Genomic DNA, 63,904 nt, shown 5'->3' on the forward strand with positions numbered 1-63,904 from the left:
ATCCTGCTGTTCTCAGTAGGAGCTGCATATTATGACACTGCTGTTGGAAGCCTTACTTAGAATGACTGAAATGTTTTTGCAGGGTGTCAACTTCCAAGTCATCATTAATGTTTACAGTCTCAACAGCAGCTTGCATTGCTATAGTAACCCTTAAAGGAACATTCCTAACAGAAAACTAAAATGAAAGGAAGCCACATTTTAACCAAACACTCATAACACAGGTATTGTTCCTGGGCTATTTCAGTAATTTGTATTTTAAATAAAGGTGACCTAAAGAAAAAGAGGGCCTCTTATACTAGCAAGTCAGTTTTATATACCGCTGAATGACGGGATGTGACACAACTTGGATATATGCCCCCTCTTGAAAAATATAACTTCTGTCAGCTCTGATTGAAGCAAGTATGGAGAGGGGGTTAAGGAAAGTAAGGCTTCTTGCCAGAAAACTTTTTTGCAGGGAATTCTGTCACTATTAGTACAGAAAATAAGTCTACCGTGATCTTTGTATTTACTTCTAGGCCAAGTAATAGAAAACAAAGCTGACTTATGTGTATTTAGTGCTATGCGCTGTAGAGAGATCACTGATATAGTAATTTATGGTCTGTAGCATCACTTCTTCATCATGAGCTACAGTATATGCAGTAATCTTTTTCCCAAGCAGAAGCAAATTGTATTAAACCTTAAACATTTTTATAGTCAGATTTATGTAGATGAATTTCTTCCATGTTTCTCTAATATTCTACACTGTTTATGGAAAATCCAAATTTATTTCATAAAGCAGTAGTCTAGTAACTTGCATTTACTAGGGAAATCCTGAATCCATTTTACAAACCGTTCTTTTCCTAATAACAACAATCTGTTATCTTCCAGTCTGCTTGGAATGCTACAGCTGGGGAAAGGCGATCACATTTGAGTGTTCTCAGATTTGTCAAATCATAATCATTTTATGACATTGCAAATGTCTTTTAATAGTGTTTTACATCAGTTATGACAAAGGGAAGCATGAAGTCTAATTTGACTTGTAAAAATATCAAGCTCTGAAAAGCAGCAAGAGGAAGCTTTTTATGAAAAAAACGTTAGCGAACAGGAAGTCTAGAGGAATGAGCGAAGGCTGGATTACCACACGGCTGGGACAAACAGGTCCAGAAGGTTCCTAAACTATCTGGATGACAAATTATTGGTACAGATGCTAAGGAAACCAACCAGGAAAGGTGCCTTGCTTTCCTTGACTTGCTGCTTACTAACAGAGAGGGCCTCCTTGGTGAAGAGGAGATCAAGGGCCACCTTGGCCATAGAGGTCATGAAGCAGTCAAGTTTAAAACCTATGGTAACAGGAAGAAAACTGCCAGCAAGACCTCAACTCTGGGTATGAGGAGAGCAGACTTCAGGTTGCTCAAGGAACTACTTAGTAAGGTCCCCTGGCAAAAAGCTTTTGAAGGTGCTGGGGTCCATCCATGCTGGTCGCTTTTTAAGTACCACCTCCTAAAAGAAAGGAGCGGGCAATTCCAAAGTGTAGCAAGTCAAGCAAGCGAGGCAAAAGGCCAGCTTGGCTGACCAGGGATATTCTTCTTGAAATAAGGAGAAAAAAGAAAATATAAGGCCAGTGGAAGCAATGTCAGACAACATGGGAGGACTACAGGAATGCTGTTCACCGCTGCAGGAAGGAAAACGTGCAGCCAAAGCTCAATTAGAATGGAAGCTGGCCAGTACTGTGAAGGACAATAAGAAGGGCTTTCAAAAATACAGGAATGGCAAAAGGCAGGCCAGAAATAACATTGGCCTGTTGCCTGATGAGCATGGTCACCTCAGAAGCAGGGAGAGAGATAAGGCAGAGAAGTTTAATGATTTCTTCACCTCAGTCTTCAACACTGTTGGTGGGCTCAGGGACCCACAGTGCTCTGGGCTAGTGAACCTTGACTGTGGGAATGATAAATGACCAATCAACACTGAACTTGTGCAGGACTTGCTGCTGCAGATGGATCCCTATAAGTTGATGGGACCTGATGAGATTCATCTGAGGGTACTTAAAGAGCTGGCTGATGTCATAGCGAGACCTCTCTCAATGATTTTTCAATGCTTTTGGGAATCTGGAGAGATCCCTGTTGACTGGAAGCTGGCAAACATTGTCCCAGTCTTCAGGAAGGGCAACAGGGATGACCGTGGTAACTACAGGCCTGTCACTCTCACTTCTGTGCCTGGTGAAAGTATGGAGAAGATTATTCTGGGGGATATTGAAAAACACCTGGAAGACAATGCAGTCATTGGTCCCAGCCAACACAGGTTCACAAGAAGAAAGCCTGCCTAACAAATTCGACTTCCTTCTATGACAAGGTTACCCACCTAGTTGACCAAGGAAAGCCAGTCAATGTGATATTTTTGGATTTCAGTAAAGCTTTCAATACAGTTTCTCACAGTATCCTCCTGGACAAAATGTCCAGCATACAGCTGGGTAAACACATAATGAAGTGGGTGAGCAATTGGCTGACGGGTTGGCCTCAAAGGGTCAGAGTAAATGGGGTTACATCGGGCTGGTGGCCAGTCACTAGTGGGGTTCCACAGGGGCAGGTACTCTTTAATCTATTGGTTAATGAATTGGATGCAGGACTTGAAGGAATAGTAATTAAGTATGCCAATGACATAAAATTGAGAGGACCTGTTGACTCCAGGCCCTGCAGAGGGATCTGGACAGACTGGAGAGCTGGAGTGGGAGTCCACTTCTGGACTCCCCAGTTTAAGAAGGACAGGGAACTGCTTGAGCAAGTCCAGCGGAGAGCTGCCAAGATGATCAGGGGATTGGAGCACCTCCCTTATGAGGAAAGGCTGAAAGACCTGGTTTTGTTCAGCCTGGAGAAGAGAAGACTGAGGGAGGATCTCATCAGTGCTTATAACTATCTGAAGGGTGGGTGTCAAGAAGATTGGACTGGACTCTTTTCAGTGGTGCCCAACAACAGGACAAGGGGCAGCGGGCACAAATGGGAACAAAGGAAGTTCCACCTGAGTATGAGGAAAAACTTCTTCCCTTTGAGGGTGCCAGAGCAGTGGAACAGGCTGCCCAGGGAGGATGTGGAGTCTCCTTCCCTGGGGACATTCAAAACCCACCTGGATGCAGTCCTGTGCCCCCTGCTCTAAGCGTCCATGCTCAAGCAAGGGAGTTGTATCAGACGATCTCCAGAGTTCCCTTCCAACCTCTGCCATCCTGTGATTCTGTGATTCTATGATTGCTGTCAAATATGCAGGCTCCACAGCCTCATTTCACTAGGTCACCTCATTCTCCCCATTTTATAGGCTGAAAGTCTGATCTTTCATGACTTGTCTTTGGGGTACTGAGCTTTAACAGGCCAAGATGATTTCTGTTTCATCTGAAATGTTTTCATTTTAGAAACCTGAGGTCTTGGGGCTTTGGCTCTCATTTTGAGGCTTTGACCATGTCAGTTTGCCTTTGTTTTACTCAGACTGAAAGGGAAGTTGAGGCAAAGCCATTTCCCCACCTCAAAATAAATAAAGTTTGGTAGGGTGCTTGTACGATCAGCATCAGGATATGACTCTTACTTCATAGAATCATAGAATGTCCTGAGTTGGAAGGGACCCACAAGGATCAACAAATCCAACTCCTGTCCCTGCATAGGACAACCCCAAATTCACACCATGTTTCTGAGGGCATTGTCCAAGTGCTCCTTGAATATTGTCAGGCTTGGTGCCATGACTACCTCCCTGGGGAGCATGTTCCAGCGCTCCACCAGCCTCTGGGTGAACAACCTTTTCCCAATATCCAACCTAACCCTCCCCTGACACAATTTCCTGCCATTCCCTTGAGTCCTGTCATTGCTCACCAGAGAGGAGATACCAGCGCCTGCCCCTCCTCCTCCACTTGTGAGGAAGCTGCAGACCATGATGAGGTCTGACCTCAGTCTCCTCTTCTCCAGGCTAAAAAAACAAGTGACTTTACCCTCTCTAAACCCTTCACCAACACCATGGCCCTTCTCTGGACACCCTTTAGCAGCTTTATATCTTCTATGTACTGTGACACCCAAAACTGCACCCCATACCCAAGGTGAGGCCACACCAGCCCATAGCAGAGCGGGACAATCCCTTCCCTTGACCTGCTGGCTGCAATCCTTCTAATGCACCCCAGGACACCATTGGCCTTCTTGGCCACAAGGGCACGGTGCTGGCTCATTGTCAACTTGCTGTCCACCAGCACTCCCAGGTCCTTCTCAGCAGACCCACTTTCCAGCAGGTCAACTCCCAACCTGCACCAGTGTATGGGGTTGTTCCTCCCCAGGTGCAGGACCTTGCACTTGCTCTTGTTGAATTTCAAGAGGTTCCCCTCAGCCCAGCTCTCCAGCCTGTCCAGGTCTCATTGGGTGGCAGCACAGCCTTCTGGTGTACCAGCCACTCCTCCCAGCTTGGTATCATCAGCGAACTTGTTGAGGTTACACTCTAACCCATCATCCAGGTCATTGATGAATATGTTGAACAGGACTGGACCCAGCACAGACCCCTGGGGAACACCACTAGTTACGGGCCTCCAACCAAACTCTGCCCAGTTGATCACAACCCTCTGAGCTCTGTTGTTCAGCCAGTTCTCTATCGACCTCAACTGTCCACTCATCTAACCCACACTTCCTAAGCTTACCTATGAGGATGTTATAGGAGACAGTGTCAAATGCCTTACTGAAGTCCAGGTAAAGGACATCCCCTGCCCTCCCTTCCTCTAGCCAGCCAGTCACACCATCACAGAAGGCTATCAGGTTGGTCAAGCATGATCTTCCCTTGGTGAATCCATGTTGACTACTTCTGATAACCTTCTTGTCCTCTACATGCCCGGAGATGATCTCTATATAGAACTGCTCCATCACCTTTCCGGGGATGGAGGTGAGGCTGAATGGCCTAGAGCTTCCCAGGTCTTCTTTCTTGCCCTCTTTGAAGATTGGAGTGACATTTGCTTTCCTCCACTCCTTGAGCACCTCTCCTGCCCTCCATGACCTTTCAAAGATGATGGAGAGTGGCTCAGCAGCAGCAGCTGCCAGCTCCCTCAGCTCTTGTGGGTGCATGCCATCACGGCCCATGGATTTGTGAGGATCCAGTTTGCCTAGGTGATCTCTGATCCAGTCCTCCTCAACCAAGGCGAAGTCCTCCTTTCGCCAGATTTTCTCTCTCCTCTCTGGGGACTGGGATGCCTGAGAGCCAGCCTTAGCAGTGAAGACTGAAGCAAAGAAGGCATTCGGTAACTCTGCCTTCTCTGCATCCTGTGTCAGCAGAGCCCCTTCCTTGCTCAGCAGTGAGCCCAGTGTATCCCCAGACTTCCTGTATCTGCTGATGTATCTGAAGAAGCCCTTCTCGTTATCCTTGAAATCCTTTCCCAGGTTTAGTTCCATGTGGGCCTTGGCCTTCCTCATTGCATCTCTGCATACCCTGACTACGTTCTATATTCCTCCCAAATGGCTAGTTCCTTTTCCCACATACTCTGAACCTTCCTCTTCCATTTGAGTTTAGAAGCACTTTGCTCATCCATGCAGGTCTCCTGCCTCCTCTGCTTGACTTCTTCCTTCTAGGGATGCACCGATCTTGAGCTCAGAAGAAGTGGTCCATGAATACTGACCAGCTTTCTTGGACCCCCCTGCCTTCTAGAGGCCTAGCCCATGGGATTCCTCCAAGCAGGTCTTTGAAGAGGCCAAAGTTAGCTCTTTTGAGGTCCAGGGTTGTAATCCTACTTGTTGCCCTGTTTCTACCACGCAGGATCCTGAACTCCACCAACAGATTGTTCAATCCTATTGAACCATTCTATTTCATATCTTCTGTACAAAGTATTGTTAAGCCTTGATCTTTGGGCTTAGATAGTGTTCCATAAAATTAATATCAATTAAAAGTAAAGCAAACATAAATTAAAACTGTTTCCCTCATAAGCAAAGCACTAGTAATCTAAGCCTACTTTTTCTGGTGTACACCAGGAACCTGGAATAGGAGTTTGCATAATGATCCTCTATGCTCCTTTCTGGAAACTAAAACCAAAGTTATTATTTCAGGGTGAAATATGAAAATTTTTAGACGGCAGTAGGGATTGTCACCTTGAATGAAATATTCTTAGCCAAATTTTTAAAATTTTAGAATAAATGAAATTACACATGGGAAGTTACAGGTCACTGCAAATGGTCTCTGAATATGTACCTGTTATTGATGTGGAGATGTGTCTTCTCCTGAAGCTCTCATTTGATGAGCTGATGCCAGAGACCCATAAACTAAAGAAGAGTAAAAATGGAAGAGGCAACAATTTCACTGAATTCCTCATCATGTGCTACTCACAAGGTAGAAAAGGAAGAAGCAAAAATAGGAGTTGCCAACAAGGCAGCAAGGGTACCAAGAAGGCAAGGAACTCCTACAAGGAGAAGTTATTCTAGAAAATTTGGATGAAGGACAATTACACAATCCTAGCTGGAGAGGTAGTTCCAGAGAATTAGGGAAAAGAGAACCAGACAACAAGAAAGGTAGTATATGCTGTCTTATGTGAAAAGAGCATGAATAGTTCTAAGAAATGCTGAGAAATAACCAAAGTGAGAATAAAAGCATAATGAAAGGTATGTGGCATAAGGAGAATGGATTCTTCTCCCTAGAGCATGTATGATATGACCAACATCTAAATACCATAAATGTATTATCAGTTTTCCACAAGTTATCACCTCTGTTACCTCGAGAGTGTTAATGAGGTTAAGAGTATGGAAGAATAAAATTTAGCCAGGGCACTGTTAGCAATCAGGTAAAAGCCTGTGCACAAGCAGATTAATTTCAGTATGTGCCGTGGAGACCTGAGCTCTAAGCCCACTTACAATGTGAAGTTACTCTGTAGCATAAACTACACCTCTGAACCTCGCTCTATCTAAAGTTCACACAATAAAAACAATTTAATTATGAAGGGCTCCGTGAATCAAAGTACAAATATTATGTTCAGATGAAATTGGAGCTCCACAGAAAATACCCAGAATACATTCCACTATGTTATGTGTGTTTCTAACTTAGAAGAACAAGGTACATTGGCTAAGAGCAAGAAGATGAGCATATAAGCTGTTTAAATCAAGACTCTCCACAGGACTGAATTGCATATTTTCATTCAAAACTGTTTTCTGAAAGTGTTTATACCCCCTTTTGAGTATTGTTACATAAATATCCTAGGGCTGGCCTTTCAGAGCAATATACTACTCTAGGATGCACTAACTGAACTGGGATGACTTAACCTACACAGTAAACAGCATTTGAGGAAGATTTCTGAAAGTACATGAACACAGAAAGGCTGTAACCAAAGCAGCTTCTTTACAGACAACAGAAGAAAGAACTCTGTGTGTTTCTTCTTCTGGATGTCTGATTCCAACAGTGTTGCTCCCTGGCTTTGACTATTTCTGAGATAAACATAGAGCTAGTATCACAGTCTCACACAGATGTAGCTGACAACTTTCAGGCACTAGTTTATGCTTGTTTGGGCTCCTTAGTTACTTACCCATTTACTTGGCCAAATACAAAGGTAAGGTTTAATTCTCAGAACTTCAGATGAAGTTATATTATCTAAGATTCCCTTCTGCTCAATCTATATACTTTATAACTACAGAGACAATCTTTTAAAATGCAATAGAACCCATATTGGTAAGGAGGTCTACACCAGATTATGTTACATCAAATCAGATTCTGTGGGTTTTACTACATTCTTCTGGATTTGCTCAGACCTAAATTGTGTACCACGTGTATTTATGCAACTTCACTTTACATATCACAAGGGTTAAGGACAAGCTTTTTTGTTGACACATATAGACAGGGAATTGTGCATCTTGCCAAAGACAGGTTTCAGTTAACTGGAAGAAGTAAGACTAGGTTTATAACACTATTTATACACCTAAAAATCAAGGCATTTGTAGCAGAATTTGCAAACACAGCTAAGCAGGTCAGTTGTCTAACTCCAGTTAACAACCTGTACAGGTTAGGAATGATGGGCCAGACCCCAGAAGAGGCTCACATGTTTGGATGCTAAATATTATGAAGCCCAAAAGTCAGGCGCCAGCTGTGGACTCAAAAAAACAGAGCCAGGTTATATAACACACACAAACAGAAGGAGCTACAGCCAGCCAACATGAAACACTGCCAAGAGGGATGGGTCTGAAACTCTCCCTCTCTTCTGGTCATAACACCTCTCCAGGGAAGAAGCACACAGTGGCCAGAATCCTTTCCTGTATGCAGCAATGTATGTACACATACACTATCATGCAGGCCACAGATACGGGCCACCCTTCCTTCAAGTCAGAAAGTGGTCACCTCCCACTATTTACAGACTAGCCTCACAGTCAGAGAACGTGGCTTGGTTATTGGCCTTTCTTCATCTTGATGGCCGCCAAACAAAATACTGTGTTTACTTATTTAACATGAGTGGGGGCAGCGTACTCTTTCAAACGAGATTATATTGCCTACCAGTGTATTTTTTTCTCAGAATAATTTGTGGTCGTGCTTGACCATACTAGTGACCAAGCACTGGGTTTCAGTGATGGAAGTGTCACTTCAGCGTCAACTGAAATCTGCTGGCCATTTAGCCAAGAACAGCCATGCTAGGAACAGAGGCAGTATGTAAGCTGCACACTGTGATCATATTGTGTGCCATAAAAGCGTGCCTACCCTCCATGCCAGCACAAATCCATAGACAGGCCTGAGGCAAACTATGGCTTCAGATGAGAGGAGATACGAAAAACTGCTGAACAACTCTACAATGTGTCTCTTGTTTGTGAAAGTGGTGACCACATTGGACAGGTAGAACCTCAGGGCTGGAAAGCCACAGCACAATGGCACTGCATGGGCTTCCAGCCTTAAAATTCACTATGTCCTCCTGAAGCATCCCTGCCTGAAGCATGGCAAAGTGTAAAGTACTATGGGAAGTCATCCTTTCTCAGCCATATATTAGCAGTCACTGGCTAAGAGGTTGGTTTTAATTGCTAGCAAATATCACTGAAGGCAACCTAAAATAATTGGGTTTACCCTGCATAGCAGCTGGTTAAGGTATAGACCAAGAGAGCTGTTGTACCTCAGCTGGGGGGCAATAACTCTTATACTTCTCCTACTCAATCACTTCTGAATGGCTGAACATATTAACTATTTAAATTCCCATGGCAGTCTAAGCCTGAGATGCCCAAACTTGGACTTCAACAAACAAGTCTTCAGTTAAATAATTATTCAAGTATATTCTTGATTCCAGAAGAAACTCTTTCCAAGACAAGTTTGAGGTCTGTTGATGATCCACCATTTGGTTATGGAGGCTGTTAACATGTGGACTGCATTTCCCAGAGATATGCCTAGAGCTATACTGAAATGAACTACAGATTGTTATTTAAGATTTTAAAATAGCAAGGATGATTTTTGCTTCAGATATTCTGTAGACTTTATCTTTAACTGAATTTATAGGAATAAGTGGTCAGCAAGTCCAAGTCACATGAAAAACTTGTCTGAGAAGTCCAAAGGCTGAAGTACAAATTCTTCCTTCATGTTTCCTTTGACATACTTTGCCTTCTCCAGTTGACAGCAGTGAAGCTTTACTGAAAATGTACTTTCTAGGCCAGTATTCCATTAATTTTTATTCCCATGTATTCCAAAGTGAGAACTGTCTGGGGACAACCTGAGCATCTGAACAACTATTTCATTCCTGTCAGCCTTTTTTTAACACTAAGACACAAGTCTGCAACTCCTTTTACATTCAGTCATTTATTGTGTGTCTGCAACATCTGTAGCAACACAGGGAAGGGTACAAGAGCAGACAGTTTACCTTATGGCAAATTCCAAGGCAGTATTTAAAGTTCAAATTAAATTCCAGCATTCAAATTAGGAGGTTTAAGGGAAAAAAAGGCCCAGGTCTGTCAGTGAAAAGTTTAATTATGGACAAGAAGACACACACACATAGTAAAGCCCACAAAAGCAGCGACACCACTGGGGGAACACATTCCAATAAAATCTTAAAAGATTACTTTAATAATAAACTATGCATTCCTGAGCAAGCCGTTGCAAGATTAGTTACCACATTGCTGTGCTGCAAGTGTATTTTTCACAAACTGTTATTGATACGGTTTTCAAGGCATTCATGAATGTTGATGTCTTCCGAAGGTCTCTGCACTTTGGTGTTTTTATTTCATGCTGTTATCCCAGTTTCCACCCAGACTAGAATCCCATTGATCCTAATGACAGAGTGCGGTTTGGGCAGAGTTAACGTCCAGAAAGCGATAGAAAAACTCACTGAGGTGAAGGTTTCCAGCCGCAGCTTCAAGATAATTTTAGACCTGCTGAAAAATAGCTTGTGTTTGGAAAGTGCTGAGGCTGATAGTGTTCTGTACAAGATGGGTTTAACTTAAAACAAAAAAACCTTGGATAGGGACTGAATCTATGCCATCAATAGTAAGATCAGACACAACAATCTGCGAAAAAGAAGTCATCATCCTGGAAAACAGCACTCTCTAATCTCTTAATAGTCAGGCTCAAAGTCATAGCAGCCATTGTCCATTTGATTCTGGTTTTACTGTAGAGAAATAAAAATCCTTTTATTTTTCATAAAGTGTAAAGCATGCCCTTTAGATACTGCAGCACAGTATAGATGAAATAACTTAATTCCACTGCGGCCTTCTGCCTGGATTCCTCCTACTTTCAGAAGGCAATCCTATTACATATGTTTAATGTAACCGTTCTGAATTTTAGTATTTAGCTCAACAATGTGGGACATCAGAGGAACTGTTCTAAGTTAATTACAAAATAGCACGGTCCTTCAAGGGTTGAGACCTTTTTTATTCTCTAGGAAACTGTAATTCTTTTCCAGTTAGCTATTAACCGTTTATCAGTAAAAAAGATTTTCCGTGAGATTATTAGTGAAGTCGCAACTGCTGGTAGATAGTGAAGGACCTCTTGGCATTTCTCTAGTAGATGTAATTTCATTACACCTCAAAAGGGCTTTTAAACTGCTCTCTGTTGGCAAACAGAAAGCATTTTCAACTCCTCTAAATTCAGCAACAGAGAGTGTAAACCATATTTGTAACCATTCGTGCAACCAGTCGAGGTATATTAGTCAATTGTACCTGAGTTTTCCGTGGGCAAAGCACAAATGATAATCCGGCTTATGCCAGGACCAGGCTGGGCTGCTTTATAGAGGTTGCTTTGTTACTGCCCCATGTTTAAACTAGGCACAATGTCATCCTTCGTGTTAGGCAGTCTGTGTAATTCCCACAAATGATGGTGACCAAAGTAGTATTCTTTAAAATACATACTGCCCCAGGATCAAGAAGCTCCATTCCTGCTGGTAGGCGTCTAGCGCAAGGTGTTCAAAACAATGTACAGTGCAGCACAGTGCAAGCTGTACAAAACCAACATTGTTAAACATGAATACAACGCTATCCCAAGGAATTCAGATCTAATCCTGCAAATACTGACATGTGCATAGCCAGCAACCTGCTAATTGTAGCAAATGCCTCCTTCCTTACGTAGCTTGCGTTTCCTACCATGAACACTAGGTTAGTGTATAAAAATACATCTCTCGTCCTTTTTGGTTAAAATTGGCACTTCTGAAATGAAAGATACACTCAAGAGAGACGCAACTATCAGCTTTCAGTCATCTCAGGCACAGAACTCCTACCACTTTTGCTGTTCATAAAAAGAGTACCACACCGTATGGAAGAAAGTATCACATCATTCAGTAGCTTTGGATGTGGATGGTGACCAAACGTATCCACCAGTTTTGAACCCTGAATTCCCTGATGGTAAAACAATTTTGTATTAAATATTTCCCTCTTCCAAAACATTTAGAAATATCTGCCAAACGTATTAAAACGGCAGGAAAAGTGTAGTTCTTCTGTTTTTTTTCCTAAACTGGATATTGCTATAGAGGGCAATATCACTGTTCTGAACACAAATATTCTGCATTGTTATGAGAAAATAAATGTTAGGCTAAGTTTGCAGCCTTGAGAAACAAAACATAAGTTCTGCTACAAGGACAAAAATGTGATTTTTTATCAGAAGGTCTTTCACACAAGCTGGAAAACAGCTCTCCTGCCCTGGGAAACAAAACATGATAGCTGTTTGAATAAAGATGAGCGGGAAGTGTTAAGGTCAGGTCTGGATGCACCCCCGAAACAGAATTGCACTTACCTAATGTTTTGGTTCAGCTAGCCACAGATTTGCGGGTTCGGGGTTGGTGGGTGGTATTTTGGTTTTTGTGGTTTTGGGGGAAAGAAAAATGAGGGGACCCATTTTCTAGAAAAGCGTTACAGGCCCGTTTCCCCCGCCCCCCGCCCCCCGCAGCAGGGGCCAGAGCGGCGGATCGCAACGGGTTAAGCTTGTGAGCACGGACACGTTGAGGGGGAGTAGCCAAGACCAAGGAGCAAAAACATCATAGCACATTCCTGAGTAGTCCTCAGCTGCCAGCATCTGATTAAAACCATATCTCTCGCTGTGAGTGGCTAACTAATCTGAAGGCGAGAGCGCGACAGAATATTTAACCGCGCCGCCGGTCCCAGCCAGGTTACTGGCTGTGGTCATCGGATCATGAACGGAGAGGTTCGTACCCAACCCGTAAGTAGCTTTGCGAACGGGACTCCGCGCGGCTCTCGCAGAGCCAAAGGCGGGGAACGGGCTCGGCCGGGAGGTAGGTTTCTTTCTTTCTTTCTTTTCTCTTTCTTTAGTTTTTCTTTTTTCTTTTTCTTTCTTTCTTTTTCCTTCTCTTTCTTTTCTTCTTCATTTTGTTTTTCTTTTATCGTTTTTCCCCCCGAGGACTGTCGGTGCTTAACAAAGTGGGGCAGCGCGGAGCGGGCGCCGCGGCGGCGGCGGCCAGGCCGGGCTGAGCCGGGCTCTGCCGCTCGCACCATCTCCCCGCAGCCCCGGGCAGGCGGCGCCGGCCGGGCTGCGCTTCGCCGCTGAAAGCCGGCGAGGTGGCGGCGCTGGCCGGGCACCGGTCCCGCTGCGGGGCCGCCGCGGTCCCGCTGCGGGGCCGCCGCGGCCCCGCTCGGGGGTGCCCCGGCCCCGCTCGGGGGTGCCGGCCGCGCCGCGGGGCCGGCGCCGGGCGCTCGGGGCTGCCCGATCCCGGCTGCGGGGAAGCGCGTCCCGGCAGAGGCGGCTGGGAGCCTCCTGCCCCGGGCGCTGAGGCGGCCGGCGGCCTGAGCAGGCTTCGGCGCGACGCAAAATAAATGTGCGTTCTCATTTTTGTGTGTGGAGAGGAGGGAGTTAAGGGGGGAAAAAGTATAGAAACACTAAATTTCACATAAATAGCTGATACAAAAGAATGTCTCTAGTAGCAGAGAGGACCAAAGGGTTAAGATGCTGTGAAGCAGGGTTGGATTTTCGGTTTTGTTTTGGATGGAGCACCCTTGCTGGGCACCGCTGTTTGCTGGTGAATCTCATGATAATACTTGTGTCTGTGGTAAATGGGTGTAGTTAAAGATGTTCAGGATTAATCAGAATGGGTCTTCTACCTTTCAGAGAAACAGACTTCTCGGCTGGTAAGACTTAAAGTCTAATGATCATCACATGATGACACTTATGTCGGGATAGTGCCTGTGCTCTGAGCAGTAAGATAAATACTGCGGGACTTCTCTGTAGCACAGCTTCTATCCCTCATATAAGCTGAGACTGGTTACCTGAGTATATGCTAGGGAAGCATGCAAATCCACTGGTAAATTAGGGTTAACTTGATTTTATTGGCGGGGGGTGGGGGGGGATTTTTTAATCTTAATAAAGGTAGTTCACCCTAAAATACTACATTTTTGCCTCAAGTCTTCTGTAACTCCCATAAAAAAGGCTGCCCCAAACTGACCAAATCTGAGAGCATGTAAGCCTAGATTTTCCCATTGTATGCTTAGGGATGAGAACACCTGCATAGACAAGCAAAACAGAGATGCAGATTCAATTAGAGAAAAGTGATTACGAAGATAAGTCTTCACAGCCAGCTAGAATACATACCAGGCACTGGTAAATTGAAAATATGTCTTTGTGTCTGATAGTGACCTGTTAAGCAGTTATAATGCTAGCGGAGCTGCTTTATTAGGACTTCCAGGAGGTGGGTGAGGCAGTGGATGGCTAATTAGAGGGGTGAATCCAAATCCAAAGAAAACCTTTTCAGCTGAGAAGGGGATTGTCTGAGGACTCATCCATCATGTCTGTTCAAAGAATCACTGCAGTTGCCCGCAACACAGTGGTTCTTAAGGCAAAATCAGGTTTCCAAAATTGTCGGAATGGCCTGAGGATGTGGTCAAGCCTAAAGCAGAAATTTCTCTTAATAGTACTTCACTACAGTTTGCACTGGGAGGGGGAGAACTGAGTGGTAGAAATAGTAAAGAGGATGTGAGTGCTAAATGAATGTCAGGTGAACCATCAGAACAGAAGCTTAACTAGTAAACCTCATGATTTGGAATATAGGAAGGCTCAGGGTGAATGCCAGGTGCTCCAAGTCTTAAATGAAGAGATGGCTCTGCTGAGAGGAATCTAACAGGGTCTTGTGTGCTCGTCACTGTAGACAGGAGACTGGGAGAAAAATGAGCACTACTCTGATAGTCCTGTGAGTTATGGTACTTCTGTCTTGCGCTCTTACTTCAAACAGAGCTATTGGCTGAGCACCAGAGGTTGGAAAGATGGGCCAAATGCCAAAAATCTGGCATCAGTTTCCTTTTGTGAAGGTAGAGATGATTATCCATTCTAACATATGCATTCTGCTACACTTCTAAGTATCTCTGTATGTCTGTAGTACACAATCCACTTTCTCACTGAGAAGGGTGTTACGTGTCAAAGTGCCTTTGTAACCCTATTATCAGATGCTGCAGACCAGTAGCTGCTATGAATATACTTCTCGCTTAAGGCCTTTGTCACAAGCAGATACAGAAAGAAGTACTCTTAACAGGTGAATATATGCAAAGGGTGGCAAAAAGACCTCTTAGATTTTTTTCTCTATGGGAAAGCAAATAAAGGCACTTAGTGTCAAGGAAAGGGGAATCAAGGGCTGGTGTCTGGACAGGATATTTAGGCTAAAACCATAGCCTGATATATGAAATAAATGAAAAAGCATAATATGCTGTAGTTACTGAGCATTGTTCTCAAACCTACAAAATTTTCTCTGCTATTGATGCTCTTCTGTCCTGATGAACTTTACACTGCTAGGATGTTTGTGTGACCTGCTGTGTTAACCTAGTTCTTGAGAATGTTTGTGGACTTTATTCAGCAAGGCTAGCAATATGTGAGTACTACAGAAGCATGAATTTTCTTGGACAATGAAGCAATAAATTCCATATCCAGAGAAAGCTAGCTTGTTCTAGAAACAGTACTTGTGGTACAGATCCTGCTTGCTGGCTAAATTCTGTCAAAAGAAATGAAGAAGGGATAGCATGAAGATAACTTGTAATATGTAAGGATTTTGGAGACAATCCCAAATCTTGCATATAGACTAAGGGATTATTAGTAGAATCAAGAATCTACCTCAGGCTGGGGTGGGTGGGAGTGGTGGAAGCAGGGAGCGGGTGGTGTGTGTGGAATGCTAGGAGGTTTTAATGAGCTGCTGCTGTTAAACACAACCAAGCATAAGCTACTATTCCTCTCTCTCAGCACAGACTCCACAGAAATACAACTTGAGGTTGTGTTAGAAGGATCAAATAAAATAAGGTGTCCAAGTAGCATTAACTGACAAAAACAAGCTGACTTTAGAAACCTAGTTTTGAGGCTATATCTGGGTTCAAGGGTCCCAGGGTTATAAAGAAGCTGGATGAAGCATAGTGGAAGGCCTAGTCAATAAACAAGAGGTACCAGTTTCAACAAGATTAACTTGTTTATACAAGCTGGGCAGCTGAGTGCTGAACAAAGCATCTTCTTCCATCTAACTCTTGTCAGCCCTGGTTGATGGTTGCATAGACCATTCCGGTTTCCCTTTTCTAAAAGGATGTACTTTGCATGTGCTATGGAGTGCTTGAGGATGAAGTGTCTCAGCTGAAATGCCCTGAAGACCTTCACTCCCAACTATCTGTGGGATTTTATTTTTTTTTAAAAAGCTGCTTAGAAAGCTTCATAGCTGACGTATGTCATCTTAGATCCCAAAGCTCAGACATCACAGGGCCAGTTAAGGACAGACTATTGGCCTTAGCGCTAAATTTCGTGCTCGTCTGTCAGCTTATGCTGCATCCTTAACCAAAGAAGCTGAGAAGTGAAATACTTGATGAAGATTATCTCTTGAACAGAACAAGATGGCCTAAGAGACTGTATAACAGACCTTTACGTTGGCAGTCAGGAGGCTTCATGCTAATATTAACTAGGAACTAGCTTCTCCAGAAAAAGTGTATTCAACTCTTAATGCTGATGTGTCACACAACAGCAAGTCTCCTCCTATGACAACTCTCATCCACCTGCCCTATGGCTAAAATGTCTGTGGATGAGACTTCCTAGGAAGGGACAAGACAAGTGGGGAACACAAAGGAGGTAGTGTTAATATTGCAGCCTATGTTTCTACCTTACAGACATCATCTGTGCTCTCTCAGAACATGGTTATTTGTGCTTTAAGGGAGGGCACAAAGGTCACTATATGAGTAGAACTAGTTTTCTAACAGCTTGAATAGCAGATCTATCTGCAAACAGCTGCTAGCCTGACTGATGGAAGGTAAATTTGAGAGCAGGGTGGTAGGCTGACACTTGTCCTTCCATGCTTCTGATGGATGGGGTCATCCCCATAATATGATACCAAGACTATCATAAAGATGGAAAATTAGAGAGAACCTGGTCAGGGTTACTTTAGAGTCTGAATTTAGAAGCAATAATGTAAACTTCTTCTAATGTATATAAAAAGTGTGTAACTACAGTTAGCAAGAATGAAACTTGACTACCTGTTTAGTAGGACAGCTACTGAAAGAGCTGCAGTGGAGCTCTGAAAATCCTGGTTAACCTGGTTAACCCTTTTTTACCTCTGGGATAGGTCTTTCTGTACCAGCTTTTTAGATTTGTCTTGTTTAGTTATTCATTGCCTTTCTTGCTGCATATACAAGGGAGAGCTGGGGCCCTTGGTAATGACTAATCTTGAAGGCAAGAATAGCCCTTGTATTAAGCATACTGCTTAATAATACCTAACTGAGGACTGAAACTCTTGTTGAAGAACAAGCCCGCATAAGGTGCAAACAGAATTGTCCTTCTAATAGCGAATCACGAACATAACTTGCATCTGTTACATGAGACAGTATGGAGTGACTCTTGTGATGACTACTGCAACAGTTTATGTAACGAGAGGCACAGTAGCTGGGGGCTAGGTGGAGAATTCTTCAAATATGCTGAAAGGGGTGTTTAAGGACAGGTTTTTAGCTGCTCATGGGATCATCAGGCTGCATAAGCAAACTGCAGTACTTTACACTGTGGTCATGACTATATGGTTTCAGGTTGGGTGAAAGCAAGAATAATACAGCAAAATCTAGTTGCTCATTCAGATATATTTGTCAACAGGTAGAGAACACAAGTTCAGCATTGGCTGTGCAGAACATATGCAATCTCTCTCAGTACAATTTGCACATACCCAAACTGTAAAAAGGGATAACTGCCAGCACTGGACAGTTAACAGCATGCAGCTGAAATAACCTATGCTAACAGCTTCAGTATGTGTCAAGTTCCTGCTCTGAGGAAGGGGGTGAAATGCATGGTTATTGGCAAGAGTCCTTTGCTATACTAATCAGCAAAAAGATCAGAAACCGTCCTTCTAGGCAGGAGGGAGTTAGGAGTACAGTTGGAAATTGTTTAAGCTGTTGTGTAGTTCAAACTAGCTTGCATTTGAGTAAACACTAGCGGCCTTGACTAAAACCTGCTTTGCTTCCAGGTTGTTTAGTGTATTCATTTAGTAAACTCACGTCTCAACAAGCAGTATTGACAGAAGACTGAATGATATACACTGCAAGCATATGGCCTGAGATTACTCATCCTGTGAGTAGGCAGATAATGCTCTCCTGTGCAAATGCTAGAACAGACAACTGAACTCTGCCTCAGGAGCCACTGATCTGTGAGGCTTCAGCACTGGGACCTGGAGAGAGCGGTAGAGAGAAGTGGCCCCTTAACAAGCTGCAAAGCACACTTTTTTTTTTAAGACTGGTATGAAGAAGCTTCTTGTGGATAACATAAGTATATAATCTAACAATAAGCCTGTGTTACCAACTGAATAGCTCTCTATCAAGAAGGAGCATGCTGGGATACGTCAATCTTCTAAAAGAAGAATCAGAGTTCAGGTGCTGGTATTGCCAGTACTAAGAGTGAAGGGGGTGTTTAGACTAAGAAATGAACTAATAGACTGGAATGCTAAATGTTGAACAGAGGTTGGAAAGGCTGCTACCAGGGCTTGTTGCAATATGCTGCATTATTCCTGGAACAACTCAATTAGAGGTGGACTCGCTAGGTGTCTGAATACTACCTGCGGGCACTGGAATTCCTGGCTGAAGAATAAGTCTATCAAACAGGCTGGCAGTGCTGGTTCCCTTCAGCTTGAGATGAAGTCTTCAGGGAACCAGGTACCACTAGCTCATTGAAAGCATTTCACCTTCTTCCCGTAAAGAAAGCAGAGGGCAATAGTTTCTAATTTGTATCTTTCCAAGTTGTTAGTTAGATACATCTTGTTTAGCTGGTCATGACCTTTGAGCCCTCTGTTCTAATATTCCTGCAACAGCTTTATTCTCATGACAAGGGGATAAAAATCCAGAATAGAGCTACTGTGGTAGCTGGGTTGAGAAGTAACTGATTATCTCATCAGGAATTGTGCCCAAAAGCACAGTGTAATGGCAAAAGGTACTTGTCAAGTTGCACCACTTGAACTGAGCAACCTATTTAGCTCTAGCTGCAGACTTAGTGATGCTTACCTGGCTGTGATTCCAGTATGCAAAAAAACCACTTTTGGAAACTTAGTTTGAATTTCTGTTATTACTAAAAATGAAACAGCTCAGAAGAGACTGATGCACTGATATGATGAGAACAGATTGTTCTGTTCAACTGATTAAATAGTAGTTGGCAAATTGATTGAAATAGTAAGATGCCTGGGCATTTTCACAGGCATGATCCTGCACCAGCAATGGTACACGTCAACATCTGTAGCTGACATGACTAATTAGAGTACTAAGCCCTTTGCCTACTTAGCAATTGGTACTGGGGAAAGAGGAGGTACTCCCTGATGCGTCCATTACCATACTTCTATTCTACTAAGTAGATGAACATCACCATTCCCTGTTTCTCACTACTGGTTGTGTACAATCAGGGCAGCTGAACTACATGTTGTATATGGCGATATGTAAGTAAAGTTGTAGCTTATTCCAAAAGGATATTCCTGTTGGCAGAGGAAGTCCTTGGCATAAGGCTGCCTTAATACCTCAGCAAAGTATTGATCCATTCGCTAGGTGAAATAACAGAACATCAAACAGGGCTTAAATCAAGTTGTATGAAAAAATAAATCTCTAAAGTTATATCCCGTTAATCTGGAAATATTCTGGCCAACAGGCCCAAGTGCCTGTCTTAACTGAGGCCATGATACCAGGCAAATGATCTCTTAACCACAAATCATATTTCTAATTACCTCTGGCCTAAACAGGCTTTTCGAACTTAGGCTGAAAATGCTGGTCTTTCCTTGCTATCAAAGGATCACAAGAGAAACTGGGCCGGGGTGGGGAGGGGTGGAGGCATCACTAATCTAGGCCTTTCTGGTTGAGGGAATGACAGATAGCTTCACCTGTCAGGCAAGGTAGGTCATAATCCTTTTCAGTTGCCTCTCTTACAAGACTAACCACATGGGCTTAAGTTAGATTTATATAAAAGCCTGTATTCAGTCATATTTCTGGCAAGTGTTGTTGCCCTGGCATTCCAGACATGGCATGAACTGGAGAGGAATAGTTCCCAAGCCGTCTATGAACTCAATTCCAACAATTGTGTTCAAGCAGGTACTTGTTATGTATAAGTATGAACAATACATATCAGGTATAACCTACTTGTGGGTAAGGCTAGTATCTTTCATGTATATAAGTCACTGGCTATTCCAGTAGAGGAAACAAACTAATGATAGTGCTTCCATCAGAACGTGAAGCTGGAATTTTCCATCTAAATCATAGTAATTTTGTGATGTTGCAGAAGGCTTGTTTGATTTGAACTCTTAGACACTGTCAGATGTTAGAGTAATGGGTGTTCCAGTACTGAAACAAAACACTTATGACATTTTATTTGACTCCGGAGCACGAATGACCCTCTTTAGAAGGCAAAAGTCTGAATAGCACATTAATGTCTCTGACTTATTAATGCATGCCTAGTGCTTCTCACGTTTACTTGAGGTACTACTGTTGCAGCAGGAATGAGGCAGAAAATGTGATAGTCAGTTATGCACATCGGGATTTGTTAGATGCAAATATAAGTCAGTCGTGCAGAGGCTCACACAAATGCACTATTTTACTTCTAATGTGGGTAGAATGCTGCTAGTCAAGAAAGTCCATTATTAGTAAATGTACCAGGCTTTACAGCTTTGACTTTTGCTAGCCATTGTATGTATTGCTGTTTAGCCTTTAGCCTGCAAAACTGAAGTCTTGAATTCACTAAAGTGACGGCTTGTTTACCAGCCTTCTCAAAACAGCTCTTCTGTCAAGAGCTTGATGGCTAGAGATATTTCTAAGGATACGTTGTGCGGGTCCTGATACAACCTTCTAACCAGAACTTGACTAACTGTTAAAGGGGTTGGGGAGACAACCTGCTCTGGAAGCATGTTCAGCACTTGAACTATTGCTGTGCTTCCGGTTACTAGTTCATCTTAACAGCCTATATTGCACTTGGCAGTAAAAGCTTGCCTTGTCCTCTCCTGGCCTCTCATATTCTAATTTGAGGTTAATATTTACATGCAATAACTCTTTAAGCTGAAACATGTACTTGCAATATCAAGGGACAAAAAAGGAGCACAGGCTGTAAAAAGGACAAAGTATTAGACTGCTGAGCAGATTTTAGTTTATCTGCCTTGCCTTTGACTTTCAGTGTCCCTAACCTTCTCAGACAAGCCTTCATCAACACTGAGGCAATTACCTTTGTCTGCTGAGGAGGAAAAAGTCTGTCTGTTGGGTGAGGATTGTTGTCCAGTCTTAAAAAACCATGACAGACTACAGCCATAATGAAAATTCTCAATCCCCTCTGCACAGACAAAAATATAATCATTGGGGGTAGCTACCACATTGCCACCCCTTGCTCAAATAAGGGATAACTATGAAAGCATCTTTTCAGGGAAACTAAATATTGCTCAACAAAATTGTTTGGCATGTGTTTCAAGTCTTGGTAAGAAACAGGTATTTCAAGGATGAATTGTCACTACCAACAGCATTCCTTGTAGGGAGTTCAGAAGACACCAGAAGCATAGGATGTCCAAGGTCTCAGGAGTGACTTTCCCAGGGTAGGTGGGTAGAAATTAAGTATGATGCTTAAATGGAGAGTTGCCTAACTTGACACAGCTCATACTTCAAGGCCTGTGTGTTCAGGACTTGAAATCACCTTTCCCTAATGAGTGATTAGTGCTTGCTCTTCAGAGGATAGTCCCTATAGGAAAGGAGGAAGGTACTATTAGTGGTCTCTTAACATGCCTTTTCCAGAGTAAACCAAAAAGTGGGTAAGTCAAATGTGGTGCATATCTACTGATGCAGGCAAGAGTTTGGGGCACTTCTCCCAGGCTACCAACATCCATAAATCTGTAGTCCAAGACTTGAAATAGTGTGTTTAGCATAGTAGCTAAAATGGGCTATACAACTGCATAGCAAGTAATTAAGCTGTGGTAAAAGCAGTGGACTTATCTACATGGAGAAAATTCAAAAGGCATCACTTAACAGTATGACATAGTTGCTGTGGGAATGATCTTTGGTTTTTTTTATGCCAGTATAATTGACAGCATGACTGCCCTTGCATAAAAACACATGCATCTCTAACCCTGCCATACTGCTGGCTGGCTCTTTTCAGATTAAGTCAGAATTCAAGTGTAATAGAACAGTTCTATTCTCTTGTTGCCATACTCTTGCAGTCTGGGTAAAGGAATACTAAGGGACTAAGTACTATTAAAGGAAGCAAGAGCAAGAACTACAAACAGAAGATTAACTTCATTTTAGTCACTTCCATGTAAAGCACACCAGCACTTCCCATTAATATAAGCCAAACTTAAGTGTGTGCACAGCTTTAACTTGGGTCTAAAGCATAGAATACAAATTTAGTTGTGGCTGAGACCCTTGTACCCCAAGCAGACTAGTTAACTGCTAGCTCAAGCTACATAATGTTACTCCTTACCCCAGTGGAATTAAGGTAAAGCCTAAGGCATTTTTTGCTAGTCTTGTAGCTTAACTAAGATGTCAAGGAGTAGTTATTAAAATGTGAACATGTATTAAGGTGGTCTTTGTCTATTGTTTCATTCTTAGTTTTGCTAATTCTGTTGTTCCAGAGATACGATTCTCAAAGATATTGAGTTCTCCAAAGGTATGATAATAACTGTCATGTACTGTGAACTCTCAGCAGGTGATATGATATGGGTATAGAAGTTCTTCAGAATTCCATAATGAGGCCCTTTATTTTCTACGTGTTAATCAATGCCTCAGCTATATAGGAAGAAAACATGAGTGCAGAATTTTTTAAATGGATCTTCTACTTCAGAGGCAAAAGGGTCTCATGGCATACAGTTAATTTGCATTAGTCCATAGTTTCTGTTAACTTTCAGGTTTTTTGGTTTGTTTGGTTTTTAAAAAAAACAACCCTAAGGTTACTTGATTACTGTTAAGACAAGAGTGTGGATTTCTGGGTTTTGTTGCTGGATTGTTTTTTGTTCCTGGAACAGTCTTGTCTGAAGCCTAAGAAATTTATTTGCTTTTACCTATTGGGTGGTATAACCTCAGGCATCCACTACTTATAAAGATATGAATAAGATCCAATGGCTTCTTTTGCGTGTTCTGGTGTCACCTTCATGAGTGTTTGGAACAGATACTAGCAAATGTTTCTTGCATTCTCTCCTATCCTACTACAGAGATGCAGCTGGCAGGGCTGAAGGGAAATACAGCAAAATATCTGAGGTTCTATAAATAGCTTCAAAGAGTAAAAAGCTAAAGGTTTACAGATTAAAGCAGAGCGATGCAAGTAGGGCCTGTGGATGTAGGTCAGTGTGATCTACTGATTAGGTGTTACTGAGGTGAAGGTTCATCACCTACTGGCCATAACTTCATGCTTTCTGTAGGCTGAGATAAACAGACAGTGAGTCAGACTTTCTATATGATCACTACTAAAACTTTGAGGAACTAGTAGGCTTCAGTGTTCAGCAGAACAAAACTGGCCTAACAGGTCTGATAAGAATATTTCTTCTTCAAGGTAAAATATTATGTCTGTTTACTGATTGTTATTTGGATTTTTTTAAAACTACAGCAAGCATAGCTGACAACCATCTCATCATGTCTACTGAAACTGAAACTACAACTATCAACAGCCAGTCTGAGCAACAGACTCCATCAAAAGCTCAAACTTCAAAGAAAGAAAAAAAGAAAGGTAAGAAATGCTTACCTCTTGAACACCTCCTCTGGTCAGTGCCCATAACATTTTGTGCTTGCCTAAAACTATGATCCCTGCTCTCACAGCATAGTTAAAAACTCCAAGGTTTCAATCTGACTGGAAGAGTGAGTAAATAAGCTAGCAAAATAAATCTAACCCAAAGGCAGGCTTTTAGCTTGAAAGGTTTTTTCTAGCTTTAAGTTCTAAACCTCTCTGTTCCACTTGTTAAATTACTCATTTGCTGAGCCTGACAAGTCGCCAAAAGCCAGAAAAGTGAGGCAGAGGAGGTGACCAGACCCAGGACTATCCAGGTAGCTGTCAGTCTGAACGTGAACTCACTTCCTCCCCTACCACCAGAGAGGGAGTGATGTGCTGGACGCAGATATGTATTCTAGTCTAGAGAAGCTAGAAATCTCATTTCATGAGAATTATTATAGATCACATAGACTTTTTGATAGATTAAGTCATGTAAATATAATTACCCCATACAGAACTACATGGCTAGGTATACACTCAGAGTATATTAAGTACACAGAGAAGAAAACCAAGCAGTTCTGAGAAGTAGCAGGAACAGCAGAAATAGCAAATATAGCTAAAATCACAAGTGATTACAGGGGTGGGGGTACCAGGACTTGTAGAAATGGTGTTCCTGATAGGAAGTTCTAGCACAGGAACTAGAATATTCTTGCACACCAAGAAGAGATCTGACTACACCAGAACTAGGGGCTAATATCTGAAAGGCTTAGTGAACATTCTGTATGGCCATGGGAAGTACCATTTCTGCTTGGTGTTTTTGCTTAGCACTTATATCTACTTGGCTGTTGCCTATAAATGTTTCGGTCTTTTATGTGGCAAACAATTTTTCTGAAATCCCCAAATATTAAGCACAGGGCTCCAATCTTTGAACTGTGGCCAGATTCTGCAAGAGCGCTGTGACGTTAAAGGAGTAACTGCCTTGCAGTGCACACATTACTGGAAGGACTAGATGTTGTTAGTCAGCTATACTCAAGGAACAGTTTTAATATATGTTCGTATGGTGTTGTGGTTTAACCCTAGCTGGCAACTAAGCACCACACAGCTGCTTGCTCAATTTGCCCCAGTGGGATGGGGGAGAGAATTGGAAGAGTAAAAGTGAGGAAACTCATGGGTTGACATAAAGACAGTTCAATAGGTAAAGCAAAAGCTGTGCACACAAGCAAAGCAAAATAAGGAATACATTCACTGCTTCCCATGGGCAGGCAGGCGTTCAGCCATCTCCAGGAGAGCAGGGCTCCATCACGCGTAACGTTTACTTGGGAAGACAAAATGCCATCACTCTGACCATCCCTCCCTTCCCTCTTCCCCCAGTTTTATATGCTGAGCATGACATGACATGGAATGTCCCGTTGGTCAGTTGGGGTCAGCTGTCCCGGCTGTGTCCCCTCCCAGCTCCTTGTGCACCCCCAGCTGCTCACTGGTGGGGTGGGGTGAGAGGCAGAAAAGGCCTTGACTCTGTGTAAGCACTGCTCTGCAATGGCTAAAACATCCCTGTATCATCAACACTGTCTTCAGCACAAATCTAAAACATTGCCCCATGAAAATAATTACCTTTGTCCCAGCCTACGAAGAAAATAGCTCCACCCCAGCCAAAACCAGCACATATGTTATATTTTAAAAAATATCTCAAAGCCACAACACAGGCATTTCTCTTACAAAAAAGCCCTAATATTTTCTCTATCTCCAGGGCCAGAAAAAACAGATGAATCTCTCTTGGCTAGATTCAAAGGTGATGGTGTAAGATACAAAGCTAAACTGATTGGCATTGATGATGTTCCAGAGGCAAGAGGAGACAAAATGAGTCAGGATTCAATGATGAAGCTGAAGGTAAGGGCTTGAGCTGGCATGTAAGGAACAACTTCTGGGTAGCCTTCAGAAAGCAGATCAAATGGTCACTTTGGCACAACTTCAAATATGGCTCAATGGTAACATAGTAAAAACAGCACCATCCTAGATGGATATTACTTCTAAAGCTGGAGCCCCTTGCCCAAAGCAGTGTTTCGCTAATAGCTTGGGAACACTACTTTGGATCTCTTGTAGGCATCCAGTATGGATGCTAATAGTATGAACTTGATCACAAAGAGTAAGCTTGGGTTTTGGATGGGGAGGAGTGACTGTGCAATTTAACACTGAACTCAAAGCATAAGTTGGCATCCTGTGGCACACTCACACAGCTTCAGTCAGGCCAGGAAAGCTGGTAAAGACCCTGCTACTGCAGCGGTTTTGTGAACTAAGAAGTTCTAAAGCTCCAAAATATTTACAGAGGAAACACAATCTAGTTCTGAGGCATCACTTCACACTTATTCAGGCATATGTGGCAAGATGGATGCTGCTCTAAATGTACGGTTGCACAGGAATAAACAGATGAGCTCTAGTACAGTCACAGCCATGGGCTCATGAAGAATGTAAGGAAACAAGTTAAAGTTCAGTCTAACACAAGTATTATCAATACTTTCAACCTCTTCAGGGAATGGCAGTGGCAGCCCGTTCCCAGGGTCAACACAAACAGAAGATCTGGGTGAACATCTCCCTCTCTGGTATCAAGATAATAGATGAGAAAACCGGGGTAAGATACAACATACTCTCTTAATGTGATTCTTAAATCAAATGAGGCACTTGGAAGTTAGACCAATCTGAACTAGATTCCTTAATGTTATTGTGCTCCTCTTCCACATATAAAAATTGGCTTGTGAAATGGGTTGTAATGCTGAAGCCTCCTGCCAGAGAGATAGCCATATCCTATTGCAGTTAGTCAAAGGCTGATAAATCTGAGTCTCAAACTGAAGCTTTCTACCAGTCTCAGACATTCTAACTACAGAGAATAGCAGCTATTATAACTCCAGCACTTTAAACCAATAGTTATTTTTTCCCAATTCTAGGTCATAGAGCATGAGCATCCAGTAAACAAGATCTCTTTTATTGCCCGGGATGTAACAGACAATCGTGCCTTTGGCTATATTTGTGGAGGAGAAGGCCAGCACCAATTTTTTGCCATAAAAACAGCACAACAGGTATGGATCAGACACCCTTTGCCATTTGCTATGAGAAATGCTATTATGTAAAAACTTAACTTGCGGTAAAGGTCTAATGTTTTGCTGGTAGTCCTTATGAAGTATAGGGGAAATCACACAGATGGATACGCTGTTCTCCTGGAGCAGGGCAGTAGGAATTGACTGTACCACCAGTGGCTTTTATCTTGTTCAGCTTCTGTGTAGTTCAGAGTAAAAAGACTCAAGAAGCCTTGCTTACTGTGACTACCCCTGCTTAACCTCTCCACGCACCATGGAAGTCATTAGTGAGATGAATGAAGCCATTATCATGGACTTCCCTGTACTGTGGCCTGTTACTGTCAGTGAGAATACTAATTCTTGAGTCAAATAGCCAGAGCCTCACTTGTAATTAACAGGAATGTTGTTAGACCTCCACTAGTGTAATTCTGATGATGCGTGTCTTGTGAAGCAGTGAAAACAGACCTACTCAATTGCAATAGTGTTTCTGGGGCCAGTGAATGGCAGGTCCAGCCCTGCTAGAGTTACTTCTGGGAGGAATTCTGGTCATTCTGTGATATTCTTTCCCTTGCAGAAATCTTGTATGCAGGGTTTTTCTCTCTGAAAAGAATCTGTGTATAAGCAGTATTGTAAACAAGCTACTTGGAATTACTGCTGAGTATTATGCAGCTTACTAAAGGATCTGAACTTAAGTTAGATATTTATCATTTATTAGCTTGTCTTTATAACAGTCACTATAACAACTTGAGGAGCCCTGCCTGCCCTCCTGAAGAACCTGTTGGCAGCTTCAGACCTGCTACAGGTGGGACTGAGGGGCTCCTTGTTGGAGCATGTTGCTACTTTACTAATACCTGTAACACCCTCTACTAAGCCTGTTTTAATAGTTCATTGGAATCCTGTGTTGTATGGACTTCACTAGAATTGTAGATTAAGTACAAACTCCTTCTGTGTGCGCTCTGGAGTGGAGTCTGTTCTCCCAGGGCTTTTTGCCATGGGGTGCTGCTTGCCAACCTATAAGCTTAGCCAAGATGTAGGCAGATCTTGACTTGCTGCTAGTTGTTTCTAACACAAACTTGTCTAGCTGAGAAGTAAGGACTTCTAGTGCTCTAGACTGCTGCAGCTGTGCTGTTTGTCAAAGTTGATAACTCTTGAAATAGCTGTCCCTGCAGCTGCATGTCTAAAACCCTGGATTAAGACAGTATGATGCTTAGACATAAACAGCAGGACCCGTTCAACACATTCTCTGCTTGAGCCAAAGGTAGTGGTGAAACAAGGGGACTTGTTCTACTCTAGACACTGACACAGCTGCTATATGCCTCAAGCAAAAGTTCCAGATCAGTATAGCTGAACTTGCCATCATCTCAGCAACCACTCAAAACGTTCTCATTAATGGGTGTGCAGGGAATGCAGTGCCTTTCTAATTCACACTAAATCTTCATCCTTGTAAGATACCACTTGAAGCTGGTGTCTGCTCTACACATTTGAGGTCACGATAGTCTTACCTTATGCTTGCCTCACTTATTTAGTATTTGCATCCTGTTTAAAATAAATTTAGTATTAGCTATAGAAGCTTTCTCCAGGTTCAGTGTTGGAGTTGGTAAAAAACAGACAGATGCAAAATGGTTTCCTCTCAAGAGACTAGAGAGAGCTTGGATAAACTTTTGAGGAAATATGATTAGGACTTGCCATGCACTTACAAAATCTTGCACTACAAGCATTTACGAAAAACATAGCAGGCTTAGCACAAATACGACCACTTTCCTGTGGAGTTAACAATAGTTCTAAGCTGGTTGTACCCCATGACTCTTGGATTCTGTGTGAGCTTTCTTGTGTGGAGAATAGATAGTCCTTTAAAATCATGTTTTTCCTGTTATCTTAACCTTACTGTTGCACCATTTAGTAAATTTTGGCTTGCTGCTCCCTGGACTTCTACTGAAACAAGCTGTGAAGTAGTACACGGCCTAAAACCTACAATCTTTTTCAGGCTGAGCCTCTAGTTGTTGATCTTAAGGACCTCTTCCAACTAATATATAATATGAAGAAGAAGGAAGAAGATGACAAGAAAAAGGTGAGTAAAATTATAGAAACTGCATTAGTCTGCATAGAAATAAAGTTTGCTTCAGCATTGGCTTGCCTACTAAGTCCTGTAAGGTTTGACACTGAAGTCTGTCTAAATCCAGGATCACTTGAAGGTATTGGTTGGTAGTTGTACCAACAGTCTGATCACCTCCTAGATATGGTACGCTTACCAAAGTGAGAGGCTTTGGATATTCTACATGATGTCTAGGTACTAAAAGCTGCCTTTATTCTTTAGAGTGAAGAAGAAAGGACTGAGGTAAGTCACTCCAACTTAGCCTCATTTGATTAGGTGTGTTGCTGCAACACAACTAGCTTTGACATTTTTACACTGCCAGCATTATGGAGGCAATGTCAGATGCGCAATTACATTCAAATGGGAGTAAAAGGGGGCCTACAGAACTAATACTTGGTAGTCATCTCCCTCATACTTCCTCTTTCCATCACTTGCTCTTTGAAGCCTGCAAGTCCCTTGCTTAAGGCAAGTTTTAATATTCCAATTATTGCTGACACTGTTATCCATCCATTATGGAATGGTAGTGAAGCACCTGCTGCTGATCAGGCTGACAAAACGAAACTAGTATCTTACATTTTAGAACTTTATGCTGATGCCATTAAGGAGTTCATAACTGACCATCTCCACATTGTGTGGGAAACACAATATTTATAAATGTGTTTACAGTAGAATTGTGTAATTCTTGATTCTTGCTCTTGAAAGACCTCTAACAGAGACCAATTCTTTCAATATTTCTGGCTTCAAGGGAGATGACCAGATGGACTTGTTTGGGGATATGTCAACACCGCCTTATATGACCGTTCCCACAGTAAGTAGAATCTGGCTTAGCTGTCTTGGTTCTTGCTTTGAGAGCAAACTTAGTCCTGGTATTAAGGTCTGTTTTAACTTTGTTAGTTCTGTTTTCACTGAGACATCTGTCTAGCCATTATCAGTGTACTAGTGTCTTAGGGCTATAATAGTATCTACTTACTAGCTAGAGTATCTAATGTCATTCTTATCCAGCGGAGTTCACTTGACACTGCATGACAGAGAGAATCCTGTATTGTTAGTCATAGAATGGGTTTGGGTTGGGAGGGACCTTTAGAGATCACCTAGGCTAACCCCCCTGCCATGGGCAGGGACACCTTCCACTAGACCAGGTTGCTCAAAGCCCCATCAAACCTGGCCTTTGAACACTTCCAGGGATGGGGCATCCACAACTTCTCTGGGCAGCCTGTTCCAGTGTTTCACCACCATCATAGTAAAGAATTTCTTCCTATTATCTAATCTAAATCTACCCTCTTTCGATTTAAAAACAATACCCCTTGTCCTATCATTACAGTCCCATAGAGTCCTTCCCCATCTTCCCTGTAGGCCCCCTTCAAGTACTGAAGGCTGCTATAAGGTCTTCCCAGAGCCTTTTCTTCTCTTTATGCTAAACTCTCTTAGCTGTCCTCACAGGGGAGGTGCTCCAACCCCCTGATTATCTTTGTGCCTTCCTCTGGACCACCTCAAGCAGGTCCATGTCTGTCTTATGCTGGAGACCCCACAGCTGAATGCAGTACTCCAGGTACACTCTTATGAGAGCAGAGTAGAGGGGGAGAATTGCCTCCCTTGACTTCTGGCCACGTTTCTTTTGATGCAGCTCAAGATGTAATTGGCTTTCTGGGTTGTGAGCACATATTACTGGCTCATTCAGTTTTCTGTCCACCAATACTCCCAGGTGTTTGTCCACAGGGCTGCTCTCAATCCACTCATTACCCAGCTAGTATCCATGTTTGGGATTACCCTGATCCAGGTGCAGGACCTTGCACTTGGCCTTGTTGAACTTCATGAGGTTTGCATGGGCCCACCCCTATAGTCAGATGTCTTAGAAGTATGTACTGGCAGTACATGCCTCCGCTGCTATGAGAGCTATTACAGAAACTCTGCTAAAGACCTTTAAAGCTGAAGCTCATTTTATGGACAAATGAATCCTTAAGTAAGTCCCTCAGTGTGGACTCCTTACCATTCTAGATGAGTAGCCCTAGCTCAAGATGTGACCTAATTCCACAAAACTATGCATAAACCTTGTCATAGCTTGATATGACCCCCAAAATCCTACCAGTTTGTTCTGGCACTGTAAGCTACTGTGAGCCATGGTGCAATTGGTGCTGTCAGTCCGACTAGTGACCAAGTCTTACCCTTCTACAGCCTGTCTGGTGGAGAGATGGCACACTAACATCCTCCACTGGCAAATAGCTCTCTAATCTTACTCCAAAGATGAGACTGAAATTTTGAAGTCACACTAAGGCAGTCTGATTTCACAATTTTTCAGAACAAAATACTAGAACTCAAATGAGTTCTTGACTCAAGTGAAAGTCTGGGTGTAATTAGTGTTTGACTCTACAGTCTCTAGGCTGTAGAACAAGCATCTGGTGTTTAACTAAGGGATTTTAAAACAGGTGCTTTTAACATTGAGTTTCTGAAACTAAGTAGCTGTGCTTTGACCACACCAGTAGCTTGCCTTAATGACTTAAGATGAAGCTTTAGTATTCAATGTCACAATAAATTTGTGCTTATTAGTATAATATACTGGATACTAGGATCTCTCCTTTTGCAGCTGTTTTCCTTGAGCTTGTGTACTATGCAGCATGTCTTACATAAAACTAACTTTATTTTTCTTTCTGAACAAATAGGAAGCTAAAGACATTCTGTTAGTGGATCTAAATTCTGAAATTGAGACCAGAGAGACTTTTACAAGAGAGGATTTCTTCTTGAATGGCATCAGTTGTCTGCCACAGCCAACCTTCTTGCCTGAGAGTTCTTTCAGTACCAGTCTCAGCTTCTTTCCCACACCTAATCCAGACCCTTTCAGTGATGATCCTTTCGCACAGCCAGACCAATCTGCACTGCCTTCATTTGAATCTCTAAAATCTACTGATCAGAAGATGGAAAGTCTGGGTACCTTGACACTGGTGGGTAATGGTACTTCAAATAGTGATATTGACTACTTTGGTAAACAGTTTGACAAGATTTCTAATAGAACTGGCAAACAAAAAGCACTAGCAAGCCAGTGGCTACCTGAGAGTAAGTCACCTGAAGCAAGAACTCCAAATGGGGTACCAGAGGGAGAACAGAATGGCTTTCTTAAAGCCCCATCAAACCTGTTTGTGAAAGGTCCTTCCAAAGGAGTATCTCTGCAGAATGGAGTAAAGCTGGATTCTGAAAGCAATATCCAGCTCATGTCACATGAGTCTATAACAATTAGCCCACCACCACAAAGTACCAAGCCAGGAAGAGGAAGGAGGTCTGTCAAGGTGAACAACATTCAAATAATTAATGGCGATATGCATGCTCTTACTTAGAGAAGCTAGGTGAAGGAAGCTTTTCTTTCTTCATATTGTGTAGCTAGCTAAACAGCTTCACAACATCTTTTCTACCTGTCATGCTTACTCTAACCTTCTGCAGCTGTGGTATGTTAGAATCTAACATTCATGAATGCTTCATAGTAGCTATGGTCACTAAATTATATACTCTCTTCCTTAATGCTGCCACACTTCTGTAAAGGTCTGGTAAGTTTGCTGCTATAATACTGATACTTAATACAGTGCCAGAACCTGATATGACAGCTGTATGTCCATCAGCCTGTGGTTTTATAACAATGGGGTACTAGTACTAGCTTACAGAAACCTATGTAGTTTCTCAGTATCTGCCTACTGAGGGCAATCTCAATGACACTCCTGACTAGACACAGGGTGGTTCTGGGTCAGCTGCATTTGTCTTGCACTCAAATGATGCAAAACTCTCTTGCTGACCTTGCCACAACTGCAGGGGTCACTGCAGACTGAGCAGGAATGCTTAGAGGGGTGAGGGGCAGAGTGAAGCTTATTACCATAGCAAATAATTCTGTCACTTTAAGACTTATTCTTCTGCTGTTGACTTGCGACTACTATACATTATACCTACTTAATGCCGTGCATCTCAGAAAGCATGAACAAAATGGTGAAGTTTGAATCTCTTATACTTTTTCTCTAAAGGACATATCAAAGCTCCCTGCTCTGCTCTAGCTGAAATAAAAGCTTGTAGCTCCGGACTAGGAAGTCTTGATCATGCTTGCATGTGTTCTGCCATCCCATCTCACAATGCTTTTTTCTTTCTTTCTAGATGGCATCAAAAGACTTCTTGAGCTCAGACATCTTTGACCCAGTTACAGACATCCTTAACCTGACCTCAACGGCACAAACAGAACCTGTGTCAACTTGTCCACTGGACATCTTCCAAACAAGTGCTACCACACCATCTTCATTGGCTGGTCTAGGTTAGTTCACAAAATGAAGGTCTTGCTCCAGTCTAAGATATCTGTTAACACCAAAATTGTGTTCTAGTCTTCCTTTACCTCATGTGTAGTGCCATGCCTCTTAATCCATGTGCTGTCTGCCCTGAACTATTAAATTTTGTGAATAGAGGCCTAAATTCTGCATTTTTAACTGGAACAGGGTTTTTTTGCTTAAACTTTCACAGCAGATTGCTGTTTCAGGTACATAGGCTCAAGTGAGCCAAGTACAACTTGGGATGTTAGAGTTAACACTGCTGCAGATCCCTAATTATAATTTACACAGAAGTAACTATGTGGCAGCAGTTCTGTTATATCAACCTCAATTCTGTTCTTCCAGGACTGAAATGGAGCAAAGTAAAAAAAAAAAAAAATTTTAAACCCCTTATCCCCTCCCCCCAAATGACTTGATTTTTAAGTGTAAATGAACAGATTTTTTGCAAACAGCACATAAAAAAATGTTTTGCTGATACCTTCAGCAGAACTGATACACTCCTGCTTGAGATCTTCAGATCACTGACATGCTGTGTAACAACAATCTTCCCACAGGTGGCTTGCCAATAAGTTCATCACCATGGAGTGCACAGACACCTGCCTTCCCTCAGGGTACATCAGTCTTTCCTGGGTCTATGATGCCTGCTCAGCCTACAGGATTTACTCAACCACTTGGCTTTGGCACTCCAGCAGTACCAAGCTGGAACCAGCCTGCACCTTTTGGTACAGCAGCCCCTCAGTCCTCTGGTATCTGGGCACAGGCACCACAAATTCCATCTAGTCCATGGGCGCAGCCATCCAGTGCTGCAAACCCATTCCAGATTAGTGTGTTCTCATCTTCAACACTACCTGCTCAGATGCCATCTGTACTGTCCTCCATGTCAACAACAACTAACCCACCTCAGCCACCACCTAGAACTGCACCTCAGAAGGAGCTGTCTAGGAAAGAGAATGATGCTTTTCTTGATCTGGATCCACTTGGTGATAAAGAGATGAAGGATATTAAGGAAATGTTCAAAGACTTCCATCTGACAAAGCCACCTGCAGTACCAGCAAGGAGAGGGGAGCAGCAAACCCTTTCAGGTGCTTCTGGAGTTTTCAGCAATTACTTAATAGTAAAGTAGGTATTCCTCAAGATAGTACAGACCATGATGACATGGAAGCTAGCAAGCTGTCTGCCAAAATGACTGGTGAAATCCTGTTTCTTCTGCTTGGATAGATGCTAGGGGACTGGGGTGGCTGATCACTAGTCTTTTCTGATAGTAACCATTAAATTAAATTTTTAGTTCTGAAGGAAGGTTGAAGGACTGTCTCCCGTAATAACATTACAGAATTGATCAATGTCAGTGGCTGAACACTGACATCTAGTGCCTAAACTACTTGACTAGAATGAGAGAAACTAGGCCTGTACAATGTTAGAATTTCCACCTAGCTTAAGTGTAGCAAGGGACAAGCAGGAGATAAAACTGTGAGGTCCCTCAAAACAACTTCCATGTGGGGTTTTTTTGTGTATCTAATTAGATGAACTTTAGTGCTGCTATACAGGCAGAGCTGAGTACTTTGTTAAACCTGTTAAGTGATTATAGCAGTATGTCTATTTTCTTTAGAACCACCAAAGCCTGTTCCCCAACAAAGTGTACTGCCTGCTGATGACCTGTTTGAAAGTCAAGCTATAACAGATATTTTCAGTGCACCATATGTAAGTAATATTAAAAAACAATCTTGCTTTAGAGCCAGCAGAATGAAACTTCTTGAATGTCTGAGGGTAGTATTTAATCTAACAGAGGGCATTTGTTGCAAGAAGGCTAACAAAGTAAGAGTCCATTTGGCTTGGGTCCATAACCAGTTCCCCAGGCTGCAAGCCCCAGCAAGAAGTTCTTCAGTAGTGGGAGCTCCTACAAAAGTCTGAAATAATGTAGCTGCAGAAGTCTTCCACTTCAGTTATACTTCAGTTATACTCTCTATGGGGTAGACTGAGCAGTGTGGGCTGAGCAGCTCTCCTGCTGAACAAATGGAAGGCTCCCGTGTTCAGTATGCCCTGGGGGCAGAAGTGGCTTAACAAAATCACTCCATTTGGGACACAACACTTGAAGCCCTTGGTGGAAACTCTGGAGCAATTCCAGAATGCTGACTTAAGACATCTAGCATTTGGCTAAAGGAGATCTCATCATGACTACATTGGCTTAGCTCCAAATGAGTGCTCAGTAAGCACACATGAGTGTTCCAAAAGATACCTGCCTCAGACTAGGAAAACTGCTAACATGGCTTTAGAGTCCTTTCCTCTTGTTGAAGCAGTAGTTACTGTGTATTTTGCAGGATCTCTGCAGTATTCTTTCCAGAAGGTGTTTGGAAGAGGGGCTAGCTGAAACTGCCATGCAGAGTAAACCTTGTGAAACCTGGAAATCCACTAACAACCTATGATCTCTCTTTCCTTAGATGGAATCTCAGAAACCACCTTCTGGTCCTTTTGGTGATCCTTTTGGCAACCCATTTGCATAGATCAGGTGAGTCTTCCACTCATAAGACAACCTACTTATTTCTCTGAAATTGATTCAAAATACCTTTGTTAAAGAGCTGGCTAAAAACTAAACTAGCTTAACTAAAATGCTCCTCTGAAGTATGGCAAACAGTCCCTAGAACACTCCTGCTAGAGTACCCCTACTCAGACTTGTATTGCATTCCAGTGAAGCTCAGTCAGCTTCACTTTCTTAGAAATAAAGATTTTATTCTTCCATGGTCTCAAGGTGACAATAGATATAGATATAGATTTCCTTTCCTTGAGGAAAATTAGTGAGCAAATATGTGGTGGAAATCTTGGAAGGGCTGACTAAATTCCTTCAGATATCTCTTTAGGACAGTGTTAGCACACAGTGCCCCATATATCTTTCTGAAGTTTAATCCCCTAAATAATTGTGGGTTTGTACTCTGGGTGAACTGAAGTAAAAACAGAATAAGGGCTGTTATGAGAACTTTTGCCAATAGAAATTAATGTAACTGAAACTTTTGTTTCAGACTAGAGAACACGAACTGTCGAACTAGCAAATCTATTCCTCTGTCACATCTCTAAGTCTTCCCCTGATATACTGTCTGGCCTATAACGGAAGACAAATGTTGCTATTTATTACTTTAATTTTGTTCTCAACAGTATAAGCTAGTTTAAACAATAAAAGTATAACTTACAGCAATTCTAACCCTAAGTGCTTTTCATCATACTAGGCAAGACCAGGAACGGACAAATGGAATAACTGGACCTCTTCTCAACAGGAGTTTTCTACTTGTTTCACTCTGCTGTCTCCCACAATTGCTGCCATTCCATGTCCAGCTGGATTGAAACACAAACCCTCAAGGAACACGCTGTGAAGATGATAATTCAGGGCAAAGCAAATGAAAAGTTGGACTGATGCTGGAGACCCCAATTCACATTGGTGGATGTTAACTTTACATTAGTTTTTTTGCCATCTTCCATAGAACAGCTTAGATACACTAAGTCATGTGTCTTGTGAACATCGTCACCATAATTCCTCTTTGTAGAGCACTTACTGTCCTAAAATACAGGAACTGAATGTACCTGGGGAAGAAGTGTTGCCTTCACATAAGGAAATTGAATTGGTAGCTGAAACTCCACAGCTTAAACAACTAGGTCAGTTGCTTGTTATGAAAACAGCAGCCAGTTGTAAAGTTAAGTGGACACTACTCAGTTCTAATTGGTGACTAGACGTATGACTTGGTCTCTGAGCCACAGAGATATAGGGGGAAAAAGTCCAATAGTTCCCTGTTTAACTAATGGTAATAGTATCATTCTGCCATAAATGTGTAACAAAGACATTAATTGTAGTGTCTGTAACAGAACTGCTGGGGTCCTGAGCACCAGAGGTCTCCACTGTAGGGTCAGATAAGCTGAAACAAATCTTGCAGAATACTGAGATACGAACTGTTGTTTTGGTGCTAATATGACTTTTTTTCAGGGAGGGAAAGCTACTAGGATTACTTTTATTAAAGTGGCTTGGCAGACAAGTGGAACAAGCAGATAAGCTTCTTGTGTATATCTCAGTGAACGTCCCTGTTTTTGAGTTGTCACATGGTGTAGTGTGGCATATTTCCAATATAGAAAGCAAAAAGACAATCATGGCTTCACTCCATGCCTAGACTCCTTGTGAGCAGGTGCACCACCTCTGTGTCATTAATGTGGGGTAGTTCTCAATTTCTTGAAAACTGTGCCTTTTCTAAAGAACCTCTTTACTGACAGGTCTCTAAATCAGTTGGTTTTAACTGACTGTAACTGTTACATTCTTGGCCAGTGGTGATGGTTGATGCATCAGAGGTTTTCCTGTTAATGCTAAGTATAAACTTGAAATAGCATTGTTAATTCAAATGCCACAGTAGCTGCTGAACTGGAGAGCTAAGAAAGTCAACTTGAATACAGCATTAATACCCAATTCAACCAGTCATGCAATTAGTCTTGTATTTAAATGTCTTTTGCACTTTGTAATGCAAAAAAAAAAAAACAAACTACGAATTTAAGTATTTGTCCCAAACTGGAAATGTAGAAATTTGGATGTTTCACTGTGGTATAAAAATGTTATATCCCAAGTAATGTTACCTAATGGCAATAAAAAGAAGTAACTCTTCACAGCAAATGCACATCTGTGTGGCTGTTCATTCTGTTCTCCATAACTCAATCTTGTGGTCTAGCAGACACTAGGAGTTCAGAGCCTACTAAGAAATGTTTCTTACAGGTTCTTACAATAGCAGTCTGATAGCAAGGTCTTAAGTCTTTCTGTGGCTTATTGCATAAGGCCTGTTCAACAAATGCTGTCCCACAGTAAAAAATAAAATCACCTGCTGACTTGTTGCTAGAAGCTCATCCCATTAGTAGTAGCAAACTCAGGCTGAGCAGCTAAAGATGCTTTCTTGCTCCCTTCTGCAGGACCATGGAAGCTGGGTACTTAAATTGCATTACATTCAGAAGTTTCCTTAATGCAACTTGCCTATTCCAGCTTTTCAGGAGGTCTACACTGGTGCTGGGAAAACTAAATTAGAACATTATCTCATGTTCAGAACACACTTTATAATGCCTTTAATGCAGATGGCTGAAAAGAATAAATCCATTAGAAAGCTACTGTTTTAGACTAGCCTTTAGTACTGGAGACATAAGTGTAACTGTCAGCCTAATCTATCACTGAATAAATAGAGTGGGTGCTTGCTTGCTTACTTTTAATACCATTTGATTGGTATGGTTAGGGGATTGAAAACAACCCATTGAAAGGGAGTTGGTATCCAGCTTGAAATACAGATATTATGGCGCTCACAGAGAATCACTGGGAGGGGTTGACTTTTATTTTTTTTTGCTGCATGGCAACATGTAATTTAGTACTCAAAGATACCATCAGAACTAAAAAACCAATTGACTGTCTTGGTGCTTGAGTGAAGGAGTATGTTTATCAGCATCTGAGTTAAGCATCTAAATGACCGTTTGCTGGTCAAACTAAAATTAACAGTCTTACTATGCTGGAGTCTTAAATACTTAAATAGGATGATTACTAAGATCTGGTTAGCAGGATCTCTTACAGGCTGGCCAAAGATGCTTGCTAGTCTGCTAGCTTAGTTTAAATAGCTGTTTACTCTAACTTAGTGTCTGTCTTAAAGAACCATGACCTGTAGAGGTATATATAGCATCAACTGAAGCAGGTTGATGAAACAATACAATATTACAAGTGCCTGTGTCTTGCATTCTTGCTCAACAAATAAGTTCAGTACAGTTGGACTCATTGAGCTGGACTAAGCATGCATCAGAATTAAGTTCCTGTAAATGAAATTATCCCAAATTAAGGATTGAATAGGGAAAAAAAAACTGTCTGTCCTATTCCATACCCTCCCCTCTCCCTGCCACAAAAAGGGAGGAACAGACAAAACTAAAAGCTGAGTTTTTTACTTACCCATGGTAATTCAGAATATACTTATTACTAGATGATTACCTTATGTCTGCATCCAGATACTTAATTCTTCACTGCTAAACAGCAGGTTATTTATGTTACTTCTGTCTTGTGACTCTGTCCAACACATGATGCCTTAAATTTGGATTACAGCAAGCTACCAAGTAGGAATGCCCTTCTAAAGAGCTAGCTTTTGGTTTGGGTTTTGGTGACAGAGTGAAGGCTACAAGAGTTTTAGGCTCCTTCAGAACCAGAAAAAATGGTGTGTTGCTCTTTTATATTGGCTGGGGGAGGAAGAAAAAGGAATCTTGGGACTTTATTCCTTCAATACTCCAAATGAAGATTCCAAAGATGTTAGATGCTGAACTTGCTCTTTTAAACAGCTGTGCTTTAGGAACTATTTGTTCCTTACATAACTCACTGTTTTGACAGCTTTTTACTAGGCAGTTAACTGCTCTCTAATTAAATAGAAAATGTCTCTCCCGTCCTTTGTTTACTGGTACTTTTTAAAACGGTTTTATTTTAATCTTGAAACTACTTTACACTATTTCCCAGTCTCCATGCAGGAAAAAGTAGAATATTCTGAAACGTGGACTTTAGAGCACTTACCGTAAGTCAGTTTTGGCTAGTAACTGGCATTCTTCAGGAAGCACTGCTTTTTGTTTGTTCTCTCGGTAATAAATAACAAAAGGGACAAATAAAGAAATTACAAATTCAGTCATGGAAATTCTTATCTATTGAGCTACAAAATGAGAAGCATGCATGTTACGCTGCAGCTTATATCCATACTTTGCAGTTTCGATGTGGCTGCCTCACTTTTGGGGGGAAGCAGAAGGTAGGTGTCTTTGGTTTTCTGCAGATGTCAATACTGCTTTGTCTCTCCAACACAGAGCATAACCCTCCAGTTTCTAATAGTAGATTGTGCAGATACCCAATGAAAAAGGAAACTACTTCTTGCTGTATTTCAAGGAGTCAAATAGAAATGGTTTGACCATTTATTTTGCATGTATGTGGCACAATAAAGGTGACTGACAGCTATTAAAGCCAGGTTCTTGCAGGGAGTTAGATATCAGGCAACTGTTTTCTATTGCATGCTGAGTCTGAAAATATAATCTAATCTTAATCTGTTTCTTTCTGAAGGACAATTTTGTGCTTACAGTACTTCTATTTCTATTCAAAGTCTCCTAGATCACCTATTTCTAATTCTTTCGAAACATAGCTTTTGTGGTTTTTTCACTGTAAGTATCACTGGAAGGAGAACTAAAGGCTTAGGCCCTACAAAAATACCATGTGAAAACAACTGAAGAGATACACTACCAGAAATTTATGACAATGGTCAGTACTAACTGGTGAAAGAATGTGAGTCTCATAATAGACAGATATACATTAAGAATAAATTGGGATCCATCTGCTTTAAGACTTACATTGCACTATGTGAAGCATTCTGTGATGGCATGTGAATACTATCTGAAAAACCAAGTATTGCCTCTCGCACACATGTCTAGGTCTGAGGGTGGCTGCTCCTAGTATGGCTTGAACTACCTGAACAGACTTTGAAGAGCAGACTTCAAACCTATGAGGACTGCTGCTTCCCTCTATCCTTATGTTTTGATGGTGGTTATTATTTTGGTATTCAGATCCAATTACAGCTCAGGTTTGATAGATTCAGTTACAAACAGTCCAGCCAGAAACACGATTATTACAGAGGCTTCACAGAAGGCAGTGTGGGCCAGCAGCTTGATTTCACATTGTACTAAAGACTGCAGCTTCATGATGGTGCTAGCAACTACAGTTGGCAAAATTGTGTCCTCATGTGACACTATCATGTCTCCAAATTAGACCACCATGCCTTCTCTCTCCATCAGTGCTAACTGTCAAACCAAAACTTTTTCCTGAATCATCAGCTTTGTAACTGATGAACTGAACAGCTCTGTATTTTGAAGTATGGATCAACAACAAATCACCAAAGCTGTGCGGCCTGAGGGTTGTCACGATCCACTCTTGGGTTGGAGAGTTTGGCAGAGGTTAAACCCCCTTGCTTTCCTTGCTGTTGGGGGCGGCTGAGCTTAATTTCTGATTAACTCAAATGTGTTATTGTGGCTAGGTTTCTTTTACATTCTCGGAAACAGAATTAAGACTCAAAAAAATCAAGTGCCACGTCTCTTTATTTGGCCAGAAATAGATACAGGAGAGAAAATCAAAGCAAAAGAAAAGGAAGGGGAAAAGGGGAACAAGATGGAGGGAGAGAGTGGGACTGTTGTGACAGCTACCACCACGTATCTGCGGCAGTCCGTCCGGTCTGGGCAGGGGTCCAGGCATCCGATGCATCTTTGAAGCCGGTGGAGAGGGAGATGTTCCAGAAATCACCCCCCGTCATCTCTGCTGGTTTCTCCTTTTATAAGGTTGCTCTTTTGCATAGTCAGTAACTGTTCTGCATACCCCTGCCTCCCACTCTGCGGTGGGACGCATGCCCAGTACCGTTGCGAGAAGGTGCTTGAAAGTTCTGGAGGGTCCGAGCCCCCCCCATATGTTGCCAGTCGGCCTTGGGCCTTGGGCCCAGGCGTATGCGCGGAGGACAAGTACTCTGAGATAATGGGACACACATTCCTGCTGGGTCGACCTTGGTGATTAAACTGTTCCGTTCAGCTGCCGTAGTGATCAGGCTTTAGTAGTGAAACTTGCCTGCCAACAACGTTGAGACAAGTTTCTAGTCCCTGACATGGGTGCACAGAGTGTATTGTGCAATCCAAGACAAAGTACGAGTAATTTTGTGTAATGATTGTGCAACAGCTTTTCCTTTCCAAAGAGCACTCTTCTGTCCCTCAAACCTCCCCAATAAGGGATACCAGAGAAGGTATTTCAATTTCCCTGCTTGTCTCTGAAGTTCTTGCTCCCAACTGCAACCTTCAGTGACATTCTTCAGTAGCTAACTACTTTTATCTCCTTTTATATTTAAATTGTATAACTTAAACCATGACGAAACAGGAGATATTTTCAGTAACCCTTTCTCCCTGGGTTTAACATGGACATGACAAACCTGCCCAATTACTAATACCTTTGTTTTTTCTAAATAATGTAATGCATTGTTGGTGTTTCAGAGTTCAGGAGACTCATCTACAACGAACTTTTTCTGATTTTTTTTTCCTTCTCTAACCTCAAGTAAATCCAAAACATTAAAGGTGGATCTGCAGCAAATCATGTGAACCTTGTACACTAATGGTGTGTACACTGTGTAACAGGAGGCCCAGGGTTGTATGTCACTCAATGAATATTATTGCAAAAGCTGCTCAGTTGGGACTATGTGAAAACCTGTGCCACCTGAAAGTCACCTTAAAGACTACCATCAACTCTGGGTTGCAGACAGTTGATGACAAGACTTCCATTCACATTGAGAAGTTGAACTCAGCCTTTCCTGCCCGGGATTTTTATTTTAGACTCAAAATAATGACTTTTAGGAACTTTTTGGGAGATTCTTTCGAAGCTGTATTAGTTTGAGTCTGATTGCTCCTTTAAGCACTCCTCCTAGACACTGCTCTTCATGGTTCATTCTTATTGCCTGCAAGGGTGTTTGGCTGCATTTTTGATGTTTTAATTTAAAAGTTCAGAAATTAATTTCAATGTAAACTTCTATAGTACTTAAAATCCTGGTAATTGCTAGGAAGAAGATATCCATTTGCCTTTAGAAATCCTGCTAGGTGCCTCAATATATCTTTAAGGTCTAAGGGTTCCCACTTTTACTATCTTCAAGGACAACCCGTCAGTCTTCAACTCAAGATGCCAGAATAGATGTTGTTACTCAGAGGTTTACAGTCCTACCTGCATAGTAAGGAGATAGAAAGGTTATATATGCAGCCAGTTTTGCAGATACAGGAAGGAACAAGCTGATTCTCATCCATTTCGCAGGCCAATAGATTTTAATTTCTTTGCTCTGTTGAAGTTACTGTCATGCTGAGTGGTGGAAAAATATTTCATAGATTACTGTACAGCAACTTTTCAAAGCATTGCCTGCTTATTATAAAGGTACAGTAAATTTTAGTATTGCCGAAGTATTTGCAAGATGAGCCAATTACAGATGAAGGAACCAGTTTTTGAAGAGGCTGGAGGACTACATCAAACTTCAAATACAGGACACCTTTCTGGAATTTCATAGAACTGTAGAATACTTTGAAAAGTCTAGGTTGGAAGGGACCTCTAGAGAACTTGTACAACATTCTATTCAAAGCAGAGCCTCAGATGAGTTTATCCAGGTGATTCTGTCAGGCAGTCTTGAATATTTCAGTGAGGGACATTCTACCATTCCCTGAGTAACCTATTTCAATGTTTAATTGTTCTCATGGTAAAGTTGTTGTGTTCATCTGGGTGGTTTTTTTAAATTCAGATGTCATTTTCCCTGAATCAACTTCTGCATGATGCCTTCATCTTCTATGTAACCACCTTCTGAAACAGCCTTTTCAGTAGAAGTTTCTAACAGTTGCAGTACACCTCATTCTTCTTCTTTCTTATGATTTACAGATCTTAATATAACGCAGGGTATGACTGCAGTGTAACTTCAGATGGAATTATAATTTCAAAAATCTATCCCTTCCCAGGCTGAAGTATCATTCTGCTGTATATAAGCAAGCATGCTTAGTTAATATTTGAAATCTTGCAGAGTGTTTTGGGATCTGTAAACCTCAACAGCACTGGAGAAAGCTGGCTCCTAACTGGCATTTGAAAGTAGAAGAAAAGGCTCAGGTTAGCAGTACCATGATTAATCTAATCGAAGCCTTTCTGGGTGAGAGCAAAGAGACAGCTGATCCATCACTAAAGGATGCTCAGGGAGAAGTGCAAGAAGGCAGATATTCAATGCCATTTCCCGAGTTCCCAGCACTTTCAGCTGCCAACCAGTGGGTTATTAATTTAGATGCTCAGAGCCCACCAGAGAATTTTTGAAAGGGAATTCTGTGTAAAATGGGGTTTTCACAAGGTTGGATCTGCATTCTCTATCAGGTACCCCAATTCCTGGTGCCAGGTACACAGCAAAGCTTCACACTTCCCTACCAGCTAAGAGTTTGGGAGGAAGAGTTTGTCTCCAATTATATGGAGAGAGTTCTTAATTTTTAATCTAATTTCTGCTGTCCATAGACATTGGGCATATTTGTGCTTTTTGCTGTTTCCTTTTTTTCAGAATCCCACCTGTTAAAAGCAACATTCTCAGCCAAGGATTCATTTACTTCCTTAGCTTGAGGTCAGGAGAATTCTGGGAATAGAGTTGTTTAGGAGCAGCAGCCAAGACAGTGGGAGTGCATGGTACAGATACTTCCAGGAGCAGCTGTGGTGCATGTTAACTGCTGGTGTGTGCGACAGTGGAAAGCCTGAGGCATCAGAGCCAGTCAGGGTCAGCTGAGTGTATAAAAGGTTGCACAACAACCCTGTGATCCCTTAGCTGTTTGAGATTCAATAGCTGGAAAGAGACATAGGCTCATTTAGAGTCTCAATAACAAGTTAATATGTGTGTAACCTGAACATACAATAAATGGCACCAGAAAGCTGAAGCAACTGGTATATCTTCCTTGTCCAAACTGCAGATTTCTCAATCTTGTGGAATCAGGTTACATTTGTTTGGACTCCTGATAGATTTGTATGAGGGAAGGGGGTCAAAGAGTGGAGGGCAAGGCCCTGCCTTCAACGAAAGGCCATATATCACACTTCAGGAGCCGCAGATCTGCCAACCAGCTGGGCATGTCAAAGAAGGTCCAATTGTAGAACAGAGGCAACACCATTAACCTGGAGAGGTGCAAAGTGAGAATTTATTTTCAGTGGATGAATACTTAGCCTGTAAGCCCAAATCAGAATAAATTACAGAGAGCCAACTGGCAAATTAAGACTTCAGTGCTCCGCCATTCCTCTCCTTTCCAGCATTGTTACCTGGCAAGGTAAGATAACCAGTGATTTTTAAAATTAAAAAGACATCCTACCATTCATCGGTTCTTAATGTCTAACTGTGGGTGCTCTAAAGCAACTATATATCTATGAAATGGTGGCCTTTCACTTACTGAGCCAGGAGTTTCATGGTATTTAAAACTGGCACCGAAATGAAGAGTCACTCCAGAAAATATGGCCCTAACTGGCAAAGTATTCAACTTGGCAAGCTGAGGAATACCTAGGTAGCTAAACACTCGTCTGTATTTTACAATTATATGTTAGACTGTTAGAAAATAATACCTTTATTTATGAGCCTTCTTTCAACTCCAGAAAGCATTTAGACTTTTACCTAGGTTTAAGGGCAACCCCATTAAAGTTAATAAGCTAAAAAAATCACAACGACATGTATCGAAGTGCTACATCTATTTGAGATGTTCTTTTGTGCCTTTGTCTTCAGCTTTATGAGGAACACAGCCACTGTCTGAATAGGGGAACTGCAGATGTTCTATGTGTATTGTTTGATTTTCTTCAATAACATGACCCACCAGAAAAGCATGAGTATGGACAAAGATCTAAAAAAGAGAAAAAGAGCTGGCTTACTAAGTCTTCAAAGTTTTTCTAATGTAATTTTAAGCCACCAAAGAATTTAAGGTTAGGCACCTGTTTATACACATATGTACCAAGTACTGCTATCGAAGTGAAGCAGAAAACAGCTTGAAGAGGCTTCCAGAATACCGGTCTATGGTTTAAATAAAAATTCACATGTGATTTTAGTGTATTGCCTAGGACTGTACTGGATTGTTTTGTCTGACAGCTCTTCAGAAAAAGCCTTCCACAGGGGAACAAGAGAACTGAATGCCCCATCTCCAATAGATTGTAAGCTGAGCAGCTGGAGCGTATGGGGGCCCTGCGACCCATGCACCCATCAAAGGGTAAGCTGTAGTTGGAAATCTTTGTTCCAAAGCCACAACCAAAGGGACATTATCTGTCTGCCTTTTGGCTATGGGGAAATATCAGATTGCAACTCTTATTATTGTACATTCATGATTTCATGAAGCCCGTAATAATTTCAGATCTGAAGCAATAAGAGTAAGAGAAGACTACATCCAGAGATGTAGAGAAGACAAAACTGGTCAAGTGTTCTCATTCAAAATGTTCTGTTGATAGAAATTATCTATTCTAGCCATGTGGATGTTTCTGCTAAGAACATTACTTTTCAATACATTTTCCCTTTTTAAAGCAATTTTTTGTCAAGAGCAGATTTTTATTCTCTTAGGGGAGTTCTTATAAGAATTCAAAAAAATGAAAGACTTGAAAGAACACAAAATATGTATGCTGTGTTTCCTCCCTGGAATGAAGATAATGAAAACAGTGAAATAAACTAAATAGTGAAAAATATGCATCTCTACATACTTGCTAAGACATTATTATTAATGCAACAATCAAAGTTCCTATACGCTTATTTTTGTACCATAAGCTTTGTGGATTTTCAAGAAAAAATTTCACCAGAGACGCTTCATTTTGAAAAGTTCTAAGTTCAGCTGGAAATCTCTTAGTTCTGGTAGTACTTTTCTCTCTAAATGGTATAAATAGCATTATTTACCCTTCAAGTTTCGCTCTAGACGTGTTGAAAGATTCGGACAGTTTGGTGGAACACCATGCCTGGAGACCTTAGGAGATACACAAAGCTGTAAAACTATCCAAGTTTGTCCTGAAGAACCAGAACCAGACTGTGGTACTGACTTTCAATGCAATTCTGGTAGGTTTTGTTTTCACACCATAGCATGTTATGCAATAACTCAGGAAGCCACTTTTTACATAGTACTGTGAAGTCAGTTAAATTATTTTCCATTGAAGACAAAATACATACACAAAATGAGAGATATGCTTCAGTGTTTTTTTAGTTTAGGGTGGTTTCCTGAAGCAGTGTCTTATTGCTACATTTTAAAGAAAGTCCCCAGCTTATAGACAGGTGGGTTGCAAAGCCACAACACCAAAATCACAGCATGAACCATGCTTGAGAAGGGGTACGTTCTTCTCATTTCCCATCATAATTTGTGTCTAGTTTAAATTCTTCTGCTTTAATTTCTACTCCATGGTTAAAAGCTGACCATACTATGAGTGTCCTTTTTTCTAGGATAACTGCTCCACCTGCTACATGATCAGAATATTTTCTGAAAAATCACTGGGAAAAACTAGGACTGAAGAAATTTTAACAAAATGGATAGGGAGGCTTACTGACCGAAGCATTATGATAGATGCTAATTAGAGACCAAAATGTCTCTAGATCCAAAGATGTAAATTTGTAAGGTGGTAAATGCATGGCATATGAATGAATGCAATGTTCAAGATTCAGTATAAATCAAAATAAAATAGGAAAAGTTAATGGTAATAAAACTAGTAAAAACAGAAAAGGAAAGATGGTAAGTGAATTTTGAGTCCCAAGATGCTGTCAGTATTGTCTTTATCTAAAATACCATGAAGTGCAAGTAGAGGAAAAAAATTACAAAATATGTGTTTAACTACTACTTTACAGCCACTGTGTGGCACTTAGAGGTGAGGTAGCTGATATCAAGAAGTGTTGTTTTATTATCCTAGGGCTAAATTTACCCCAAATCTGTAAATCCTGCAGAAAAGAAAAAGAAAAAGAAAAAAGATTAGTCTTTGTAAAACCTGTGATATGTAACCTCAGCAGAATTACTACTTCACTGTTGCTTTAGAACACAAATCACTATAGTTTGGGACACTGCAGTGTCCAAATACTATAGTGCAAATAGCAACAGTTTAAACAATTTAGAAATAGTTCATTGTTGATATCTAATTAATAATCTCCTGTATTCTCTTAATATAATTTTTTTAAAAGCCTAATAATCAAAGATTAATATAGAAAAAATCACAGGAGGTAACAACTTTCTGCAAATGACAGCAGTTCTCCTGTCACTTAATTTTCTTAGCCATCCTAGTAAACCCATAAGTAAATATAGTAATCTGGCTTTGGTTGGCTTTTTTTTTCATTTGAAGAAGGCAGGGTGTAGGACTCGAATTCCTCATGACAGTAATAGAAATATATGAACAGAAAATCTCAATACAGAGTAGCTGGGGTTGTCATTTAAAGACCATCTTGGCAAAAAAATTCATTCATTCAATGTTTTTTCTTTGATTAGGTCGGTGTATAAAACAACGGCTTGTGTGCAATGTAGATAATGACTGTGGAGACTTTTCTGATGAAGATGACTGTAAATCTGACGCACAATCACCATGCCGTAACCATGATGTTGATGTGTCTGAAGTTGGCAGGACTGCAGGGCAAGGGTATGTAATGAAGGAAAAAGTATTTGGCCTTGTGAAGTGTCTAGGACAGTCTCCAAAGTGAGCTGAAAACACTGGGGCACACTAACATTACCAAAAGTGGAATCTGAATTGTGTCCGCATTTGTATTCAGAAATGCTACATAGCTTTTGGAAGAACAATTAACTACTGTTTTATTTTGTATACTTGGGAAGGATAAAATATTTATATAGACAGCATATATCAATCATTATGTTAATTCACAGAATTGTATCTGGAAGTTACATGAATATACTTACAATACTTATTATTTAAATGTAAAGCTTACAGTTATATAGATATGTTTCAAGTGATATTTCATAACGAATCAGTCATTCCCTATTAGTTTACTAACATGCATGTCTAAAAGGGAGAAAATGTATCTTGATTATTTATACAATGTGATGCCTCACAGCAACAACACTCTGCCTGCAGCTTTTTTCCAGTTTCGCATTCTCCACTTCCCCGATCTCGTTGCTTACAGGAGTTTTCCTCATTAGTCTAAGTCGAAAATTAATCTTTCTATTCTCAGACCCTGCTGGATTTCTTTCTTTTCAAACAAAAAGAAAGTCTGACATATTGTTTATCTACAAACCGAGTTAGAAGGCAGCGATCCAAACTGGAACAAATGAAAATAAAACTATACTACAACTCCACCTGGTGTTTAAATGAAAACGGTGCATCCTTTTCGTTTTATTTTTATAATGGTATTACTGCACCGGAGTAAAAATGCTGCCCTTGTAGCATGGGGAAGTAAGGGAGGTACTTAAGCATTTTTAGAAGTATCTTCTTTATTATTTCTATTATAATCCATCACTAAAATATTCCCCGATAAAATGTTGTATAGCTGTGCAGCAGTGACGCTGGCGGTTTTGAAGAATTGATAACCACGTTCTACATTCAGATAAGTATACAGACATGTATCACACAATCATATTAGAATTACTAAAAAGATTCAAATTATGAAACAGACATAGAAAGGCAAAAAACTTATACAGAATCCTCCAAGGAGCAGTTATTTTTGGAAGTATATCTTCTACATTGGTATGTAGATGCACATTGCTATACAGCCAATATGTCTGTTTCTCTGGGTTTGTAGCGGTTCAGATTTCATCTCCTCCAGTCCAGAGAATTCTATTGCTCCACCAGGTGACACCCTGGGAGAAAAGGCAATGCTGGAAGTAGCTGTATATTCCTATACAGATTTGATGGCTCTTTTACACAGTTTATACCAAAGTTCCTACCAGCAAACAAATTACTATAAGATATGAATAAAATAGGTTAAAAGTAGCTGTTGAGGTGTTTAAAATGATTTAAACCTATAAGGAATGCTTCCTCACAAATATATTGGTCAAGAAGAAACGTTTTTTACCCCCTTCCATTCCTAAGACTCTCACTGTGTTTGATGTTCAGTATATATATTTTACTTGTTTCTTTCTCATAAAAAGCCTTAAAGTGCCTTATAAAAGATATGTCGTTATCTCCGTTATGCAGACGAGAGGACCACGAGAGACGAGGCAAGCTGCTGTGGATAAAGCAAGATTCAGTTCCACAGCTATAGCCTCCATCTCTTACAGAATCTGACTTTTCCAGTCATAATATCTTTGTCTACAAGCTATGGGTGCTGACACGTCCTTTTTTGAAGAATAACCTCTCCTGTATTTCTCTTGTAGAATCAATGTTTTAGGGATGCAGCCAATGGCCAGCCCATTTGACAATGACTTTTTTAATGGTTTGTGTGAAAGGGTGCGTGATGGAAACACACGGACATACTACCGCAAGCCATGGAATGTGGGCGTTCTCACTTATGATGTAAGTGTCTAGACTGTACACAGTCTAGGCTGTGCTCTTCCTAGAAAGGTTGGACTAGATAATTCCTGAGGTCCCTTCCAACCTGTGATTCTGATTCTGTGTAAGTCTAAGTCCTTCTGTGCAAACATGAAGAATCCTGACATCCACTTGGACGACTTAACATATCTCTTGAGTCAGGTGGCAGCAGCTTTTTAGCATCAAGCTTTTGATAAAGTCCAGACGGAAACAGGTTATATTATCTTTTGCTTTAGCAGTTAAGCTCAGTTGCGCCAGACAAATTCCCACATGTTCATTACTGTACCTGTGCCTAGTAAATGAAACTATCTTTCTGGAATGTTTATATGAGAGGATGAGAGGAACTGGAGATGTACAGAAAGGAATATGATACCTAAATTTTACTGGACAGAGCAGCAATCAAGCTACTTTTTCAAGGACACACAAAAGACACTGACAAAAAGGCAAGAATAGTGTTATGGTACTCTGGTCCTGCTTGGGTTCTCTAATCAGTGATGACTTTCTCTGTCCCACTGAAAAAAAAAAAAAGTAACGGGCTTTTGAAATTCAGACTATGACTTCCAGTGTGGTTTGAATATCAAAAATATTGATGATCTTAGGAACATCAATATCAGATGCATTTCAGGAATCAAAGGAGTATTTTGCTTACCAAATGCTTTACCTATCACTGTAAGCAGGAACTTCACATAACAATGACAATTTTTACCAGATCCTGCCCAAAATTAGTAAATCTGGCCCAGAGATCATTGCCCATATTTGATTTTGTTGCATAACAATTTTCAGTTACTAAAACTCTATGTTATGCTGAAGTATACAAAAATAAACAACACTGAAATAGGTATTCGGAGTTAGTTATTGTCTGTTGTAAGAAAAGAAAGCAAAATCATAATTCTGATTCACTTCAGATGTCAAGACCTATTAGCAAATCTTGCCTGCATTCCAGGAAGGAGGTCAAGACTACTACTCCTTACATGTAAAGGAACTGTTGACACACAGAAATTACTTTGATAGTGTTACATGCTGAGATTTAACACTCACTGAAATATTGTCACTGTAGTTTTCTGTTTAGTTTTGAACAACTAAGCTTATCCAGATGAGCTGGTTTGTGGAGGGGGTGATATTTTAATTTGTTTTCTTTTAAAATAAAAAAGAGCTGTATGAAAATGTATTGCTAAGCTATGTAAAACATACATCTTTTAAGTGCTACATGGATTTTTCTATTACTGCCTGTTTTCTTTTTTTCATACAACATTTTCTTTATCTTTTCTAAGACAAAAGCAGACAAAACCTTCACATCTGTGTTCTACCATGATCGTGTAAAAATGTTACGAGAGGTTTACATAGAAAAACAAAAACACTTTAATGCTGACCTGTCTCTGAAGTACACACCTACTGAAGGAAATAACAATACTGGTTCATATGGAAATTTCAAATATCATTATACCAAGAATTCAAGTTTAAGTTCTTTCCTGAAAAGCTTCACAGAAAGGGTAAGTTTAATCAAGCTAAAGGGTTTAATGTAACTATTTTACAAACAATAAAATTTACACAGTGTTAGAATAATGACATAGTAATCTTTCTAAGTATTCTAGTTGCCTGCTGCTTTTCTGTCATTAATTCACAAAAATTAAATACTGGCAATACTAAGGTTAAGATTTCAGGTGTGGCCAAAGGGTAACCAAATGTAGCTTCATTTTCCCACTGTTTACCCTTAACTAGCAACCACACTTATCTTCAACAGGGGCGTCATGTTAGAAAGGGCCAAAGATCTCTGATTACATCTTGATCAGAGAGCAGCTCTGATATAGTGCAGCGTGGGTAAATTAGGTCAAGTCCTGGGATAAAAACTGCTATTGAGTAGGCCTACACTAGGTAAACACAAAATAGGTAGAATAATAACTGAAATGACAGATCTCAGTTATTCGGGTATGTCTGCACTAATAAACTAGCCTGGGCCAAGAGGCACAGCCATAGCACTGGCACACAGTAATCCATAGTTTTACTAGCACACTGCCACAATTTTGGTCTGTGCCACCTTTCATGCTCTCATAAGCAATGCCCATCCTGTGGTCCTCTGCAGCATGTTTGAAGGGAATGTTCTCAGGAAATGTTTGAAGGAAATTATTTCTGCCAATCCAAAGCAGCATCCAAGTGAGCAGTTCAAGATGCTTTAAACAGTGCTAGCTAATGTGATGGTCCCTTTTACATACCTCGTGTTAGTCATTACTGTTAAGGGGGTCACATAAGTAGTGCAGAAAACAATGGGATTTGGAAAGCATGTGTTCGCTTAGAGTCTAAAATGCAACAGTTTCGCAAGATGCAATGTGTCATGGGCAGCAGCTAAGTCCGAGTTTAGATTATCATATAAAACCATCTGCAGTGTAATTTACAAAAATATCAGTCATTAAACCTAGAGTTAGAATGTGTCTATGGATCAAATACCTCAATGGGATTTTTTCCTAATTGATTTTCATTTTATTATGGGTTTTTTTGTTGTTTCATTTTTAATTGGAGCTTTGCCCTTCTGACAGTCTGAGAATAACAAAGTGATCCAAATAAAAAAGAGAGAACTTAGTTCTGCTCTGACTACAAACAAAGACAAAACTCCAGCTGTCCTAGGTGGGCAGCTCCTGTTTTCTGGCATGCCATATAGAATTACTTTTCAAAGTTGTGAAACTCAGAAAGGCTCCTTTGGTAGATATTGTACTTAGAGAAGACCTTGTTCTTAAATAGATCACAAAGTGCTTGCTGAAATTAGCAAAGGGAGAGTTCTGCAAAACTGGAATGATCCGAATCTGTCGCTGCTTCCTCAGTTTAAATTGGAGAACTTTTAATTTTATTTAAGCAAGTTTGTCCCTGTTCCAAAATGGTAGATTGAGTACCATATTTAAAAGTGCTGCAGTTTCTTTATAAGTAAAATAGAACAGATTTTCCTGCCGTGCTGCATACCAGAATGGTGCTGTCATGAGCTTTCTTCTCCCTGCATTCAGAACCAAACTTTTCTGCATATAAAAGGAAAGATTCAGCTGGGAAGGTTCCAAATGCGGAGTCGTGATGTCCGTCTCACAGATAGTTTCCTTGATAATCTAAACTTTCTGCCTGCTGAATATGATAAAGGAGAATATTTTAAATTCCTAGAAGATTATGGAACTCACTATGCAGTCTCTGGAACTGTAGGAGGAAAATATGAACTTGTGTACGTGCTGGATAATTACGCTATGTCTCGAATAGGTATGCATTCTGTTAGTGTGGTATGAAGATTATCACCAAGCCTTCAGTCATGCAAAGAGATGTATGAGGATAGATTTGTGGATACAGAGCACTACTGAGAACAGCACAGTTCAGTGCATGCTGCTTGTGGCACACCAGTGACATTACAGAATTACATGAGTTCAACAGAGATGAGAGTCAGTCTTTGTAACTTCCAGAATTATTTGAAGTCTGTATTTTAAGTCTGTAACTAAGGAAAAAAAAACAGCTTAAACAAACCTCTTCAAAATATTGGCAATACTAATTTGTGTGACCTGATTCACAAGAGATTCCTGATGTCTAGAATATCTGCCTAAACCTTAAATCCAATTTGCTAGACAGTGCCTTCTTGTGGTACAATCACTCTAAGAGTATGGTGGTGGCGAAAAATAAGGAATAAATTTAAAATGTCCCAGAAAACATACGGTGTACTTGAGCATGTTGAAACTGTTTTTATAGACTAACATTCACACTGGAACTTTCCTTGCCATAGTTAAGAAAAGCAGTAATTTAATCCTCCCTCTTGTGCAGTTCAGATATATGTGGGTTTGTGATGGATTAAAGCATTCTGGAATGAAATTAGAAAAGGAAATTCCCATGATGATTTTGGAGATCGGAAATAAGTACCTGCTGCATGCAGCATCAACAGCAATACTACCGTCAGATGTTCAGACTATGCAAAGGGACATGGGGCAAAGTTGTCACTCACTTTTCCCAGTATTACCCTGTTCGGCCATCTTAAGCAAAATTCTTTCTGAACACAAAAGTTCCAGACGATATGTCTGAATCATAAAGGAGGTGTTGGAGGCAGTAGAGGATAGAGGAGGATTGGAATTTATCGGAATAGAGTACTTCTAACAGATTAGTGGCATTAATTAACTTTGTGAGGAAAAGGAGTAGAGAAATATGTTTGAGGCTGTGGGAGAGAGACTGGGAGGACTGAATAGTTTAGCACGTAGAAAGAGCAAATTACAAGCAGCTGAGAAAGACAAAATTCCAATAGAATATGTGGAAAGAGTGGTCCCTTGAGGGACATCTGCTGTTTTCCTAATCACTGTAGATCTCACCTGCCTCTGCGTAGGCCCTTCAAATACAATTATCCTCACATTCATTTCATGGAAGAGGAAAAGCAGAAGATAAATGGGAAGAAGGAAGCCATAAACATTTCCAATAGTCCTGAGATTTATTCTCCAAGAATAATAATATCACATTATTTATGGTCATTCAGTCCCTCTAATCACCTAATTATTTCCACTTCAAGGTGTCACTGTAGAAGATGTGAAAAGATGCCTTGGCTATCACTTAGATGCCAATATTGCATATAAAGGCTTACATGTTAATGGTAGTATTGATGGTGGTAAATGTGAAAAGATTAACGTGAAGGAAAACTGTAAGTATATCTTTATTTTAAAGTATATCTTTTGCATAAAGAAAGATTATACCAATTGCTTCCCCTTTTATAATCAAAATAGGTACTGCTGTTAGGGAAAGGGCAAATCTGGTAGACCAGTTGAAGTGAGGCTACATACTTATTTATGTACATGGACATATGTACATGCTTCCAGGTCAAGCCAGGCTGAGCAAGTGCTCCCAGTCGGCACACATGCAGACACACTTATTTAGCATACATACATACACACATTGCTGGCCACACAAGTCAATATAGACAGAAGCACAGCACACAGACAAACACAAACAGCACCAATGGTTTTCATCCTGTTCTCCTCTGCATTTGATCAGGGTGAAAGTCTGTCAGTGAGAAATATCACAGGATGGTTGAGGTTGGAAGGGTCCTCTGGAGACCATCTTGTCCAAATCCCCTGCTCAAGCAGGGTCATCTAGAGCAGATATTCTACCCAGGCAACATGACTCTCAGGTATTTCACTCTCTCCTCTATATACATATATAGCCAATATAGATCCCTCCAGCAGCTGAACTTAGACATTCAACTGGATCCCTAGTCTCCCCTGTTGCTGGCATCCAGGTATACAACACCCGAAGGCCCACAGCTCCACTTGTGTTGCTGGTACAGACCCCCTGATGTACCTCGATACATACATCCACACACACACTATGGATGCATCTAGTAACTGGCCTTAGATGCTCAGTTTACCCAACAATTTGTCCTTGGATCGTCTTGTTCCAGTTGCCTTACAGATACATATTCACATGCAAACAGGTTTCAGTCAACCCCTGGACCTTAGGGTCTCTCCAGTATTTGGCATAGAACCTCTGGTCACTCCGGTAGCCAGGTCCCCCAGTTGTCTCACTTTAGAGACACGTACATATCTAGACCAGACTAACAGCCACTATAATACTTTGTTCCCAAGCCACTTACCCTAGTCACCTGCTAGTCTAGCTTGATATTTCCTAGTGATCGCACACCAACATATATATCCTCACTTGCTCCAGTTATTGACACCACAAATGCCAGGTCCCTATCAACCATTGACCAACTCTAGCTGCTGGCACAGAGATGTCCATACACATGCATGCACAGAAATAGAGACCTCTCACCCAAGAAAATAGTTAAAAACTTAATTTAGTGGTCAGCCAGGACACACTGCATATATCAAGGACAGTACACAGCAGACAAGCTTACTGATCAGCCACCTTTGCCATCTGTCCCCTTTTATGCCTTTATCCTATTTTTCCATGCGAGTTCCTCCCAAAGCCACCTTGATCCCCCCTTACCTCTTCAGTGGCAAACCCCTAAACATGCCCTTTTTTCCATCCAGAAAGCCTTTCCATTGACTCATCTTGCTGTTGACTCATCCTCAGCTCCATCCTGTGGGGCTAATGGCTCTGCTGGGACAGGCCTGGGAGGAGTCAAGGCAGGGGCTCCCTTTCTCTGATTAGGCTATTTGTGTTCCCCTGCCTGTCATTGTTCCTCTCTGCTCTTTGTGTGTTTGGAGATGAGTCTTTTATCACATGGCCTAAAAATTGCAAAGGCAGGGAGATTTACTACTGAGTACAGAAGAGGCAATTAGTTTCAGTGCCCTGTTCTTGTGGTTTAATTATGAAGCAGAAGCTCTTGCTATTCCAGTTCCTGTCCTTTTCTGGTTCAGCTCAGATGATATGATACCATTACTCAGATTATCTTTGCCTTGTTATCAAATTTTGCTCTACCCCCTCTCTTCCTTTCAGATACAGGGTTTTCTAATTCAATTGCAAAATAGAAGATTTCCTTCCACATAAGTAAAGGGTCTAGAGAACAATTCTTATGAGGAGCAACTGTGGGAGCTGGGGTTGTTTAGTCTGGAGGAGACTGAGAGGAGACCTTATTGCTCTCTATAACTACCTGGAAGGAGGTTGTAGTGAGGTGGGTGTAGGTCTCTTCTCCCTAGTAACAAGTGATAGGATGACTGGAAATGGCCTCAAGCTGCTCCAGGGGAGGTTTAGACTGGATGTTAGGAAACGTTACTTCGCCAAAAAGGTTCTCAGGCACTGGAACAGGCTGCCCAGGGAAGTGGTTGAGTCACCATCCCTGGAGGCATTTAAAAGACCTGTAGATGTGGTGCTTTGGAAGATGGTTTAGTGGTGAACCAGCAGTGCTAGGTTTATAGTGGGACTTCATGACCTCAAAGGTCTTTTCCAACCTACACAATTCTGTGTATTCTGTATATAAGAAGTATGAGCAAAGATTGAATTCCATCACAATCGGTGAGTGAAGGGTTGTTCTCTTTATGCTCATTTTATAGAGATGGACTGGTTGGGCTAAAAGGACCACTGTTCCTCAAGACGCATGGGTGTTACACTTTCTTCTTCATCCTTTCTTCTTTCTTTCTTTCTGCAGCAGAACTTAAGGATGATGCTATCATTGATGATGTGATTTCCTTAGTTGATGGAGGGAAGATTGACTTTTCAGTTAAAATAGAAGAAATGCTACTGCGAGGATCCAAAATAGTTGATGTAGAGGATTACATAGAGTGGGCTAAGTCTTTGGTTGATGCTCCAGTAGTGATACAGCAGCGGGTGAGTACAACTTCTTCAAAGCTGTGGTTCTTACAGTTTGAAAGCTTTTTTTCTAAGATGGGGGTGAGACTCTGAGTTTATCATGACCTTGAAGATATTTTCTTCATCTTGACAGTTTCTTCAGACGCTTACTCTGGTGAGGGGGATATCAAAAGGATTCAGAACTTCAGAAAAGTCTGTTATGCATAGGCTTTTTTCTTCTACAGCCTTCTCCAATACATACGCTTGTTCCAGTTAAGATGAGAAATGCATATTTAAAGAAACAAAATTTGGAAAGAGCAATTGAAGACTACATTACTGAATACAGTGTGTGCAAATGTGAACCCTGCAAAAATGGAGGCACACTTGTGCTGGTAGATGGAGCCTGTACCTGCATGTGCTCAAGTTACTTTAAGGGGATTACTTGTCAGATTCCCAAATCTACATTAATTAAAGGTTGGTAAATGCTCCAGACAGACCTCCTACTGTCAAATCTCATGGGTGTATGGTGTAGTAGTGTAAATTACTGGGTTCTTTCCATAAAGATGGGCACTTGAAATTAGAGTTCATTGTTCCACATATATTTTTGTGTTTGGAATTATACCCCAAGTTCATTTAAGTAAACAGGAGCATTACTGAAGAATGGTGCAGTAATGGTAAGCTGATTTCAAGCAAAAGCCATCTCACCACATCATAAGGTATTTTGTCTTCACTTTTCTGCAAAAACATTGTGTTTGCTAACATATGATCACATTCTATAATTACTGTGCTAGCTGAATATTAGATTGGTCCACAGAGGGGAGGAGGGAGATGAATGCAGTTCCACAACTGATGATGCAAAAAATTTATTGTGGGGCAAATTAATTCCCTGTGGCCAACTTTTTAAAGCACCGGTGCCCAAATTGGGCCTTAGAGTGTGATATTCAGGCAGCTTCCTAGGGTGACAAAAATGTTGAAACTTCTGGGTTCTTAAGCAGTGGCACTGACAACGGTGTTTTCAAAAGCCAGATCTGTGCAATGGAATGTATGCTGGAGGGTGCAATGATCTGCAGAGTCATTGTAACTGAGAATGTAACCTTGTCCACCCTCAAAAGTGCCAAGTAAAAAGCTCTAAATAGTCCTTCTGTCACTGTACAGAAGACAGAGAGATGCTGGACTAATCCTAGTGTGGTGTCTTAATGCCAGTTGTCACCGATGGAGGCTGGAGCTGTTGGAGTGCCTGGTCCACCTGCACCTATGGACAAAGCACTCGAACTCGCCAGTGTAATAATCCTACACCAGAACCTGGTGGCAGACCATGCCACGGAGACAGCATTGAAACACGGCCCTGTGGAGATGCAAAATAGTTATGCTGATCAAAAACAGGTAAGCAGCCTCTGCAATTACAAATATGTTACTGCTGTTTAGAATAAATGGTCAGCCAATATTGGGGGCATTTCAGTGACACAGCTGAAGGAGTGAAAGGTAAGTCCTCTTACATGTTCCATTTATACAGCTTTTAAAATCAGCCTCCTTGCAGCTCAAATCTGTGAATGTTTAGGATAGTATTTGAATGTCTTGACAACTAATGTTACATCACAGAACTTCAAGAGTAAAATGGAGTTCTGCATAAGAACAGACTAAAAATCCAGCTCTTAAAATACAGATTTCACCTCCAATCAGACTTGTCATCAGAAACTTAAGTCTTAGGGTAATGGAAAAAGACATGTTTTCCAGAAATAAAGTATAAAGACAGTTTGAGAGTCTGAATTCTATTACTTGGTAAGTGGAATGCTTAAATCCAACACAGCTGCTGTTATAGCAGTTTTGAAACTTTTCTCTTGGAAAAAAATAGTTTAAGAAAATGTTTAGCTACATGGTTTTGTCAGGTTTGAGGTTTTTTTTTATTTTTAATATAATATTGCAAAGCAAAACAAAAAAATAAGCAGGATTTTGAGGATGGATGCTCCGGACCAAAAAATGGCAAGGTGGTCTCAACTTTTTTCACCTGCTGAGAAGAAGCAGCTTGCATGCCACTTGGATGCCACAGTAAGTTTTCAGGACCAGGAGGAAGTGTTTGGGTTTATGTTTAAGATGTTACCACAAGTTCCTTCTCTTCTGGGTGGCCACAAGAAGAAAAGAGGTGGCAAAATAGAGAAAGGACTTGCAATGTTTCCCCACTGAAGCACCCTTATGGTAAGTCTCACGACATGACCCTACCTGCACCAAAAATATGTATCAGAAGATTTCTTCTATGTGTGACCTCTCTCAGCTTCAGTAGAGTTCAACTACACATAATATTCTGCTTGTGAAGCACCCTGAAGAAAGCACGGCCAGCAGGTTATAACAGCAGTCATGGACCATCTAGCCCTACATCAAAGAATTACAAACTACTCCCTACAGCACCGGCTCTCCAGGCTATCAAAGCTACTTATTCCATAAGTTATTCCACAATGGAAGAAAGAAATTGAGAGAAGAATATAACAGAGCTTGAAAATTGAGAGTAATATGAGGAAGACAAGTATAAGAAGTAGGGGAATAGCAAGTGGCACATTCAAAAGAGTCTGAAGACTGGTGCTTCACACAGTGGCATACGGAAAGTAAATATGCATTTTAAAAGCCTCAACATAAACTACTGGAAGGTTCTTAAACATGTAGACAGTCATGCTCACTCAAGAAGTCTCTGAAGTATCAATTTTGGCAGGACAAGAAAGTATTCTGTGGAAGTATTTCTATGTCTTTCCCTACTCCTGGCCATTCCCTAGGGCAGTGTTATTGCCCTTTTGTTAAAAACAGGGTATCAAGTTAGCCTTTACTTGATCCAGTGACTTTGGACTTTTTAAAAAAAAATCTCATAAGCAGTTTAATTTTATTCCCGCACTATATCATTCACATGTTTCTATTCAGACATGACAGCAAATAGCAGGATGATTATTCATGTTATATACATATTTCTCTGTTTCCTCTGGTATGGAACAGTAAAAGCTTTTTTAACAAATTAATCTAACTTTGGCTCCTGACGTGACTGTCGGCTCCTAAACAGACATGTTATGTACTCACTCTTTCAGCAGAAGTCAGATACTTAAGTCTCCTGAAAATCACAGTATGTGTTTTGATTCATTCTTCATTAGAATTATTTTACATTAAAGCCACACTTGAGATACAGTGTGACGTGGCGAGCCATGGGGGTACTATTTCACTTAAAGTTTGACCAATATACATGTTTTAGCTACTATCTTCTATCACTTCTTTACCATTTTTTCTCCTTTTTTAGAAACCAATGATGGATTCCAAACCAATTCCACAAATCACAGCTTCTTCTGGCCAGCTAGCTAACCAAGAGCAATGGAATGCCATGATTTAAAACCACCTGCAGCTTAAATGATTGCTAATGAAAATAAAGTAATACACCAATAAAATTCTTAACAGAGATAAGCTGATGCAGTGGGTGTGGTCCATCTTTTATTTGTCTGTGGCCATCATTAGGGCATGAATTATCTATCCTTGTTAGTCAATGGCATAATGGTGTCCCTCGCCAATGTTTTTTTCATAATTATTTATGGTGTGTTTTCAAACTGACTTTCAAGAATTCAAATCCAGTATGAGTATCAGAATAAGGTACATAACATTAGCTGATTGATGGTATACTGTTAGTAAAGAACCTGGGAGAGTCATTATCTTCAGCAAAATGCCTTTGTGGATTTATTTCAAACCCCACGTCTTACATCTAATTCATGCCCTGAATCACCGGTATGTTTATGAAGACGTGCAGCTTTACCAGAGTTATTACTCTTGCTCCTCCAAACACTTGCTGAATAGACTGACGTTGTGTTAGAGATTTTTATATTAAATCAGAGGCACATTACAAAGGGATAGCAGAGTTGTTATATTAGCATCCACATTTTTAGCAAAACTTCCAAAGGAAAGAAGGCCAAGGCAATTGTACTGTCATTGCACCTATCTGTCAGTCTTCCTCAGTGACTTTTGAACCTAGCAGACAATTACTGGAAAATTCATTTGTGCTGGGGAGGAAGGGTAGTACTTAGAGAAGTTTTATGAAAAACCTGGAGATAACAAAAAAAATTAGTGTCGCTGTTGAGGAACAGGTATTAATGTTAACATAGCTATTCTACTAGACACCAGAAGTTCTACATGGAAGCAAGATACAACAAAACAGATTTCTTTTAAAAAGTTAAGAACAAAGGTACTTGAGGGCTGGGCACTTTGGAAATACAGGAACGGTAAAAGCCATCAGATCAGTCCCTTGCATACTTACAGTCCAGGTCTGGAAGAGTCCCCTGGAACCTTCTTTACCTGTCTCCTGCCCACCACAAGTGACACTGAAGACTTTTAGTATCACAGATCAAACCTCACAAAAGAAAGCAGGGGAGAGAACTGTTTTCCAGTCCCTGTGATAGGAGAGCATTTGAAAAGTCAAAGTGTAGTAATGACCAAAGAAAGTGAATCATACCCCGTGCTAAAAAGGCAGACCAAAAAAGGCCTTTCACTGGTTCCTGCCACCATGTACAGTTCCCTTCACACCAGAGAAGTGGAGATAGGCTTCCATTAATTAATGTTGCCAAGTATAAACAAAGGATTTTCTCAACGGACCTAACATATGCATGTAGCATCCTTGCAGTCTTCCTGGCACATTTCCGAAAGGCTCAGACCTAACGTTTACATAGTTTGCTGCACTGTGCACCTGGAATAAGGCTGCTTTTGATGGAAGACCTGGTATTACTGCCTCACTGTGGGAACAGCAGAAATCTTCATCAGGAGCAAAGCTATGAGTTATCAGGAAATCCCCAGCAGAAAGAGCAGTTTCTCAAGAGCTGCACATGCAATTATTCCTGGTTAAAAAAAAAATATTAAAGGATAGGCCTAGGAAAACCTACCATAGCATGAGATTTAACCCTCAATGTGACCAGACATGTTGACCAAGCATCTTTCCAGTACAGTTGGTATTCTCATTCTGACAAACAGATTTCCTACTTTCAGAATCCTCCCTGTCCTGTCATCAAGTCTCTTTCATAAATTGTTTGTGTATCATATAGAAGCCTTACTCCTTTCTCCTCTACCGTCTTTAGAAGTTCATTATTGAATATAAATGCATACATAATTTTGTCTCATTCCCACTTTAAATGTACACACAAACTATTTATACACATTTTATTTCAATCCTTTCTTTTTTAGCATTAAAAAAATCATTCTTCCTTGATACTTACAGACCTTGTCATAACCTCTTTCATCTCCACTGTCTTAAGTTAGACAAGGCAAGCTCTTTTAGTGTCCTTTCAGAAGCCAGGCAGTCCTTCTACTCATACTAGAATACTTCACCTGTACCTGTGTCAGTTTATATTCACAGGTACTCAACATAGTTAACTAGAACTCCACACAATACTCTGTATGAGCTCTCATCAGTGCTCTGCACAAATTCTTTTCATGTATCTCCTAAAAATCATATGCTTACTGTGCACTTGAATCATATGTGCTTTTCACACATGAATATCACGTTAGTGACTCATAATTACCATCTCCTGGGCTCAAAGCAAAAATTCTTGTTTTTAGCCCGGAGTATGTGACTCTTCTGTTAAATGTTTGTTGAATTCTATCACTCCGCTACACAGTGTTCTCATTATTTCTGTGTAATGACCTGATTTCCCCCAGTATTAGTAGAATCATTCAGTTTAGTACCTCTTTAGCTAACATCAGTATAGAATCACAGAATCATGGAATCATTAAGGTTGCAAAAGACCTCTCAGATCATCAAGTCCAACTGTCAACACAACACCACCATGCCTCCTAATCCATGTCCCAAAACGCCACGTCTACACATTTTTTTAACACCTCCAGGGATAGCAACTCTGCCAATATAGGCCCAGATCTTGAACCAGACTCCTGACCCAAGCAATGAGCAGGATCAGTCCTGTGACCTATGCCTGCAAATCACTGCTAGTAATCCCAGTTAAAGTCGAATTCCCCTTCAACTTCTAAACTGATGTTCTTTAGCCACCTCCTTACCTACCTTGCAGTCTTTCTGACAGGTCACATCCTTTCCCAATTCTCATCACGTAAAATTCAACAAAGAGCACTACATAAAATACCCTGCGTAAATCTAGACAGATCAAGTTAATTGTATTACCTTTGCCTAAAATGAAAGTTAAACTTAGTAAAACAGATATAAAGTTATTAATGCTTAACTTATCTTTAATACCTAGTATCTTCTCTTTCAAATTGTTTTTTGAAATCTGTTCTTAAATTTTCATAGTGCTGTACTCAAGCAAATAAGCCTGAAGTGGCACATGGTAATTTTCTGCTTTTTAGAAAATACATAATGTGTTTGCTAATTGCCACTATAGGCACCTGTAGTGGTATTTGCTATTATCTATATAATGGATAATAATGATATATTGCATTGAAAGTTTAATGAAAAACCAGTGATTTGGGACTTAGGGCAATACAGCAAATCTTCCAGTGTTCTAGTACTGAGATACGGGGAAATCCTGATTTCATTGCAGAACACAGTTTAAATCTTGCTTGTGACACAGATATATTTTCTGTTACTTTACCATCATTTTTATTTGTTCCCCACTACTTCATACAAAGAAGATTGATTACTGAAAACTCAACTGATTTTTTCTTTAGTAGTTGGACATCACGCAAAATACATCAGTGCCTCCCCTCCCCTGCATTTAGCATGTACTTCACTCTTCTTCCTTCCTTCATCTCTTTTCATTAAGCCCTCTGTTTTAGCTTTCTTTGCTAGATCCTGCTCCATGGGGTTTATGGT

General features: G+C 40.9%; 2 protein-coding genes across 5 annotated transcripts; both read left to right on the forward strand.

Moving 5' to 3' along the window:
* Nucleotides 1–12,464: 12,464 nt before the first annotated feature.
* Nucleotides 12,465–37,451, forward strand: DAB2 (DAB adaptor protein 2). 3 transcript variants are annotated; one of them, XM_075079756.1, is made up of 13 exons: nucleotides 12,465–12,552; nucleotides 23,395–23,514; nucleotides 25,241–25,380; nucleotides 26,021–26,119; nucleotides 26,433–26,564; nucleotides 28,546–28,629; nucleotides 29,399–29,461; nucleotides 31,311–31,931; nucleotides 32,779–32,932; nucleotides 33,497–34,024; nucleotides 34,549–34,640; nucleotides 35,378–35,445; nucleotides 36,158–37,451. In XM_075079756.1, the coding sequence occupies exons 2-12, from the start codon at nucleotides 23,421–23,423 to the stop codon at nucleotides 35,438–35,440; spliced, it is 2,070 nt and encodes a 689-aa protein (XP_074935857.1). In that variant the 5' UTR covers nucleotides 12,465–12,552; nucleotides 23,395–23,420; the 3' UTR covers nucleotides 35,441–35,445; nucleotides 36,158–37,451. The 3 variants fall into 3 exon arrangements, with proteins under 3 accessions (XP_074935857.1, XP_074935856.1, XP_074935858.1); XM_075079755.1 differs by having other exon boundaries at nucleotides 12,476–12,567; XM_075079757.1 differs by having other exon boundaries at nucleotides 12,476–12,567; nucleotides 31,311–31,589.
* A 2,091-nt stretch (nucleotides 37,452–39,542) lies between these two features.
* C9 (complement C9) lies at nucleotides 39,543–60,554 on the forward strand. Of its 2 annotated transcripts, XM_075079758.1 has the most exons (12): nucleotides 39,543–39,709; nucleotides 45,593–45,710; nucleotides 46,390–46,537; nucleotides 47,943–48,090; nucleotides 49,779–49,917; nucleotides 51,204–51,422; nucleotides 52,923–53,163; nucleotides 54,443–54,571; nucleotides 56,978–57,156; nucleotides 57,363–57,591; nucleotides 58,321–58,500; nucleotides 60,389–60,554. In XM_075079758.1, the coding sequence occupies exons 1-11, from the start codon at nucleotides 39,624–39,626 to the stop codon at nucleotides 58,479–58,481; spliced, it is 1,797 nt and encodes a 598-aa protein (XP_074935859.1). In that variant the 5' UTR covers nucleotides 39,543–39,623; the 3' UTR covers nucleotides 58,482–58,500; nucleotides 60,389–60,554. The 2 variants fall into 2 exon arrangements, with proteins under 2 accessions (XP_074935859.1, XP_074935860.1); XM_075079759.1 differs by lacking the exons at nucleotides 39,543–39,709; nucleotides 46,390–46,537 and having other exon boundaries at nucleotides 45,595–45,710.
* The last annotated feature ends 3,350 nt before the right edge of the window (nucleotides 60,555–63,904 follow it).

The sequence above is a fragment of the Phalacrocorax aristotelis genome, chromosome Z (assembly GCF_949628215.1).
Source record: "Phalacrocorax aristotelis chromosome Z, bGulAri2.1, whole genome shotgun sequence".
NCBI classification, from domain to species: Eukaryota; Metazoa; Chordata; class Aves; order Suliformes; family Phalacrocoracidae; genus Phalacrocorax; species Phalacrocorax aristotelis.

Bases quoted from the DNA above. Each gene is read 5' to 3' on its own strand.
- C9 (XM_075079758.1), top strand. From the start codon at position 39,624: ATGAGAAGCATGCATGTTACGCTGCAGCTTATATCCATACTTTGCAGT. The intron at 45,711-46,389 runs GTAAGCTGTAGT...TTACCCTTCAAG, and splicing joins ACCCATGCACCCATCAAAGG to TTTCGCTCTAGACGTGTTGA. The intron at 53,164-54,442 runs GTATGCATTCTG...TTCCACTTCAAG, and splicing joins TTACGCTATGTCTCGAATAG to GTGTCACTGTAGAAGATGTG.
- DAB2 (XM_075079756.1), top strand. From the start codon at position 23,421: ATGTCTACTGAAACTGAAACTACAACTATCAACAGCCAGTCTGAGCAA. The intron at 25,381-26,020 runs GTAAGGGCTTGA...CAACCTCTTCAG, and splicing joins ATTCAATGATGAAGCTGAAG to GGAATGGCAGTGGCAGCCCG. The intron at 28,630-29,398 runs GTGAGTAAAATT...TCTGGCTTCAAG, and splicing joins AAGAAGATGACAAGAAAAAG to GGAGATGACCAGATGGACTT.